General features: G+C 36.8%; 3 protein-coding genes, 1 long non-coding RNA gene and 1 pseudogene across 4 annotated transcripts; 4 read left to right on the forward strand and 1 right to left on the reverse strand.

Annotated features, from left to right (window-relative positions):
• Nucleotides 1-16,499: 16,499 nt before the first annotated feature.
• LOC133812800 (cytochrome P450 81Q32-like) lies at nt 16,500-18,893 on the forward strand. The gene is made up of 2 exons (XM_062246619.1): nt 16,500-17,469; nt 18,097-18,893. The coding sequence occupies exons 1-2, from the start codon at nt 16,561-16,563 to the stop codon at nt 18,721-18,723; spliced, it is 1,536 nt and encodes a 511-aa protein (XP_062102603.1). The 5' UTR covers nt 16,500-16,560; the 3' UTR covers nt 18,724-18,893.
• A 1,365-nt stretch (nt 18,894-20,258) lies between these two features.
• On the reverse strand, nt 20,259-22,909 carry LOC133782245 (uncharacterized). Its single transcript, XR_009870410.1, has 2 exons — nt 22,494-22,909; nt 20,259-20,558 (listed from the first exon to the last, which is right to left on the reverse strand). It is a non-coding gene; the product is annotated as an uncharacterized LOC133782245 (long non-coding RNA).
• Nucleotides 22,910-31,941: 9,032 nt separating this feature from the next.
• Nucleotides 31,942-34,246, forward strand: LOC133812801 (cytochrome P450 81Q32-like). The gene is made up of 2 exons (XM_062246620.1): nt 31,942-32,921; nt 33,548-34,246. Exons 1-2 carry the CDS (start codon nt 32,013-32,015, stop codon nt 34,169-34,171), a joined length of 1,533 nt encoding a protein of 510 aa, XP_062102604.1. The 5' UTR covers nt 31,942-32,012; the 3' UTR covers nt 34,172-34,246.
• A 2,296-nt stretch (nt 34,247-36,542) lies between these two features.
• Nucleotides 36,543-37,311, forward strand: LOC133781815 (isoflavone 3'-hydroxylase-like; the record flags this gene model as incomplete). The annotated part of the gene is made up of 1 exon (XM_062220901.1): nt 36,543-37,311. A coding segment is annotated over one exon (657 nt), but the record flags the coding sequence as incomplete, so codon positions are not given.
• Nucleotides 37,312-60,473: 23,162 nt separating this feature from the next.
• On the forward strand, nt 60,474-62,885 carry LOC133812802 (cytochrome P450 81Q32-like; annotated as a pseudogene).
• The last annotated feature ends 4,024 nt before the right edge of the window (nt 62,886-66,909 follow it).

Genomic DNA, 66,909 nt, shown 5'->3' on the forward strand with positions numbered 1-66,909 from the left:
TGAAATTACATGTTCCGACAATTTTAATATCAACAATAATGACTTTTTAAACCTTATTTTAAATCTTAAATACACAAAAAAAAAAAAAAAAAAGTGAAACAAAGAGTTAAGAAAATACTAATACGAAATTCATCTAGCTATATTTATTGAGTAGTGTTAATAAACTTTCATTTATATGCTCTTGTTTATATTTTTTTATCACAATATTTGATATGTAAATATTATTACAATATTATATAGTTTTTTTTTTTAGTTATTCTAGTATTAATTTGATACCATCCATTTTGAATTGAAAGCTCTTCATCAGGGTTGGACTTTTTTTTTCCATAGATCAACAAAATTTCACATATATTACGAAAGTGACATTGGAACTTTTCTTTGTTTTTATTTTTTACAAATTTACCACAAAACGACAAACCCTTACAATAAAAAATTAAATTAAATGGCATAAATCCGAAAAAGTGGTAAAAAAAGAAAAAGCTATACAATCTGCAATTAGGACAAATTAGTGCTTACGCACTCCCTGACGTAAGCATACCCTTCAGTCAATTATATATAAATTGTATACATAGAATAAAAATATTATATTTTTTCTTATATATAATATTCATTGATTTATTTATTATTTTATTAGATTGATTTACATTAAATATTTTGAAATTATAATTTTAAAAGTAAAGATAAATCCTATAATTTTATAAAAACTTGTGGTTAAATAGAATATCTAATTTGAATAAATGATAATTTGATTAATTTCTACTATTACTAAAACTTGAGAATCAATGTACTTTTAAATATTATTGAACTTGTATTTTGTGGACTATATTATCTTAATAATCTTTCTTTTACCATATTGATTTTAATTATTAATTTAGTTATATATATATTGTCTTTAATATCTTTATTATTATCTTTTATTTTATTTTTATTGTTACAAATTTTCATCAATCTTTGAAGCTAGGTTAGAATTTATTAATTTTAGTTTAAAATAGTTATCTTTTCGATTTTAGATAACTTCTTTGGGTTCGACATCCTTGCTTACACAATCACTATTCTATATGAACGATTCGTGCGCTTGCGATTTATAAATTTTTAAAACTACCCGTTTTGGGTCCATCAGCGGCTGCACGTTTTCTTGTGTCAGGTGGCATCATGAAAAATGCCAATTGTCGAGTGTATGAACTCGACACCACTACTTGAAGCACTCATAAAGTTCTCAGACAATCTTATGGTGGCCCAAGGCTACACTAATTGACACTTGCGCTCCCTCCAAGTCCGATGAAAAAACTCCTACACCTAGAGGACTATCGTATCAAGAAGACGGGAGGGCCGCTAGAGTGGTTATCGGGACATGGCCTCACTTGGGGACATCCACGCCTAAAAAGGGAAATGCAGCTCACTGGGAGGATACTACACTTTGAGGAGCTCTGGGCGAGCTCTACAAAGCTTTTTTATCTCTCGAGGAGCTTAATTACTTCTCTAATTACTGCCACGTGTCCAACGACGAAATCACCGACAACAATCAATTAGAAATATCAAATTGACTAGGTCAATTTAGGGATATTTACATGTAAAAGAAATTGAGAATAAAAAAGAGTCTTTGGATAAATTTATTAATATTGATAAATTGATGTCAATATAGATAAATAATATTAAATCAAGTTTCAAATTATAATTTGTAAATTTGAATAAGGATTTAATTAATTAATTAATTAATTAATTAAAAGATAAATAAATAAAAAAGATTTGAATTTAGGCCAAATTGAGATTTAAATTCAAGGCAAAGAGATTGGGCCCAAATACATGTGTAGGTGTGGGAGCCCAAGGTTTTGAATTTTTGTTTATTATTTTAATTAAAATAAAACCCATTAAATTGCCTATATAAGGAATGTGATGTCTAGAGTTTTCATAAGATTGGCTCAGTTGATTCATTTGGGTAAGTGTGGCAGTCTAATCCATTCTTGACCGCCCATTCTCTTGTTCTTCCCTCTTTATTTCTATCTCATGTGTTGATAACTTGTCTAGTCTTTGTTATACTTGATTTGGAGATAGGTTTGGAAGACTTTGGCATAGTCTAAGCGGTTTAGATTCTTGACAATTCCTAGCATTAACAGAAAGGACAAAAGTGTAGAGTTCGAGAACTTTACTTAGCTAGTTAGATAGTAGTAATAGTAGTAGTAATAGCTAGTAGTAGTTGTAGTATGTTTATTACTGTGGATTTTGGTTCAAGCTGGGACTTAGTTGGACACTCGTAGCAATACTTGTAGATTTTATAAGTTTAACCTATAGTTTAAGAATATTAATTATAACATAAGGTTTGATTAATATAGCTGATTATGAAGATGATATTTATTATACTATAAGGTTTAGATAGATTCAATAAGATAATGACACTTGTCATGTGCATGTTTATTGAGAAATTAAATATTTTTGAGGAATAGTTTATTAAGAGTAATATTTGAAAATCCTAGAGTCTGCCAGCAGCTTTGAAATCGTTATAGGACCCAGTCAAAACTATTTACTCAATTCAAATTAGGTTGAAAAAGTGCAATTACGTGTATAATATTTCAGCGTATGCCGATATATCGCAGCTCTAGGGGGCGATATATTGCCACTCGGGGAATACGAAAAACACGTAACTTCGTACGAACACTTCGACGAGCCTTGACAACATAAGCCCAGGCGATATATCGCTTACCATGGGCGATATATCGGCTCTAGGGTAGGTTTTTCAAACAATTTTGAAACCGAGCTCATTTATTCCATAACTTCTTGATAAAGCCCATAATCTTTTTAACTGAGTCTTAAGCTTCTGCTGAACGATTATTCAAATATTTTTCAATTAAAAAGTCATTATTTTTATTCAAGCTAAAATAAGATCTTTTCATTCTTGAACTCTATAAATAGGACCTAGTACCCAGCCATTTATTTCATTCTTCAAGCTGAGTTCAGAGCCTTCAAGCTGCTAGGTTTACTTTAGAGTGTTAAACACTTGGGTTGGGGTTATAAGCTTTATCATTTTAAGCTTATTAAACACTTGTGAAGTAAGGTTCATAGTGTGTATTTCGATTTCGAGGTGTATTACGGTCATAGTGCACTCAAATCCTAACTTGTTGTTTTCCATTCATGGTTAGGCAATTAAGTTCTTTGACCTTGAGGTTTCATTTCGGTAAGCTCTTCTTCTCGGTGGTTTAGATTTATTTCCTTTTTCATCTCTTTCTTTTAGAATACTCACCTTTCTATTAATGGTTTTTAGGAGTGTTCCAAAATCCCGTCCTTGTTCTCACATCCCGATATTTGGTAAGGAACATAGGATAGTTATTATATGCTTATATGATTATGTTATAGTATGTTTTATATATGTTATGATATACGTATGTTTTGGGGCTTATAGTTGCTTAGCTAGCAAACCTTATTGTAGTATGAGACTTATAGTTGCTTAGTTAGCAAACCCTGATAATTACCATGTATATGGGTTAGAATTATGATATATGTTTATAGTTTAAGTTTATGTTGCATGCTTTTAGTAGATTTTCCTTGCTGGGCATTAGGGTCATTCCTTTGTTTTATATCTGCAGGAAAATAGTTATGGCGGCGATAAGATTCTTGGCAGCTTGGGATTGTGTATTGAGGGAGAATGGAGTCGGTGGACTGCGTGAATGATTCGAGGATGGAGTTGCTTTTAGTCATTTTATTATGTTTCTATGTATTTTCCGGACTATGTTTTGTAACGAATTTCAAGATTTAAGTTATGTTTTATTTTCAAACAATGGGATCCCATATCCTAACTGAATTTTTATGTATTTAACCACTGCTTTACAGTTTTTAATAAAGTTATGACTATTTCATATGTATGTTTTCTTAAGATTAGTGTCTATGTATAGTAGTTATTAATGGTCCAAAGTCTATAATTAGTTGGGTTATTACAGTTGGTATCAGAACAACGGTTCATTCGCATGAAGTTATCCTCGATACACACACTCAAAGCTCCGAATCTGACCGCCAAGTAAGTGTTTAAGTTATAGTTATTATGTTTAAAGGTATAGCTAACGATTTTAGTCCTTATGTTTTCAGTTAAGAATGAATGGAGCATTAACATATGAGGATATCTGAGCCATTAAGGCTTTAAAAAGAATTAGAGAACCCCGAAACACCGTAGGAGTGCTAGAAAGAATCACTCAGAGGCTACTTTTGTTCCACAGGGAGAAAGGTCACATCCAAGAATCTAAGCAGATCATGATGAGATCAACAGAGCAATACGTTTTAGTAATTAGACTTTTTAGAGATTATCCTACTGTGATTGCAGCCTTAGAAGAAATTTGGGAGACGATAGATGATGAAGATGAATTTCCGGTAGCTATGAGATATTACTTTCTCATACTTAGGTTCACTTCAAAAATGGAATTTCAGTTTACAAATGAACAAAAACATAGAATTTTTACGAATCTTCCTCGAGGGAATTTTGAGGCACAAGACAATGATGACTACGAAGAGATAGATGATGATATGCTAGATGAAGGATCGGATGTAGAAGATCCCAATTTTTAGAATAGACTAGTTTCATTATTTATTCTCATTTATTATTTGTTTTCTTTTATGATTGTAAATAGTGAAAAACTTTTTCCAAATTAATATCAATGTTATTTTTTTTTGTACATATATGAGTTTGATTTTTCTTTTGCAATCATCATAAATAATAAATATAATAAATAATGACTAAGTTCAGCGAGAGTAGATACAAATCAATGAACCGAGTTTCTATATTGAAAGTTAGGGGGCCATAGTAGTGGGAACGATTTTACTGATCCCAGCCCTCCCTCAATATGGTTAACTTTGGAACAAAGATGAGTTTCGAGCTTGAGAATTAAGTCATATAGGATGATTAGAAACAGACTTAGAAAATAATAAAGATGGCTTATTTTTCTAAATATAGAAACCCACTCTAATAATAAAGAAGACTTATATAATTTTCATAAGAAGTCATAATTAATAAGTTCGAGTTATGTTTGTTTAGATTAAGTTTTTGCCTTAGAGCCTATTAGGGTAAAGTACTGACATGTTTCTCTCAACTGTTAGACCTCTGCTGTGATGTCGCTCCGAAGGTCTGCTCACACCAATGGAAATGCCTCCAACGCTGCTCTGGTGAACAATGAAGCCCCTACAGTTCGCAGAAGGGGAGTGCGTGCTGCTGCCAGTCGCAATGCACCGCCGCCACCGCCAGTTGACAACACTGCAGAAATCGCCAGACTGCGACAACAAGTTGAGGAGTTATTGCAGCAACAACGACAACAGGCTCAGCCTCAGACTCAGCCTCCGCTGCAACCACAACCGCAGCAAATGGCCTCAGCACCTCAACAAGTTGGTCCATATGGGGAATGGCCAGTGGCGAATTATGCGCCATATCCAGTTCAGCACATGGAGCCAGTTTATGAGCTATTTCATAAGCAACACGCTTTGAACTTTGAAGGGACTGCAGACCCCTTTGAGGCAGAAGAGTGGCTAAGAAACGTGGAGCCAATCCTAACGCACATGAATCTCGGCAACGCAGACCACATATCCTGCGTTTCGTCTCTGCTCAAGAAAGATGCCAGAATATGGTGAGACTTAGTCCAGCAGACGCATGATGTTGCCACCATGACTTGGACCCGATTTGTGGAGCTATTCCACAAAAAGTGCTATAATTTGGCTGTCATTGCTTCAAGAGTCGAGGAGTTCGCATGCCTAAAGCAAGGGAGTTTATCAGTGGCTGAGTATGCTCGGTAGTTCGACCGATTAGCTAAATTCGCACCAGAAATGGTTCCAACTGACTATCTGAGGGTGTCTAAGTTCGTTAGAGGACTTTGATCGAAGATCGAGCTAGGGGTTAAGATAGAAAACCCAGGAAATACTACATATGTCGATGTTCTAGAGACGACAATAGAAGTAGAAATGCTGCAGGCTAATGTTAGTAAAGAAGAAGCCATTAAGCTAGAGCCTAGACAGCAGAGTTAACCTCAGACTAGTCGGAACAACAACCATAATAACAATAGCAACCAGTCCAGCAACAACAATAGGGGTCAGAAAAGAAGGCATCCTGACAATAAGCAGTCCGATAGCGATAAAAGGGCATGGACAAACAATGGAAGCAGTAGGTCGGGTTATGTAGAGTACCCGCAGTGTACTAAGTGCCAGAAGAAACATCTTGGTGAATGCCGGGCAAACACTAAGGGATGTTACAACTGTGGTCAAGAAGGACACTGGAAGAAAGAATGTCCTCAGGTCAAGATAGAAGGGAAAAACGAAGATAAGATGGTTCCTGCCAGGGTTTTTGCCTTAACCCAAGGAGAGGCTGATGCTAGCAACAAGGTGGTCATAGGTCAGGTTTCTATCCTCAATAATATATGTTTTGTATTATTTGATTCGGGAGCCACTCATTCGTATATCTCGTTAGGAATGATAGAAAAACTAGACAAGCCTTGTGAAATATTTAGAACTAGGTTTGTAACTGAGTTGCCTTTGGGCAAAGTATTTCTATCGTCATGGATAATACGAGGCGTACCGATCAAGATTGAGGACGTAGAATTAGAAGGAGACCTGATAGAACTAGAGATCAAGGACTTCGATGCGATACTAGGCATGGACTGGCTAGCACGGCATGGCGCAACCATCGACTACAAACGCAAGAAAGTGACGTTCGAGGCTCTTGACGGCCAGAGACTATGCTTCATGGAACAAGTTTTAGGATTACGCACACCACTAATATCATCTCTCAAAGCTCAAAGGATGATAGAAAAAGGATGTCAAGCGTTCTTTGCCAGCATCATAGACATAGTAAAGGAAACACCGCTTAAGGTTGGAGACGTCCGCATTGTAAGAGAATTCCCAGAAGTATTTCCCGATGACTTACCAGGGTTGCCGCCGACTCGGGAAATTGACTTCACAATAGAATTAGTATCGGGCACCGAGCCTATCTCCAAGGCACCATACCAAATGGCACATACAGAACTCAAGGAGTTAAAGACGTAGCTACAAGAACTCCTAGACTTAGGTTTCATCAGACCAAGCCATTCGCCATAGGGAGCACCGGTTCTATTTGTGAAGAAGAAGGAGGGAAGCATGCGAATGTGCATAGACTACCGCGAGCTGAATAAGGTAATGATTAGGGGTGAGCATCTAAACCGGTAAACTGCGGCGACCGCACCACACTACACCGCAAACCGCGGTGTCAAAAGTAGAATGGTTCGGTATGGTTTGTATCTTAGCTAAACCGCGCGGTGCGGTGCACGGTTTGGTGGTGTGAAATTTTGGTTTGCACCACACCACACCGTATACTTACAAATATGTTAAAAAAAAAAAAAAACTTTACATGTATACCATTTTTTAGTAAACCAATATGAAACTAGGAGCCCACTTAAATTAAGGTATAATTTTATACTCTAACACATCATACACAACAACAACTCCTTCCTCTCTCATCTCATTTGCGCCTCCTCCCTATCACCATCTCTATCTCACACATTTTTTAACACACTTACACTGTGGAAAACCACCCAAACCACACCGCAAAAAATGGTTTGGTTTGGTCGGTTTGGTGCAACGAAATCACACCGCACGGTGTGTTCTAGCTACTACACCGCACTTGTGGCGTGGTGTATTAGAAAGTGTTCAAATCGCCCAAACCACACCGTGCACACCCCTAGTAACGATTAAGAATAAGTACCCGCTACCCGGTTGACGACTTGTTTGATCAACTCTGAGGTGCGACCGTATTTTCAAAGATTGATTTACGGTCTGGGTACCATCAGCTCAAGGTGCGGGGAGAGGATATTCCTAAGACAGATTTTAGAACTCGTTATGGGCATTACGAGTTCTTAGTTATGTCTTTCAGTCTTACCAATGCTCCAGCTGCGTTTATAGACTTAATGAATAGGGTCTTCAAGGAATACTTGGATAAATTCATCGTAGTGTTCATCGACGACATCTTAGTATACTCCAAGGACGAAGTCGAGTACGAGGAACATTTGAGGCTAATCCTATCACCACTAAAGGAGCATCAACTCTACGCCAAGTTCAAGAAATACGAGTTTTGGCTTTTGCAAGTGGCGCTCCTCGGGCACGTTATATCCAAGGACGGAGTTGCAGTAGACCCATCAAAGGTAGACGCTGTGAAGGATTGGCCAAGACCAAAGAACGCATCCGGAGTAAGAAGCTTTCTGGGATTAGCAGGTAATTATAGGAGGTTCGTAGAAGGCTTTTCTAAGAAGGACCTCCGCTCACCAACCTGACTCGGAAACAACAAAGATTCAACTAGAATGATAGGTGTGAAGAAAGCTTCCAGTTGCTTAAGGACAAGCTGTGCTCAGTACCAGTACTCTGTGTACCGACACCCAACGACAAGTTTATAGTCTACTGTGATGCGTCGAAGCAAGGGTTGGGTTGCGTGCTGATGCAGAATGACAAGGTGATAGCCTACGCCTCATAGTAGTTGAAGGAGTATGAGCAACGCTATCCAACTCATGATATGGAGTTGGCAGCGGTGGTCTTTGAGTTGAAAATCTGGCGCTATTATCTTTACTGAGAACGATGCGAGATTTATACGGACCACAAAAGTTTAAAGTACTTCTTTACTCAGTAGGAGCTTAACATGAGGCAGTGCAGGTGGTTAGAGTTAGTAAAGGATTACGATTGCGAAATCCTATACCACCCGGGAAAGGCAAACGTAGTTTCCAATGCGCTAAGTAGGAAGAATTATGGGAGTTTAGCAGCATTAGCCGGAATAGAAAAGCCACTGCAGTAGGAGCTGATCAATGCTGGAATAAAAGTAGTTATCGACAAGCTGGCTAACTTGTCTATCCAGTCAAATCTGCTGGAAGATATACTTTGGGCAATGGCATGACGACACACTAGTGGCACATATGGATGCAGTCAAAGAAGGCAAGGCCACAAATTTCTCAATATCAGGTCAAGGGTTATTGAGATATAAGGATCGGGTATGCGTGCCAAATGATCAAATGATTAAGATGACGACTCTAAAAGAAGCACACAATACCCCATACTCAGTTCACCTAGAGTCGACCAAGATGACTCACGACATCAAGGCAATATATTGGTGGCCATGGATGAAAAAGGACATAGCGAAATTTGTGTCAAAATGTTTAGTATGCCAGCAAGTGAAAGCAGAGCATCAGCGCCCTGCAGGTTTGTTGCAGCCACTTAGCGTACCAGAATGGAAATGGGACGATATAGCTATGGATTTCGTAACGGGTTTGCCACGAACAAGTAAGCATCATGATTCAGCTTGGGTAGTAATAGATAGACTAACCAAGTCCGCTCATTTCCTGCCTATTAAGACCTCATACACAACGGATCAATACGCAAACATCTATGTCCAAGAGATAGTAAGGTTGCATGGAATCCCCAAGACAATAGTGTCTGATAGAGGATCAGTGTTTACATCGAGATTTTGGGGAAGTTTACAGCAAGCCATGGGTACTAAGTTAAAAGTCTTAGTACATCTTTTCATCATCAAATAGACGGTCAATTCGAGCGTACGATACAGATATTAGAGGATATGGTACACGTTTGTGTACTTGATTTCGGTGGATCATGGAATAAGTACTTACCGGTGATAGAGTTCTCTACAACAATAGCTACCAGTCAACGATCGGGATGGCACCTTATGAGTTGCTTTATGGAATGAGGTGTCGATCGCTGCTACATTAGGATGAGGTAGGAGAAAGGCAGCTTCTTGGTCCCAAAGCTGTTAGAAAAGCTCAAGAAGCAGAAGCGCTGATTAGAAAGCGTATGCTCGTTGCTCAAAGCCGTCAGAAAAGCTATGCGGATACCAAGCGACGCGATGTGGAATTCAAAGTCGGAGATCAAGTCTTCCTGAAGATATCTCCTATGAAAGGCGTAAAGCGGTTTGGGAAGAAAGACAAGCTTAGTCCCCGATTTATAGGTCCTTTTGAGATATTGGAGAAAGTGGGAGCAGTTGCGTATAGATTAGCCCTACCACCAGCCCTAGTAGATAGCCACAATATGTTCCACATCTCAATGCTATGAAATTATGTGTCAGACCTATCTCACGTCCTCAAGTACGATACGATAGCACTCCAGAAAGACTTGAGTTACGAGGAACGACTGGTTAGCATCCTAGATAGAGGGATGAAGCAGTTACGGTCCAAAAGTATTTCGATAGTCAAAGTCCTATGGAGTAATAGTTTTGAACAGGAGGCAACGTGAGAGTTGGAGGAGGACATGATAGCCTGGTATCCAGAATTATTTGGTAAGTAAATTTCGAGGACGAAATTCTTTTTAGTAGGGGAGAATTGTAGAGTCTGAGAACTTTACTTAGCTAGTTAGATAGTAGTAGTAGTAGTTGTAGTATGTTTATAACTGTGGATTTTGGTTCAAGCCAGGACTTAGTTGGACACTCGTAGCAACACTTGTAGATTTTATAAGTTTAACTTATAATTTAAGAATATTAATTATAACATAAGGTTTGATTAATATAGCTGATTATGAAGATGATATTTATTATACTATAAGGTTTAGATAGAACCAATAAGATAATGACACTTGTCATGTGCATGTATATTGAGAAATTAAGTATTTTTGAGGAATAGTTTATTAAGAGTAATATTTGAAAATCCCAAAGTCTGCCAGCAGCTTTGAAATCGTTATAGGACTTAGTCAAATCTGTTTACTCAATTCAAATTAGGCTGAAAAAGTGCAATTACGTGTATAATATTTCAGCGTATGCCGATATATCGTAGCTCTAGGGGGCGATATATCGCCACTCGGGGAATACGAAAAACACATAATTTCGCACGAACACTTCGACGAGCCTCGGGAACATAAGCCCAGGCGATATATCGCCTACCATGGACGATATATCGGCTCTAGGGCAGGTTTTTCAAACAATTTTGAAACCGAGCTCATTTATTCCATAACCTCTTGATAAAGCCCATAATCTTTTTGACCGAGTCTTAAGCCTTTGCTGAACGATTATTTAAATGTTTTTCAATTAAAAAGTCATTATTTTTATTCAAGCTAAAAGAAGATCTTTTCATTCTTGAACTCTATAAATAGGACCTAGTACCCAACCATTTATTTCATTCTTCAAGCTGAGTTAAGAGCCTTCAAGCTGCTAGGTTTACTTTAGAGTGTTAAACACTTGGGAAGTAAAGTTTATAGTGTGTATTTCATTTTCGAGGTGTAGTACGGTCATAGTGCATTCAAAGGTATTCCTATTCCTAGTTCATTTCTGTATGTTTTATTAGTTTTTATAGTTTTTCTCTACTCAAATCCTAACTTGTTGTTTTCCATTCATGGTTAGGCAATTAAGTTCTTTGAACTTGAGGTTTCATTTCAGTAAGCTCTTCTTCTCGGTGGTTTAGATTTATTTCATTTTTCATCTCTTTCTTTTAGAATACTCACCTTTCTATTAATGGTTTTTAGGAGTGTTCCAAAATCCCGTCCTTGTTCTCACATCCCGGTATTTGGTAAGGAAAATAAGATAGTTATTATATGCTCATATGATTATGCTATAGTATGTTTTATATATGTTATGATAGACGTATGTTTTGGGGCTTATAGTTGCTTAAATAGCAAACCTCAACACTTTTATGTTATTGGGGCTTATAGTTGCTTAGCTAGCAAACCTCATTGTAGTATAAGGCTTATAGTTGCTTAGTTAGCAAACCCTGATAATTACCATGTACATGAGTTATAATTATGATATATGTTTATAGTGAATGTTTATATGTTTATAGTTTATGTTTATGTTGCAAGCTTTTAGTAAATTTTCCTTGCGGGGCATAAGGCTCATTCCTTTGTTTTATATATGCAGGAAAATAGTTATGGCCGTGGTAAGATTCTTGGTAGCTTGAGATTGTGTATTAAGAGAGAATGGATTCGGTGGACAGCGTGAACCATTCGAGGATGAAGTTGCTTTTAGTCATTTTATTATGTTTCTATGTATTTTCCGCACTATGTTTTGTAACGAATTTTAAGATTTAAGTTATATTTTATTTTCAAACAATGAGATCCCATATCCTAACTGAATTTTTATGTATTTAACCTTTGCTTTACAATTTTTAATAAAGTTATGACTATTTCATATGCATGTTTTCTTAAGATTAGTGTCTATGTATAGTAGTTATTAATGGTCCAAAGTCTAGAATTAGTTGGGTCATTACAAAAAGGATAGAGAATCTAAAAGGCGAATGAGACATTGTTCCGTTGTGTATTCGTATAAAATTTTCTTCATCTTTGTGTTTGTTTTATTTTACCAATTTGATTTTTAAAATGTATGCCATGCGATTCTATGTTTCTGTTATGCTTTTTGAAAAATAACAGGGCGCATGCATATAGATTTAAATTCCAAGATCCTACAAATAGTTCATAGTAAAAGAAAGTCAGGGATTTTTAATTCTCTATACTGTTAGTACGATCCGCTATTATTAAAAATACAAAGGATATTGGCAGTGATAATAACCAATTTTTTTTTCCAGCTGTTATACTTCAAAACTCAATTTTTTTGTGATAATAATACACACCGTCCACAATATGGTGCAGTCGTGGGTACCCAAACTTAACGGCTGACATAGGTGTACATGTGACATGATTTCATTGGTCCAACTTAATGTACGACACTTGTCAATAAACGTAAGTGAATATTTTTGGGTCAAACCAATAATTCGGGTGTCTTTCCATTATTTTTGATAATTTCTCATTCTTTAGACCATCGCCATTGGATGGATGATGCAAATATAGTGCTAAATTTAGCACAAAATTTGAAATAATAGTTGTGATTGTGATCCAATGCATATAGATGCAAAAAAACTATAATGAATATTCATTTAATATTTATCGAAAACATATAAGTAATATAATATTCTAGTTAATTTTGACTTAAAAATAAATAAATAAAGAATTAGAAAAATTCTAATTTATGTCAGTTAATAAATAATATATAAAAAAATAATTAATGACAAAATTGTAAATAAAAAAAATAATTTATTGTTGTGTTAAATTTGACATAATTTTTAAGTTTTACACACTATTATAAAGAAAATATTATTTTAAAAGGTGCTAAAATATAACACTATATTACCAATTTGACACTTTATAAGAGATGCTCTTATAATAGTTTTTTTTCTTCTAAATATATGTTAATGAAAAGCTGTGTGTGTTCTTTAGGGATTCATCTAAAGCTTTTAATAGGAAAACTTTTTCCACCCCTTCGACAAATTCTTTCGCAGCAGCATGAACTAAACCGGGGCTATCAACATGAACGAGAGAAAAACCCCATTACTCTATTAGGGGATCTAAGCCACAACTCTATTCTTGACTCGAAATCCATAAAAGGACTTTACAGAATGTATTACTAATCTTGTTATAATTGATGGTATTTCTTGAAGATCCTTACGACCTTTATGAAAAACATATTATATAGAATTAATGAGACTCAGATGCTATTGAAAATGAGGATGGCATCTAAACTCTTCTTTTTCCTTATCACATAAATTCTCAAAATAAAAGAATTGGTTATAAACCACTTGTACAATGTGAAGTAGAGGGTTCCCTAATAGTTTAAAGAGAGTAATCTAATTTGTAAATCATCTAAAAAATATGTGCTAATTAAATTTGTCCAAATTTATTCATGATACAACAATTTTATAAGATAAAAAGGGAAATCTAAAAGAAAACCGAAAGAAAAACAAATTGGTTATTCATAGACAATGCAATGTTCATAATTTTTTTCTTCTTTGGGGAGAAAAGATCTGGACAATAATATAATAAAAAAGACAAAATTTATAGTGAAGAGACATTGTGCAAAATGACTCTTAATGGTTTATGAAAGTAAGTAAATATTCATATTTTTAATTTTGTAGTAAAATAGTCTAATAATCTATTTAATATTACATATTACTAAATATACTCTTTAACAAATTAATATTTTATTCTAAATATTTTAATATTATAGTATATATATATTATCATTCAGAGCTAGCCTCTCTCAATATATGTGTGTGTCAATATATTTATTCGAACGGATTAATAATAAACATTATCATTTCATTTTACGGTTGAAGCAAAATTTCCATGCATCAACTTCTTAATTTCTAGAAGATAAAATAAGAAGCCATTAATAAAACTTATATATTTTAAATAAATAAGAGTGCGAACTCACTTACGTAAGCATATCTTTTTTTTAGTGTGACAATGAAACTTATCTTTACGTACCAAATGGAAACACATTGACTGTGATTGTGTGTACATACGTACGTATGTGACAATATGAGAGATATTTAATGCTTAAATAATAGTAACTAGTTTTTATATTTATAATAAAATTAATGTGGTAAGATTGTTCTGTTTATTTTATTGGTGCATCAAACTTTTATACGATCACGTGAGAATATTTTTATTTTAGTTTTTTTAAATAATTTATAATGTTAAAAATAAAATTCAAATATTTATTTTTAGTATAAAAAAAAAATACACTTATAATAAATTATTTTAATTATATTTTTAGTACTATAAATCATTCAATATTTCTTGAAAATTTGTAAGCTATAAAATGATTACCGCTTTTTGAAAATAATTAGAGTGAAAATGCTCCCACATGCCCATACAGGAAGTGTGAAGTACCGATATAAGGTAAAATGATTACTCTAGCGTAGAGACTCCCTAATTAAAATTAATTGTAGTTAAATTATATTATTTCAAACCTCTCCATAATAAGCTACATAGATGATAAATTAGGTTGTGTTTGTTAATAAAAAAAAATTATCAAACACAATTAATTTTTGTTTGATAACATTTTTGTTTGGTAACAAAGGCCTGTTTGGTAATATTTTTGTTTTTGAATTTTTTAAACACAAAAATAGAAATATAATTTTATTTTTGTTTCTTTATTTTAAAAAAATAAAAATATGTTTGGTAACTATTTTTGTTTTTTGTTTTTAAAAACAAAAAAAATAATAAACACGTTTTTATAACTATTATTTTTATTTCTTGTTTAACAATATAAAATAAGATGCTAATTTGAAGAAGAGAAAAAAAAAAACTAAAAGTAAAAGTAAATAACTATTTAAAAAAATTTTGAAAGTGAAAATTTTTTATTTTCAAAATTTAATAAATTTTGTTTAAAATTTAAAAAAATAATAAATAAAAATAAAGTTACCAAACACTATTTCATATTTAATTTTCAAAATTTTAATTAATTAAATAAAAAACTATTTTTTTAATTGTTACCAAACACCACCATAATGTGAAAATTGCACTATTTTTAGTGTAAGAGTTACATTATTATAGAAAATACTAATACGAAATTCATCTAGCTATATTTATTGAGTAGTGTTAAGAGACTTTCATTTATGTGCTCTTGTTTATTATTTTATCACAATATTCGATATGTAAATATTATTACAATATTATATAGTTTTAGTTATTCTAGTATTAATTTGATACCATCCATCATTATTATTGAAAGCTCTTCATAAGAAGCGTTGGACTTTTTTTTTTTCCATAGATCAACAAACTTTCATATATATTACGAAAGTGACATTGGAACTTTTCTATGTTTTTCTTTTACAAATTTACCACAAAATGACAAACCCTTACAATAAAAAGTTAAATTAAATGGCATAAACCCAATTAAAAGTAGATGGTATTTCAGTAAATTTGAATTCATACAATGGTGATCGAATGTATAATTCCGAAAAAGTGGTAATTTTGATCAGTGTATGACACGTGAGAAATTAGGACAAATTAGTGCTTACGCACACCCTGACGTAAGCATACCCGTGCAGTCAATTATATATATATTTTTGGACAAAATACTCATGACATTATATATATATTAAGTGCAATTTGAATTTCTTTCCCAGAAAAGAAATTTTAAAAAAATGATAACAAATATATTTTACAGCAAAATTGGGTGAAACAATCTTAATTAGAACTTTAATCACCTTTATTTATTTAATTATGAAATTCTATAAAATCGATGTTTCCTGAATCAAAAATATTTTATGGTATTTTAGTAATTGTGAAATAAAATATGCATGATTTAATTTAAAGTTTAATTAAATTTTATTTAAGTTGTAAAACGGATGATTTTATTATTATTAAATAATTATCATTGTACATTATAGCTATTTAGAGCATCTTGTAAATTTTCAGAAAATTTCTAATAGTTTACAATACCAAAAACTAAGTTCAAACATGATGATGTTGCGTGTGTGACTAATTTTTTTTATGCGCATAGAAAACAACATGTTTGAACATAATTTTCGATACTGTTAACTATTCGGAATTTTCTGAAAATTTGCAAATGCTTTAAATAGCTACAATATACATGGTCATAAAAAAAAGTCGCGCCGAAAACTATTCACGGGTCAAGTGTACACTAAAAACCCTACTAACAGATCTTAAAAGAGCCACCTCAAAAAAAAAAAAAAAAAATTGTGATATATATATATATCCAATTCACAATAACATATCTCAAAATCGATTACTATCTAAAACTTCATAGCATACAGTTCAACTACTCGGTCTCCATAGCCACAGAAAATGGAAGAGCCAGTACTACTCTACACAACTCTCGCCCTCACCATTGTCGTTTTGGTACTAAAACTCTTCTTCCAAACCCAAAAACGACAATACAAAAACCTCCCACCAACCCCACCTTCTCTCCCACTCTTCGGCCACCTCCATCTCATAAAACTACCGGTCCACAGGTGTTTCCGCCAGCTCGCAGCAAAATACGGCACCGTTTTCTCCCTCTGGTTCGGTCCCAATCGCGTTATCGTCGTATCATCACATTCAGCCGCCGAAGAATGCTTCACCAAAAACGACGTCGTTCTCGCCAACCGTGCACGTTCTTTGATTGGGAAGTACCTCGGCTATAACTACACCACAATGATATCAGCCTCCTACGGCGACCACTGGCGCAACCTCCGCCGCATCGGCTCCATCGAGATCTTCTCGGCGAGCCGGCTCAAGTCATGCCTGGACACGCGTAGGGACGAGATCAAGCGATTGCTTTCTACTCTCGCTCGGAATTCGCTCCGTGGGACCGATCATAACCAGTTTGATTTCGCCAAGGTGGAGATGAAGACGTTGTTCTCGAATTTGGCTTTCAACATCATAATGAGAATGGTGGCCGGGAAACGGTTTTACGGCGACGACGTGGCTGACCAAGAGGAAGCCAAGCTGTTCAGGCAGATTAGGGACGAGGCGATCCCCAGTGGCGGTGTGGCCAACCCCACCGAGTTCTTACCGGCTGCCTTGAAATGGTTGGGAAAGGGTCATGAGATGAAGGCGAAAAGGGCTGCTAAGAAAATGGATGTGTTCTTACAACGACTCGTCGATGAGCGTCGGAGTATGAAATCAGACACTACCATGATCGACCACTTGCTTGCTTTGCAGAAGACTGATCCTGAATACTATACCGATGAAATCATCAAAGGCTTCATAGTGGTGAGTAATATAAATATTTATATGTGAATTTTTTTTGGAAGCACTACATTTAATGAATTATTAAAAATTAGGAGTATTTTAAATGTCTTGTTTTTGGAAACAGTTAAATTTTTTATTAATTACTAAAATTGTAAAACATTAAAATAAAGTAAGAAGTTAAAAATTTGAGGTGTGGACGGCGGGAGACGTTGGAAGTCCATGACATCCCACGACTTCCAGTGGGAAATATTGAAAGTCTATGTTTTTGACACCTTTTAATTTTTACGATTGAGAGACGTGAGATGTCTCTCTCCTCTTTCATTGGAAGACGTGGGATGTCTCTCACCTCTTCTATTGGGAGATGTGGGATGTTCATTTACAATGTCTCCACCTACGATGTCTATCTCAGTGAGAGGCATTGTAGACTTTAATGTCTCCCAAATAAAGTCATAAAACCCTTATATTATTGTATTGTAGGGTTTTTTTTTTATGCATAGAAAAATTATAGCTCAAATTTTTTTATATAACATTGTAGATTGTAGATATAGTACATATTCCATCAAAAATTAAGAATACTTTATAATGAAATGTCTGTTATAACTAATATGTACATCATCGTATACAAAATGTTTCTTTTTCCTATTTCAGATCCTATTATCAGCTGGGACGGACACATCATCGGGAACATTAGAATGGGCACTATCGAATCTGCTTAACCATCCTGAAATCTTGAAAAAGGCAAAAGCTGAAATCGACAAACAAATTGGTGAACAACAATTGATAGAGGAACAAGATCTTTCCAAACTACCATACCTTCACAACATCATCTCGGAAACCCTACGCCTGTTCCCAGCTGCTCCAATGCTCTTACCTCACTTGGCATCAGAAGATTGCACTGTCGAGGGATACGATATTCCACGTGACACAATGGTGTTGGTCAATGTGTGGGCCATACACAGAGACCCCAAGCTATGGGATGATGATGCCGAGAGCTTTAAACCAGAAAGATTTGAGAGCAGTGACTGTAACAAGCACTTAATGTCATTTGGATTAGGAAGAAGAGCTTGTCCTGGAAATGGCTTAGCTCAACGTGTAGTGGGCTTGACTTTAGGGTCTTTGATTCAGTGTTTTAAGTGGGAAAGAATTGGTGAGGAAAAAGTCGATATGACTGAAGGTAAGTTTACTACAATGCCCAAAGCTGTGCCACTGGAAGCTATGTGCAAAGCTCGACCCATTATGAACTCAGTTATCTTAGGTTCGCATATTGATAGTTAATTGGCCAATTAGAGAAGTAATAAAGTGCTCATGGAATGTTGTCACATTTTGTATTATAATGTCTTTTATTTGAGTCTTTGAGTTCTTGCACTGTACAAATGGATGTGATGATCAGATTATTGTGTTTTTTTGTGTGACAATTTTGATATTAAGTCGGATATTTCAAATTAGAGTATTGTTATTTGATATTTTATGACACTCAACACCACATGAAGTGACACTATATGGTTGGTTAGCGATATCTCATAATATTTATTAAATTCAAATGTGTGGGAGCGATACACGACCTCCTTATAGTGTTGTGCACCAATAGTGCTCCTTAGCAATTCTCTTCAAATTAATTATAAAAAATTTGCAAACTATAATTGAGAGAGTTAGAGTACAATTAGAGATACACATAATTAATTAATTATCACTAAATAATCTTACTCAAGCTCAATAGAATTCGTATCAGTACTTTTATATACATATAACCTAATTTTTCAACGAGAGAGATCAAGAAGCAGTGTTAAATTCATTAATGTTTTTTTGACCAAAAATTTAGATTTACTAAATTAAGTAATTAAATAATTCATATACACATTAATTCACTCGTTATCTATACACATGGGGCATCAAAATTCCCAAAATAAATTCCTATGGTCCGATTCCAATTTAGCTATTCATACTTTGAAGTACTGATTCCAAGGTTTCAAGGATCTGTAATGATCATCAGGCTAATTTTGTTGTTAAGTAATGGTCTTGTTCCTCAAGCTAGGGCCACTTTAATTATCTTTCAATGCAGGGGAGTAGATCCCTTTGTGGATATGCTATTTTCTAGTTTAATGAAGTTTATTTTTCTATTATATGTCCAAAAATCAAATTTTACTTATTTATTTATTAAAATACAGACTAAAAAAATACACCAGACAATAAATTTATATAAAGGAAATAGTTATTGACTAGTGATGAAAATCGTCAACAAAAAATACACGAATACTACTGAGGAAATAAAAAAAGTGATCATAATCTCGAGTCCATAACCAAAAATACAAAGAAAAAGTGTAAATGTTTAGAGAAAAAGAGTAAAGAAAAACAAGCTAAATTGGTTGAGTGGTCTTCTTCTCTTCTTATCCTTTTCCTTGCAATTTTTTTTTTTTTTTTTCCTTTTCTTTTTCTTCATCTCTTGGGTTTCTCCCCTCTAATCACTACAAAAAACTTGACTTTTAACCACAAAAAAAGTTGTGACTAAAAGTTTAAAATGTTGTGACTAAAAGTTTTAGTCACTAAAAAATATTATCACCACGTTATTACTAAAAAGTCCGTGGCTAAAAGTTTTAGCCACACTAAAAATATCGTTGTGACTAAAAGTCACTTTTAGTGACAACTTTCTTTAAGCCACAACATATTTATTTTTAGTGATAATTTGTTGTTGTCACTAATAGTCTTTTAATTACAAAAAAAAATCATGAATATATTTAATTAAAATGGATAAAAAGATAAAAAGATGACCAATCAATGCAATTTTTTACACAACTAGAGAAAAAACCTGAATATAATAGCAAGTAGCCACATTCATTAGCATCAAGAAAGTTAAGCATATTGTTATACCACTAATATCTAAAGTATTTCAGCCAAATCAAGTATGAGACCAGTTGAGAAAAGCTAGAAACAAGATGAGAAAAGCTAACCAACAAGCTGAAAGTTCAATCACAGATAATGTATTTTATTGGGAACCAAAAAAAGATTAAAATCCACAAACATCAAAGCCCATTAATAAAAAGAAAAACAGAATCCATTGGATTAGTCATCCTTCTCTTGAGCTTCCTCTCATCTTTATCACCCTTCTTTTTTACCTGCAACATCTTAGTATTGTTATACTTAGAGACAAAATAGTTCATATTACATTTTACAAACCTGAATACAAATAGTAACAATGAATCATTATCAACTGAGTATAAACACAAGATCAATGAAAGCTAAAGTTCTCTCATTATTAACTAACATTAACTAATAGCAAACATGTTAATGTGAATGAGAAATTGAGAATTATTGGCGTATCGTTGAGTTAGAAGATTGGGGCTTAATGCCTTTTAGTGTAACTAATTTAGAGAAAGACTTTGACAAAATCATATAAGCCCCTGCTACTCAAAAAAGAAAAGTATCAGCCCCAAAAATATATAATATTATACAAAGTTATATAAATGTGTCTATCAATGACAGTTTTCAAAGTTAAGTTTAGCTAACATTTCTGGCATCTTTATTTATTTAAGGAAGTAAAATAGACAAACAGAAGCTATGATACTAAAAATATACACTAAAATGATGACATCTCTTTTATTCCTAAAGATACAGACACAGACACAGACACAAGAAAGACACAGACACAGTACACTCAAACATACCTCCTTCTATATTTATCTTATTTTAGCAGATTCTTGTATGCACTCTGTTGTTCTTATTCACATGTTCTTCTAAAAGAATGAATGCAGCAGAAATGATTATGGTATATAACCAGATCCTGACATATATGTTTTTACTCTTATTTCTTTTATTTTTTTCTTATTTCTAATTTAATAATACATAAAACATATATGCACAAAAACGTACACAAAAACAATCCCTAAATAAGTAAAAATATAGAGATATGCCTACATTGAGAGACTCTAACGAGTTGAGTGCATATATGTAAGACTTGGTAAAAAAAAACAATGCTCAATGATTCTAAAACTCACTATCTTGGTATACAGAAGCTCTTAAATTGATCCATGTGTCACAAAAACAGAGATACAAACACAAAAATATATATCAGTCAATTGCTAAACATCACATACAAGAACAGTGGAAACACTAATCCCAAAATTATTTTTTTTAGAGGAAACCATTTTGGAGTATGAAGGGCCAAGATGAGGCTGTCAAGGTTATTCCAAAATCAAAGGTTTGTTGGTTTGTTTGTTTAATGTTTTATTTTGTTCATACATATTTTTTGTGAATCAAGTTCGTTTGGTTAGTTGCATGTTTTGTAATTCTTATGGAAGTTTGATTAGAATTGAGTGAAGAAAATTTGACTTTAATATCATTTCAATATTATATAGTTTTTTCCACCTAGTACTTGCTGCATGCATTTTCCTGGTAGTTTTGCATTGTAGACTCTGTATTGAGTGGTTCTACTTAATTGTGTAATATACATATCATGTTGTAGAGGTCTTAAGTAAAAAGTAGTGTTTATGATTATATTTGCTAGAGCATATGCATGGTCACTATGATTATCATATTATAAATAGTTCAATTTCATAAAAAGCATCTGTAAATTAATTTAGGATCAGGATGGCTTAGTTTTGTGAAACTATTGTTATATCAACAAAAAAAATTGGTGGATATATGTTGATTTTGTTTGATGTATATAGTAATGACTGTTTCATTGCCTCCTAACTTCAAGACAGACAAATACATTGTAATCATCTTTACATTGCTAATGTCATTTTCTTTCAATGGTCTTTATAACTAGAAGACTTATTCTCCTCCGTCACTGGGATTTTAGTATTGAGAGTTAAAGTAAAATTAGTAATATATTAGTTAACTTTCTATTTGTCAATGGGCCTTAAATCCATTGAAGTGCTTTGTTCTGTTCTCATGATAGATGATTTTGCAGATGACAACAACAATTGCCATAGAGGATGTGAGGAGAGAAGTGAAGATACTTGTCTCCTTAAAATAGCGATTTTAGAATCCAAAACACTTGTATCGACAACACTAGAATTAAATTAGACCAACAAGTTAACGCAGCTTACTGATGAAATTTGATGTCTTCCAAATCAATAGCTTTTCCCTTTGTTGCTCTGCCTTGTGCCTCTAGCAACACTCGATCGTTAAGGCCAAGCTTGCATTTTGGCATACCACTGCAACCAGTTTCATTTTAGCTATGTACCACGAGTAAAAACAGATAACTCAATGATAAAAATAAAATAAAAATGCTAATGCAGTCATATTACATTGACTCAAGTACATAATAGTGTCCCGTTTGAGAACTGAGAAATAGTGAAAGTTTAGGTTCCTAAGTCTAGATTTGTTGACTAGATGGAAAGCTAGGCAGAACTAGATGGAAGGTCTATCTTGCAGATAGAGGGGAACCAGTTCTATCTTTTCCTGCAATCCCTGTACCCAAAAATGGATTGAGGAACAATGTGTGAGAATTCAGTCCCAGAGCAACCTTCATTGATACAGCAAAATAGAACAAACAAATCAGAGTTGGGACAAAAATAATGATAGTAACACAAAATCTTGAAAATGATATAGAAAAACAGTAATAGAGATCTAGTATCCTATAATAACTCAATAGTGTAAACTCTTGACAATTAAGAGTTGGAAAATCAAATTATGAACCCTAATTTGAACACCTAACACAAAAATATATTGAAGGTGAGACAAAAAATTAGGTTATAAGAGAAAACAAACCTTTAGAAGCAGTTGAAATAGGCCAAGTGAAGATGATCTAGAAGCAACTTCGGTCCTTGTTCGTAATCCTTGCGAAAGCCTCTGTTGATGGGAAAGCACAAAAGATAGAAGACAAAAATCTGTATTGTAACTGAAAAAGAAGAGAGATTTGATCAGAAAGAGATTTGATCGGCAATGAATTCAGCCAACAATAAGATTTTGAGAGCCAGTAAGATCGAACATGGAGGTGAGAGAGAGCGAAGGAGAGAGAGAGAGAGAGCGAGAAAGAGAGAAGAAGATAAAGTGTATTCTATGTTTACTGTTTTAATTAATAATTTAGAAATACTTTTTTATTTTACTTTTGGATATTTTAGTCACAGATAAAGTTATAGTTGTGACTAAAAATCAGTTATTTGGTCACAACAAATTATCGTTATAACTAAATATAAATTAGTGACATATTTTAGTGATTAACGTTTATTAGTTGTCACTAAATGTACTATTAGTCTCAATAGTTTATCGTGGCATTCTAAAATTTATAAAATTAAAAAATTAAATATTGTCATAAAATATTTGTTGTCACTAAAATATTTTTTGCCACAAATTATGACTAAAAAATACATTTAGTCACATATTATTTTTGTTGTCACTAAATGGCTGTGACTAAAAGTTAAGTTTTTTGTAGTGAATGATTGCTGAAAAAATAGCAGAAACTATTCAATGGTGGCTGAGTTTTCATTTTAAAATTAGGGTTCTAAAACCATACTTTTCTCTTTGCTCCACATGTACTTCCTCTCTTTTTTTGGGACCATTTTTATTTAAATCTCAGCTGACTTTGTTTTCCAAAAACCACCAAATAAGGCATAAAAAGCTCATTAAATGACTAGCTAGACTTGTTTCCAACGTTGGTCCCTCAATACCTACTGTGTTCGAAATGATGCAGAATTTGTTGTAGCAATCTGAAAAACCTTGCACAAAAAATTAGAATTTTAAATCAACTTAATTTTCTTTAAAATTACACATAATTGAGGTAGATTAATTATTTAATTAGAAACTGAACAAAAATTATCTAAAAATATTAAAATTAATATTTATTCAAAACTAAATAAAACTATCTTAATTAAACTAAAATTCTTGAGAACAAAACTAAATTAATGCACAAAAAGAGCTAAAATATCTCTATTTTTATAGAGTTATCAGATACAGGAGGTCTTAATGTGCTCCATTCAATAGTCGAATGTGTTCCATCATCTAATGTATCCCCTCAGCATTAGACGGAGGTGGATGTAATGACCCAACTACTCTAGACTTTTGGACCATTAACGAAAACTAAACATACTAATCATTAATAAAACTTACATTGTGAAAATATCATAACTTTATTAGGAAACTTGTAAAAATAAGAGTTACTTACATAAATTGTCAAGTAGGATATGGGATCCCATTGTCTTTAAAAACAAAACATAATTTAAAATAAAAAGGAGTTACATAACAAGTGCGGAAAATACATGTAAAACCATAAAAAAACAAGACTACATCCTCGAAAATCGAACTCTCGACTCCTTGAATCCATTCATCACCGATACACATCCCCCAAACATCCACGAACCTCACCGCCACTATAGCTATTTTCCTGCACATATAAACAAAAAGGAATGAGCCTAATGCCCAGCAAGGAAAATCTACCACATAGTTCATATACATAAATTTCATAAGAAACATAAAAACATAACATAACATACATTACACTTATATCATACACATACTATAATGGCTATTATTACTTGGGGTTCCATAGACTAAACAAGTCATATGCCCATGAGATTAGTGGGGCCCTACTAGCTAAGCAGGTCATATGCCCATAATCTATTTGGGGTCTTGTTAGTCATATGGGTCATATGCCCAAGCCTACAAACATACATATCATAACACTTATCATAACATAAGAAACATAAGATAACATATAAAACATATAACATATGAATTTCTATCCTATTTTCCTTACCAAAATTACCGGGATAAGAGGACAGAGGTGGGACTTTGGAACACTCCTAAGAACCATTTGAAAAAGAGTGAGTATAGTGAAGAAGAAAAATGAAAGGAATGGAAGGACTAAACCATTGAGAAAAATACTTACCAAAACCTTTTTGCTCAAGAACTTAGATTTCCTAACCAAAATAAAGATTAAGGTTAGAGGCTGAGTAGAAGACTATGAGAACTTAAAATAAAATAATACCAATGAACTAAGGTGTAGAAATACCTTGAAGACTTGTAGACCAATCTAAACCTCGAACCGAAATACTATGAAACCTTACTTCCCCAAGTGTTTGATAAGCTTATGATGATCAAGCTTATGATTTCCCCACCCAAGTGTTTACACTCTCACACTCACCTAGCAACTTGCAGCCTCTGAACTTAGAGTAAAAGGTGAATAATGGCTGGGTACTAGGTCCTATTTATAGAGTTTAGGAGTGAAAGGATCTTAATTTAACTTGAATAAAAATAATGGCTTTTTAGGTGAAAATAATTTGAATAATCGTTCAGCAGAGGCTGAAGACTCGTTCAAAAAGGTGCTGAACTTATCAAAAGGATGAATGGCTGAATGGAAAAAAAATTCAAAAACTTTCAAAATAAGCTGAAGGAGGCGATATATCGCCCCCTATAGGCGATATATCGCCTGGACCATTATGCCCGAGGCAAACGTGCATCGTTTCGTGTTTTCCGTATCTAGGTGCTGCGATATATCGCCCCCTATAGCTGCGATATATCGGCATTCGCTGATTATTTAAACACGAAATTACACATTTTTAGCTTAATTCAAATTGAGTAAACAGCCTTGACTAAGCCCTTAAACGTATTCAAAGCTGTTGACTGACCTTAGAGCATTCAAACTTTACCCTTATTAAATTTAATCCTCAAAATACTTAATCCTTAATCACCCATACATAACATGTGCTTAAAATCCTATTGGTTCTTATCTAAACCTTATAATATAATAAATATTATCCTTAATATCAGCCATATTAATCAAACCTTAGGTTAACATTAATATTCTTAAACTATAGGTTAAACTTAGAAAATCTACAGGTACTACTATGAGTGTCCAAATAATTCCCGGTCTGAACCAAAAATCCACAGTTATAAATATAATACTATAAATACTATGATACTACTATCTAACTAGCTAAGTAAAGTTCTTGGACTCTACAGTGGAGGAACAATAGTGTGCGGAGGTGGATGTACTATAGCATCCTTGTGCTAAGTAGACGACCGTATCCCGTTTGGTGGCCACGATGCTTTCCGAAGACCAATTCCACTAGAGCCAAGTTTACATCTTTAAGCACAGTTGATGGGGCTGACGAACTCTCAGAAGACTGTGTCTACTTCATCTCGCAGATGACACGTAACTTTTCCTACCATAAAATGAAGATTATCATGAGGAAATGTAAATGAAGAAAGTAAAAAAAAAAACTCAAATATGTTATATAAAAATAATTAACATACTCATATTTGCTCGGCTGTTCCTGTAACCTACCCTGTGCCTTATTTGTGCTGAGTAGCCATTGATAATTATTGAATAAAAAGTTATTTCTTATACTTTTAAGCTTATAATTTGGGAATATATAAGAGTGGTGTGTGTTAAATGTAGTTATTTTGAGTCAATTTCTTTTCTATTGTGTTGTTGGTTAGTTTTAGTTATTGAGAGCTGAAGGTAGTGCAAAACAATGGTAGTGTAGATAAATATGTGTTCAATAGAAAATGAAATTGAAGGTTATCTAAAGAATACTTTGAATACTGAAATTCTAAGTTTGCTATAACAAAGAGAATCCCAGTTGGCAAGTCATTAAGTGAGCTGGAGCAGTTGTTGAGGTGGCCAAGAAATGAGCCATTAATAAGTTTTTGAAGCATTTTCTAAAAGGGGATGAAGCATAGAAGTGTCAATTTGGTCATTTCTCATCTAATTTTGGGTGACCTAGCTTTATAACTAAAGAGAACCTATCCACCAAAATGGGAGGAGAGCAGCCATTAGAAAAAACACACCAAAAAATGAAGAAAAAGAAGAGAAAACGATGGAGAAGAAAATATAGCATCAAGGAGAAGGACAAGAAGGAAGAAGGACCACTTGGGACACCATTTTTGAGCTTGATTTCTTCTACCCTTTTCTTATTTGCATTTTGAATCTTTATATTTGTATTGTGATTGAAACTTTGTTGTTGTTTTCTTGATTTTAATTATGAGCTAAACTCTTTGAATTAGAATTTTTAATAAACCCTATTATGTAAATTGTGGGTAAATTGTTACAAGAATGTTTTAGTAATTTAACATTTGGTTCTGTTATCCCTGTTTCATGTCAGGCGCCCGGATCCGCGTTTCAGGCCCACGGGTTGGCCAAATGAGTCTGGGCCCAGCCCTGGCCCGTTTGGCAAGAAGTATAATAGATATCGACGGCCCGATTCTGGGGAGTATTGTCCGGGACGTTCATCCGGGAAGTGGTATGTTTGGCTTCCGGATAACAGTCGGGATCAACGTGGGAGATCCCGAAGCCTGGTAAACAGTCCGGGCTCCTGGTAAATGGTCCGGGCCCATGGTAAATGGTACGGGACCTCGAAAAATGGAGAGGGACATGGGTAAACGAACCTGGGTCGGTTCTCCAAGGTTGGCAGGATAAAGCATCCGTGACCCTGACTTCCTCACAGGAAGCGTGGGAGTAGTCCCCACGTTTCCCCTGCAGAAAAGGCCACCTCGGGATTGTACGTCGTTGGTTCAGACCTGCACTGTAACGCCCTGGTTACCCCAGAACAGTTATGGTGAACTGGAAATTTGACCCGCTACCCGAGTCCTTTGGTTAAAAACGTGTTCTAAGTGTTATTAACAGGCTAAGGTGAAAAATCAATAAAAAGGAAATCATATATTTATTAAATACATAAAACTGTTCATGGACCCACAAGAACATTTACAAGTTATTTACAACTCAAAATTGTCATTACTGTTTTAAAATTACAAACCCATTGACCTAAGTGGTAGAAATAAGGTAAACCCCCTAGTTCCTTTGAGAACTCCTTGGCCGTGGTGGTCAAGCAGCCGCATATGTACACATCACCACCTAAGCTCTCCACTCAAGGTTGGGTGAGCTTTTCTTTCCCTTTACCTGCACCACATAGCACCCATGAGAGCCAAGGTCCAGCAAGAAAACACAATAAAGCATGATATAATGTCAACAATGATCATAATAATCATTCAGAACTATCAGTCCAAACAAATAGGTGACAGTCACAAAAGTCACTAAGTTGGGTATAGCTCCATTTAGCCTTGTGACGATAGGGTCACCGGGGCTTAACAGATAAGTGAACCTTTTATTAGCTTAAACAGGATAGGTGCATGGTGACTAGTCACCAACATAACCCTTCTCATGACCATAGAGTCATAACCCTGGAACATCGTTCCCTAGCCATGTGACAAACGGTCACCTGGTCCTTAGGCCCTGGCTCTGAGTAACTAGTCGTAGACTAGCCAAGCGCTTATAAGTTCATCGACCTTAGGGTCGGTCCAACGTTAATGCCTTAGAGCCATTCAACGCTGATATCGATTAGATCTAATATTCATTCGGCCTTGCGTTCAGGACGCTTATGCCGTTTCTGACTCTTAGGTCAGTGTCCCTGACTAGTTAGTACCATATACAAGTAAACAACATTCACTAGCATTTAATATGCAATCCATGCCCACATTTATCAATCAACATGCCTCAATAATAATCACGCATGTCATATATACACAGGGTGTAGTTTTCTTACCTCGGGTTCGATCGAGAAATATAATAAGAACGACTCCTGAGAACGATCAACCTTTTGGTCCCTTAGCGGTTACCTGGTCATAACCAATTATGGGATTCCATCAATAAAATGAATAACAAGGGTTCCCAAACCAAAACCTAGCCTCCGAAACATCGAGTCCTACTAATTCGGGTAGTAAGATCGATCTCGAGACCTAAGGCTAGAATCCCCAAGCCAAAAACTCATTTCTGGCCAAAATGTCACTAAGGGCCGCGGCCCTCCCTGGCCATGCCGCGACCTGCCCCTCAAACAGAGGCGGCCTCCTTCAGCACCCCTCAAGAGCCGCGGCCCTCCTTGGCCATGCCCTGGCCCAACCTACAGTTCAGCCAATACTCTGGTTTTTCCTCTTTTGCGATTTTCCTTGGAACCAAACTTTCAAACCAAGCCAAAACACCACCCAAACATCCAATACAACCCCTAAACTTGATCTGTATCACACCCTTATCAAAACCCAAGTTAAACCCCAACCAAAACTTCCATTAATTCTAACTATCCACAACAAAATCACAAGCTGAAACTAACAATTCAGAACAAAAATAAAATCATTCTGCTTAAAAACTGTGTTGTTATATTCAATTTTTTCTTCATCAAAATTGAGTTTAGAGTTCTGTTTTAACTATTTTACAAAACATGTGGTCCAAAAAGTAATTTTTCAAAACACAGAGTCCAAACAGGTAATGAGACAAAACACAAAGTCCAAAAATGTATAAACCCTTATATTTATTATAAAATTAATGTGGTAAGATAGTTCTTTTTATTTTATTGGTACATCACACTTTTTATGTGAGAATATTTTTATTCTGGTTTTTCAAAGAATTTATATTGCCGGAAACATATTTCAAACAAACATCTATTTTTACATGAGTATAAAAAAAATAAACATGCGTGTAATAAACTATTTTAACTATATTTTAGGTACTGTAAATCATTCAATATTTCTTGAAAATTTATAGGCTATAAAATGAATACCGCTTCGTGAAAAAAAACTAGAGAGAAAATGCCTCCACATGCCCATAGCCCATACAAGAAGTGTGATGTACCGATAAGGTAAAATGACTACTCTAGCACAGACACTCCCTAATTAAAATTAATTCTAGTTAAATTATATTATTTCAAACCTCTCCATAATAAGCTATATATATAGATGACAAATATAATGTGAAAATTGCACTATTTTAGTGTAAGTTACGTTATTATAGAATTTTGGGTTGAAATTACATGTTCCGACAATTTTAATATCAACAATAATGACTTTTTAAACCTTATTTTAAATCTTAAATACACACAAAAAAAGTGAAACAAAGAGTTAAGAAAATACTAATACGAAATTCATCTAGCTATATTTATTGAGTAGTGTTAATAGACTTTCATTTATATGCTCTTGTTTATATTTTTTTATCACAATATTTGATATCTAAATATTATTACAATATTATATAGTTTTAATTATTCTAGTATTAATTTGATACCATCCATTTGAATTGAAAGCTCTTCATCAGGGTTGGACTTTTTTTTCCATAGATCAACGAAATTTCATATATATTAGGAAAGTGACATTGGAACTTTTCTTTGTTTTTTTTTTCTTTCAAATTTACCACAAAACGACAAACCCTTACAATAAAAAGTTAAATTAAATGGCATAAATCCGAAAAAGTGGTAAAAAAAGAAAAGCTGTACAATCTGAAATTAGGACAAATTAGTGCTTACGCATTCCCTGACGTAAGCATACCCGTACAGTCAATTATATATATATTTTTGCACAAAATACTCATGACATTATATATATTAAGTGCAATTTGAATTTTTTTCCCAGAAAAGAAATTTTAAAAAAATGATAATAAATATATTTTACAATAAAATTGGGTGAAACAATCTTAATTAGAACTTTAATCACATTTATTTATTTAATTATTAAATTCTATAAAATCGATGTTTCCTGAATCAAAAATATGTTACGATATTTTAGTAATTGTGAAATAAAATATGGATGATTTAATTTTAGTTATGGTAAAATATGCATGATTTAATTCTGAAAGTTGGTAATTAAAAGTCATATTCACCCTATATATATACATATACGAGTGACCTTGACATATTATTTGCTACAATTATCCTATTTCGTATTGTGTTCGATCAATAAAATTTTGACATTTTATATTAGGGGTGTGCACGGTGTGGTTTGGGCGGTTTGAACACTTTTTAATACACCACGCCACAAGTGCGGTTTAGTAACTAGAACACACCATGCGGTGTGATTTGGTTGCACCAAACCGACCAAACCAAACTATTTTTTGCGGTGTGGTTTGGACGGTTTTCCACGGTTTGTGTTAAAAAATATGCCATAACAAAATTTAAATTTTTAAAAAAATACTAAATCCTTAGTTCATAACAAATCCTTAATAAGTTCTAAACAACATCACAAGTTATCAATTAAGTTCAGTGAAACACAAAAAAAATATACAAGTCTCCCATATTGGGTAACTATAAAAAATGGTATATATGTAAATTTTTTTTTTTTTAATATATTTGTAAGTATGCGGTGCGGTGCGGTGCAAACCAAAATTTCACACCGCCAAACCGCGCACCGCACCGCACCGCGCGGTTTAGCTAAAATACAAACCATACCGAACCATTACACTTTTGACACCGCGGTTTGCGGTGTAGTATAGTGCGGTGCGGTCGGTCACCGCGGTTTGTCGGTTTAGATGCTCACCCCTATTTTATATTATTAAGGAAGTTAACAGTTTTTTAATGAAAGAAAAATTAAGTGAGGTGTCAGTATTATATTAGTTGGACACATTATAGGACACAATAAATAAATAAAGAATCTTGATTAAGGTGCCTAATAACATATAAGATATTACCTTATAATTTGTTAACGATAACTCATAATATTTATTAAATATGCAATATTTGAAATTAAATTGTACCGACACTTTTCCTATATATATATATATATATATTTATATAACTCAAAATCAATTACTATCTAAAACTTCATAGCATTGAATCAGTTCAACTACTCAGTCTCCATAGCCACAGAAAATGGAAGAGCCAGTACTACTCTACACAGCTCTCGCCCTCACCATCGTCGTTTTAGTGTCAAAGCTCTTCTTCCAAACCCAAAAACGACAATACAAAAACCTCCCACCAACCCCACCTTCTCTCCCACTCTTCGGCCACCTCCATCTCATAAAACTACCGGTCCACAGGTGTTTCCGCCAGCTCGCAGCAAAATACGGCACCGTTTTCTCCCTCTGGTTCGGTCCCAACCGCGTTATCGTCGTATCATCACATTCAGCCGCCGAAGAATGCTTCACCAAAAACGACGTCGTTCTCGCCAACCGTGGACGTTCTTTGGTTGGGAAGTACCTCGGCTATAACTACACCACAATGATAACAGCCTCCTACGGCGACCACTGGCGCAACCTCCGCCGCATCGGCTCCATCGAGATCTTCTCGGCGAGCCGGCTCAAGTCATGCCTGGACACGCGTAGGGACGAGATCAAGCGATTGCTTTCTACTCTCGCTCGGAATTCGCTCCGTGGATCCGATCATAACAAGTTTGATTTCGCCAAGGTGGAGATGAAGACGTTGTTCTCGAATTTGGCTTTCAACATCATAATGAGAATGGTGGCCGGGAAACGGTTTTACGGCGACGACGTGGCTGACCAAGAGGAAGCCAAGCTGTTCAGGCAGATTAGGGACGAGGCGATCCCCAGTGGCGGTGTGGCCAACCCCACCGAGTTCTTGCCGTCTGCCTTGAAATGGTTGGGAAAGGGCCATGAGATGAAGGCGAAAAGGGCTGCTAAGAAAATGGATGTGTTCTTACAACGGCTCGTCGATGAGCGTCGGAGTATGAAATCAGACACTACCATGATCGACCACTTGCTTGCTTTGCAGAAGACTGATCCTGAATACTATACCGATGAAATCATCAAAGGCTTCATAGTGGTGAGTTATATAAATATTTATATGTGAAATTTTTTTGGTAGCACTACATTTAATGAATTATTAAAAATTTGGAGTATTTTAAATGTGCTGTTTTTAGAAACCTTGAAAATTTTCATTAATTGCTAAAATTGTAAAACATTAAAATGAAGTAAGAAGTTGAAAATTTGAGGTCTGGACGATGGGATATGTTGGAAGTCCATGACATCCCACGACTTCGAGTGAGAGATATTGAAAGTCTATGTTTTTGACATCTTTCAACTTTAACTGTTGAGAGACGTGAGATATCTCTCACCTCTTCCATTGGAAGACGTGAGATGTCTCTCACCTCTCCTATTGGGAGATGTGGGATGTTCATTTACAATGTCTCCACCTACAATGTGTCTCTCAGTGAGAGTTATTGTAGACTTTAATATTTGCCAAATAAAGTCATAAAACACTTATATTATTATAGTGTAGGGATTTTTTTTTATGCATAGAAAAATTATATTTCAAATTTTTTTATATAACATTGTAGATTGTAGATATAGTACACATTCCATAAAAAAATATGAATAATTTATAATGGAATGTCTGCTATAACTAATATGTACACTATCATATAAAAATATTTCTTTTTCCTATTTCAGATCCTATTATCAGCTGGGACAGACACATCATCAGGGACATTAGAATGGGCACTATCGAATCTGCTTAACCATCCTGAAATCTTGAAAAAGGCAAAAGCTGAAATCGACGAACAAATTGGTGAACAACAATTGATAGAGGAACAAGATCTTTCCAAACTACCGTACCTTCACAACATCATCTCGGAAACCCTACGCCTGTTCCCAGCTGCTCCAATGCTCTTACCTCACTTTTCATCAGAAGATTGCACTGTCGAGGGATACGATATTCCACGTGATACAATGGTGTTGGTTAATGTGTGGGCCATACATAGAGACCCCAAGCAGTGGGATGATCCAAAGAGCTTTAAGCCAGAAAGATTTGAGAGCAGTGACTGTAACAAGCACTTAATGTCATTTGGATTAGGAAGAAGAGCTTGTCCTGGAAATGGCTTAGCTCATCGTGTGGTGGGCTTGACTTTAGGGTCTTTAATTCAGTGTTTTGAGTGGGAAAGAATTGGTGAGGAAAAAGTTGATATGATTGAAGGTAAGTTTACTACAATGCCCAAAGCTGTGCCATTGGAAGCTATGTGCAAAGCTCGACCCATTATGAACTCAGTTATCTCAGGTTCGCATATTGATAGTTAATTGGCCAATTAGAGAAGTAATAAAGTGTTCATGTAATGTTGTCACATTTTGTATTATAATATGTCTTTTATTTGAGTCTTTGAGTTTGTGGACTGTACTAGGGATGTAATGATCAGATTATTGTGTTATTTTTTGTGATAATTTTGATATAATTAAGTAAGATCACTACAAGAAAATAAGAGTTTTATGGCTTTATTTGGGAGACATTGAAAGTCTACAATGTCTCCCAATTGGGGAGACGTTGTTGCTAGGGTCATTGTATGTGTATATCTCACGTCTCCCAATAGGAGAGGTGAGAGACTTCCCTCCTCTCCCATTGGGAGAGGTTGAAAGTCAAACAAATGTTGACTTTCAACCTCTCCCAATCGGAGACGTGGGAAGTGAATCACCTCAGGGAGACATTGAAAATCTCACACATTTAAAAAAAATAAATTAAATAAATTTATAATTAATATTATTTTAATTTGATTTAATAATTAATTAAATTGCAATTATTTTAATTTAAATTGAAATGATTTTAATTTAAATTTAAATTGATTTAATAATCAATTAAATTGAAAGTACACAATATTTGTTAGACATATACAAGAAACACAATATATTTGTTAGAGATATACAAGAAATACAATATTTGTTAGACATATTCAAAATGAACAAATATTGTATTGTGTATGAAGAAAGAGGTAAAAAAAAAAAACCTATCAACGATGTCGGTAACTTTGGATTATTGGCAACATATATGTCGCACATTCTTGTCGCAACTCATTAATTTGTGCCTCTATATATGATGTGCTTGTTAGCTGCAAAAAATATAAAGTAAAATATATTAATTAATTATTTGATTACATTTATAGTTTCAAAAATAATTTGTAAATTTTAATTAATAGTACCGTTCTCAAGTAATGTCCGGGAGTCACATGTTCAATCAAATCCTTCAACATCCTCATTAAGTAGTATCCACATGCCACATTGTCCGGTTGGTGTGGACACTAATTATTTAAAAGTATGAGTAATTCATTATTAAATTGAAACTTATTAAAAAATGCATACATATTATTCTACTTAATTATTATAAATGTTCAAAAATTTATGCTGAAGTTACTTACCTGAGGTTGCTTAATGCGTAGAGTATCAGGGTAAATTGGTTTCTCGGCATCATTAAGGAGTGTCTCAAACTTATTTGGGTCTATTCCTGATCCATAATGTGCGTCGTCAATCATTTCATCTAATGGATCCCAGTTCTCCTCTACTATATTCCTTCTCACTCCTTTTAGTCTACTTGGCAAAGCTGGAGCAATCGGAGCTATCTCCCCATGGTAATACCAAATTGTGTAACTCTTGTCCATCCCATTGAAATATAAGTGTTCTTTAATCTTTTTAAGATCCATCTTTTTAACATTTCCACACTTAAGACATGGACAATAAGTAAAATTTGGGTCTTTCACATTTTCTGAACAAAACCTTAAGAACAAATCGACCCCGTTCCTATATTTCGCAGACACTACAAGAAACAAGGTTTTTGCCGGCGCAATTCGGTCAAGATATATTCTCATGCCTCAATATAATATAAAACCTATTATTGACTAAAAAGTATACACATCTATATTATATATATATATATCTATATGCATGACACCTTTTGTGCAGCTATTTGACTATTTTGGTACTTAAATAATTTATTTTAAAAAAAATTTACGACGGTATACATTGTTATTATTTAAGGTATTTATGTAAATTTTTAAGAAATTATGAATACTTTACAATGTCGAAAACAATGTTCAATACAAAAACATAGACACGCGTGCAATAATTCAGAATTTCTTGCGCAAGTAAAATTCAACTGTTTGAACATTGTTTTCGGTACTGTAAACTATTGGAAATTTTTTGAAAATTTACATCTTAAATGGCTACAATGTACACCATCATAAAAAAAATTGAAAAAAAATATTATTTAGGTGTCGAAATACCCTTCTGACTACACTGATGCATCCAAAAAAGTGGCTACACCGAATTGCGTGCTGCCGTATATATATATATTTACTAGATACAAGTAAACGTGCAATACACGTTTAATTATTTATTATTTTAAAATAATTATCATTGTAAAATATCTTATTAATAACTTATTTTAATTTGTTTAATTATTTATTATTTATAAATAATTATCATTATAAAATATGTCAAAATATCCTATTTTAATTTTTTTAATTATTTATTTAAGTTTAAGTGTTTACAAACTACCGTTAAATATAAAAATATTCTGTTAAATATAAGAATATTTCGTTAAAGTTAACATTAAAAAATAAAAAACCGTTATAACTAAAAATTTCCGCTATCTACTTCTATATATAATATCCGATGTAGATGATATAATAACTCTAGCTCTCTAATTTTTCAGGTATTGTTTCTAGCTGGTACTGACACATCATCAGTGATATTAGAATGGGCAATGTCCAATCTACTTAACCCTCCACACATTCTCAAAAAAGCCAAATCAGAGATTGATGATCAAGTTGGACAACACCATTTGATGGATGAACAAGATCTTTCCAAACTTCCATACCTTCAAAGCATTATTTCCGAGACCTTACGACTCTACCCAGCAGCTCCACTGCTCGTTCCTCACTACTCATCAGAAGATTGCACTATTAAAGGATTTGACATTCCATGTGGCACAATCTTATTAGTTAATGCATGGGCTATACACAGAGATCCCAAGATATGGGGTGACAATGTTGAGAGTTTTAAGCTTGAGAGGTTCGACCTCGAGGGTGGGGGCGAAGGTGGTGGACTAGTCAACAAGCTAATGCCTTTTGGATTGGGAAGAAGGGCTTGTCCTGGATCGGGCTTGGCCCAACGAGTAATTGGCTTGGCTTTGGGGTGTTTGATTCAGTGCTTTGAGTGGGAAATGGTCAGTGAAGAAAAAATCAACATGAGTGAAGGCAGAGGTGTCACAATGCCGAAAGCTATTCCATTAGAAGGCATGTGCAAAGCACGTCCTATCATGAAATCGACCGGTCCTCTGTGACTCTATTCATGATATTTAATTATAAAAAAGAGTTTAATGCAAATTTTCATTGCTACTATGTTGAATATTATATATCAATAATAAGTTGAAGGTCGTGACTTGGTTTGAGGTTGTTGGGCATTGTTCTTCTCTGAAAGTATGTATTTGTAAAGTTTATATGAAATTAATAAAAGTGAAAACTTTCTATAATTGATGGATTATGTTATTATTGAATAATATATATATATATAATGATGGATTATGTTATTGTTGAATAATATATATAAATATTAGAAAATTATAAGTTAGTTAATGTAACTATACTATTAGTTTAAACGAGTTATATATGAGAGGATTTAACAACCTAGTAGATAATGAACTAAATTTATGCCCTTAATAAACCCATATTTCTCATGTAACACTTTTTTTATTATCAATAAAAGAAGTAAATTTCATTTTGTTTATTCAATTGCATTGCTCACCAGTTTTATTACATGTTTATTCAACTAATATAAACATTTATAAAATCCCAAACATATATGGATAGTTACAATTATAGTGACCAAGTCACCGTGATTATATGTTCAAAAGAATGTGTTCTAAGATTAAATCAGTGCATTGTATTTTCATTGATTTGGTAATTTACGATATGATCTACTTACACATTCGGGGCGTGATGCACTACTACAAAAACACATTTTTAGGACACTCACCTAAATGCGAGTCCTAAAAAAGCCTCCTGGACTTTTTAGGACTTGCGTTGCGAGTCCTTAAAGAATTTGTTGGCGAGTCCTAAAAACTGTGTGTCCTAAATGTTTGAGTTTTTTTTTTAAAACAAACACCTCCTAGACTTTTTAGGACTCGCAACGAGTCCTAAAAGAATATTTTTAGGACTTGCATTGTGAGTCCTAAAAACTTATGTGTATCCTAAAAGTTTAAATTTAAAAAAATTTCAAATTCCCTCCAATTTTCCTTAAAAATTAGTTTTAGGACTCGCAATAAGTGTCTTAAAAACATATGTGGGTCCTAAAAAACCTTAATAGAAAATTTAAGTGTAATATTAGTAGTAACTTTTAAGGGCTCACTTTGGGTGTCCTAAAAACTTTTAAGTAAAAAATGATAAATAAATGAATAAATTAAAGTTTTATTTTAATAACTAAATTAAAAAAAACTGATTTCTTTTTTAAAAAAAGAAAAGAAAATTTAATTTTATTTATTTGGGGCCCGAATATTGTATTTAAAAAAAAAAAATCTGATCAAATAAACTAAAGTCTCCTAATCCTAAACGTTTCAACCTCCCTCCCAACCCTCTTCTCCCCAGCCGACCATGCATCACTTTGTCTCCCTCCCAAACCTCTTCTCCCATGCCGACCCATGCATATCCTTGTCTCCCTCCCAAACCTCACGCCATCGATGAGATCCATGGCTTGCTCAAGCAGATGAGGCGGTGGCTCGCGGAGGGGATCGCTGCAACGCCGTCGACGAGATCCGTGGCTTGCTCAAGCAGATGAGGCGGTGGCTCGTGGAGGGGCTCGCTGCAACGCTGGCTCACAGAGGTGGTGGCTCGGAGGGGCTCGCTGCAACGCTGGCTCCTAGAGGCGGTGGCTCGGAGGGGCTAGCGGAGGGGCTCGCTGCAATGTTGGCTCACAGAGGCGGTGGCTCGGAGGGGCTCACGGAGGAGCTCGCTGCAACGCTTGCTCACAAAGGCGGTGGCTCGGAGGCGGGTCTTCATTTTCAGGTGGTGGCTGGGTGGTTGTGTTTGTTTGGATTTTCAGGTGTTGTATTTTTTTTTTATCTTTATGTCAATGGAAAAGTTTTGTTTGGATCTTTGTGTCAATGGAAAAGTTTCAGATATGTTATTCAGGTTGATTGTATATAATCATGTAATATTATTGTTATAGATTAATGTTTGCATATGATTGTAGTTATCTCAACAATGTTTGTTTTGATTTTGTTTTTGTGTATCTTTAATATATTCATTCAACTAATAATAATAATATTTCTAATATTTTTTATAATTGATTTATTTTAAATATATAAGTATATATATATTATTTATTCAGCAATAATGAGATTTGAAAAAAAAAATTGGGCATTTTACCCAAATTTTGATTTATAAAATAAAATTATATAATTAATTAAAAGGTACTCAAAGAAATTTTTTAGGACTTGCAACGCGAGTCTTAAAAACATTCTTTTAGGACTTGCATGCGAGTCCTAAAAAACCTCAGTTTTTAAGGCTCTCAAATAGAGGACTCGCGCCCCGCGAATCCTAAAAATCCTTTTTTGTAGTAGTGATGTCTTGTCCAAGGCATTGACCAAGTAGATAAGATCAGATGTATTTGGTTACATCAGACTAGGACTGATATTAATTATTGATAGATAAATAAGTATCATTGTTATCAAATCTAATTAATGTCACAACATTGACCATAGGTCAAGTCTGTACGCCCTAAATATCCACGGGCTATTAGCGAGCTGAGAAATGGCATAATTATATCAGCCACGTGGATGCCATGTACCCTTAGCTGTTGTTACAAGGTCCTACCTCTTTAGCTCGAGATAACCAAAGGCTTAATGAGATTACTGAGTCGGGCCAGAAGTATGGACACCACGAGCTGAGAGCACATCAAGCTCGAGGTACGAGCTTGGGTTGGCACCTCTGACCTTTTATAAAGTCAACCACGCTATGTAAACGTGCATATATCAGACATCACGTGTCTGATCCATCCCTGAATTCTCGGACACGCACCATAAACGTGCGTGTTCAGGCACCCACGACTGGGTTGGGCCATGCGGCCCATTATCCCCCTTACCTATTGATTAGACCACACTTCCTTGTCAGGTTTTAGGAATTAATCATGAATGTCACAAAAGTGACATGATGGGTAAGAAGGTCACGGGATGACCTCTCTTGCCAACCCCAAGGTGTCCTCTCCCTATAAATATGGAGACCCTGGGAGTTGCAAAGGGTTGGATTCTAATCTGTAAAGAAATACCCTATAAAAAATATCAGAAAGATATCAATAATATTGGCTGGTGGACTAGAAGGATTTTAACCTTTGAACCACCTAAAAAAGTATTTGTGTTATCATTTTACTTTGAGATCATTCATCTATTACGGTTCATTATTTAGCACTAATCCCACTCTTTATTCTATTAATTATCTGTTGCCGAAGAACCGCGTCAACAGTTTGGTGCTTTCATTGAGAGGCTGTTAGATTGGTGCTATCGCAAATACCCAACCATGGTAGTCACTCGCTCAAGACATGGTAACGAGGAGGACCAACGTGATGAGCAGGAGGCCCATCATGCCGCCATGTCCGATGATCAGAACCCTGAGGTTCAGCAGCGGCCGAGCAAGCAACCAATAGGCTAAGACGATACTGGAAGTTCGGCTTCCCGGCCGCCCAATCCGAACCCAGAGTTTTACACGGCGGTGGAAATTGAAAATGCACAGTTGAGGAGTCAGCTGGCGAAAGTTAACCAGCAGATTCAAGAGGTTTTGGCCTGACTACCCCTTCTCACAACCGACGCTAACGTCGGAAAGAGGCAAGGTGAGAATCATAAGTCTCACCGGGGTAATCGGTCCAGGCCCAGTCGGTCGGTCAGACCCCCAACATCAAATTCCACTCCCACATCGCACCACCGGGAAACCACTTTTGAGGAACTACCTAGGGCCGAGCAACAATACAACCGATCGGTCCGGACCTCAACTCCCAGCTCATATCCACCCTCGAACGCGCCCAGGAGGGCTCGAGGGAGCTCGCGAAGGAGATCCGGGGAGGGCTCACAACGACAGCCCGCCCCGGCCAGCCGTCCTGCGCCCCACTCAGACCGCCGAGCACAGGACGCGTAGGCTGGTAGAGCGGAGCGGCCACGACCTAACTTGATCCGCCCTGATGGGACTAGGATCGCATCCCCGGTCAGGCATCCTCCTTCACCAATAAGATACCCGTCTCCTCCCCGGCCAGTCCGAGAGATTCTGGCTCATGGGAGCAGTAGGAGAAATCCTCCTTCCATCGGACGTTCCCATCGTATCCGGGCGCCCAGGGAAGTCTCGGATCCTCATCCCTAGAGGCGGGCTCCAAGCTTCTCAAATGGGAGCTATTGGACCGGAAGCCGTCGAAGTGACCTCTCCGGCGAAGACCTGCGCCAATGCTTGAGCTCGGTGCAGAGCCCTCAGGCCACCTCGAGGGGCGACCTCCGAGATTGTCTAAACTCTCAAAGGGGAGACCCAGGGGGAAACGGCAGCCGTGCTCGCCAAAGGGAAGACCTGTCCGAAGTACGCGACTGCGAGAACGTCCCATATAACCTATCTCAAGATAGGAGGGACAATAACCCGCCAAATGCGTACAATGGATCCGGAGCTGTTGAACAGCCCCTGAACAACCATGGAAGTCAGGACAAAACCCTTGAGCGTCTGGCTCAGATGGAGGAGCTGATGAGGAAGCTCTTATCAAAAAGAGAAAAAGATGAGTATGATTCAGGGGACGAACTTGAGCTCTTCGTCCCCGGCATAGCAGCAACGGCATATCCACCTGGTTTCCGTATGCCGCACTTGTCCAAGTTCAACGGAGACGAAGACCCATCAGATCATCTGGGTATGTTCAATACCCTGATGATGGCCCACAACATTGGTCCCGAGCTGAGATGTCTAATATTTCCTTCCACCTTGACTGGGTCGACCAGATAATGGTTCAAACAGAGTAAGAAGCAGTCAATCAGCTCGTGGAAAGGTTTCTCTGCTGACTTCAAGAGAGCATTCTGAGCTTCCCAGGCTGCCCGTGTCAAGGCCGATACCCTGGCAAACATAAGGCAGCAACCCGACGAGCCTCTGAAGGCTTACCTGAGCAGATTCGCGAATGTCGCTGCTCGGGCCAGAGACGTAGATGACAGCTCCAAGCTCATGGCTTTGAGGACTGGGATCCTCGTCGGAGGAGGACTCTGGGAAGAGATACAGAGGAAGGGAGTCAGCACCGTAAATGAATTCGTAAATAGGGCCCAGGGATGGATAAACCTGGAGGAGGCACGAGCATCAGCCGCGGGAACCAGCCAGGCCCCTGAACAGCCCGTTGGAGTGGGAACAGAGGTTGTGACAGCGACACAAACCGTTACACAGAATGACCAGTTTGGTGGAGGCAAGAGAAAAGGGAGCAGCGAAGGTAGCCAGCACGGCCCAAAGAAGAACAAGTCCGTAGAAAAATTCAAGCCGGTCTACGCGACTTATACCGAGCTTACCCACTCTAGAGAGAACATCTTCCTAGCAAATTCTGCTCGCCTCCCCTGGAAGAAGCCAGAACCGTTGAAGCACCAGAAGGGTAAGCGAGACCCTTCCAAGTTTTGTCGGTTCCACAACAACATTGGCCACAATACCGGTGATTATAAGCACCTGAAGGATGAGATCGAGACTCTCATCAGAGCCAGACCCTTGGCTCAGTACGCGCGGAATAGAGTTCCTGCTGGCCATCCAGCTCCGGAAGTCCCGATAAGTCAGCCCGAGTCTCGAGTTGATCAGGACGTCCGTCCCTCCTCCCGTGATAGGAGGAGAGATCTCCACGATCTCTAGAGGTCCCCATCTGGCTGGCACGAGCAGAGGTGCCCAAAAGAGATACGTCAATGAACTTAAGGCTCATAATGGAGTGGAGTTCGTCCCTGAGCAGCATCTCCCAAAGTAGCAACGATTGGAGAGGCAGCCAATCATATTTACTGAAGAAGATGCCTTCCACGTCCAGTTCCCTCATAACGACCCTCTGGTCGTAGTCGTTCAGCTCGCTAATTGGAGGGTTAGGAGAGTACTGGTCGATAATGGGAGCTCGGTGAACCTACTATTCCGGTCCACGCTGGAAATTATGGGTTTGTCTGTCACCGAGTTGAAAGCCACCTCCATGATGCTATACGGATTCTCTGGAGAAGGATCGGCGGCAATAGGAACGATCGAGCTGGTGATCACCTTGGGAGAGGGACCTCGGATAGTCTTGAAACTCCTCGAGTTTGTGGTCATCGATTGTCCCGCCACGTACAATGCCATTTTGGGTCGGCCTACATTGATAGCGTTTGAAGCCATTACCTCCGTCCGCCACCTCACGCTAAAATATCCCTCCCGGGCAGTTAACGATGACCGTCCAGGGCAGAAGTGAGGAATCTCAGGAACTTGTGCCTAATCCTGAGATTGAAAAACCTCAGAGTGCCAAAGGGTAGAATATCATCTTAAGCGTTGATATCGACCCCAGAATAGGCGAGGATAAATCTGAGCTCCAAGCTATTGAAGAGCTCGAGGAGGTAAATATCGATCCACAAAATCCTTCGCGGATGGGAAAGCTCGGGAAAAATCTATGTGACGAAAGGAAGGCGGAGCTGATTAAGTTTCTGTAGGAAAACCTGGATGTGTTCGCATGGTCTCATGAAGACATGGTGGGGATCAGTCCGAACGTCATAATGCACACCCTCCACTTGGATAAAAGCGTGCCTGCGAAATCCCAGAAACAAAGGCGCCTAAGAACAACCCGAGCTAAGGCCCTAGAAGAAGAAGTGGCCCGGCTCTTAAAGTGCGGCTTTATCCGCGAAGCTAAATTCCCGATCTGGGTCGCCAATCCTGTGTTGGTCCCGAAGCCCAACGGAAAGTGGCGGACCTGCATTGACTTCTCCGATCTGAACAAAGCTTGCCCCAAAGACTGCTTCCTCTTGCCGACGATAGACCAATTGGTGGACGCCACGGCGCGGCACGAGCTCATGTCTTTTATGGATGCATATTCGGGCTATAATTAAATCGCCATGAATCCAGCAGACCAGAAGCACACTAGCTTCATGACCCCGACTAACGTTTATTGTTACAAGGTCATGCCCTTCGGGCTGAAGAACGTCGGTGCTACATACCAAAGGTTGGTAAATAGGATGTTTGCCAACTAGATCAGGAAGAACATGGAAGTGTATGTTGATGACATGCTGGTCAAATTGAAAAATATCGATAACCATGTTTCCGATCTGGAGGAATGCTTCAAGATATTGAGAGAATACGACATGAGGCTTAACCCACAAAAGTGCACGTTCGGGGTCACGTCAGGAAAATTCCTGGGTTTCATTGTCAATACCAGAGGAATCGAAGCAAACCCCGATAAGATCAGGTCGTTGCTCGAGTTACCCTCACCTCGGTCACGAAAGGACATTCAAGGCCTGACAGGAAGGGTGGCGGCCCTTAATCGGTTTATCTCTAAATCTACCGACAAGTGTCTGCCATTCTACAACCTGCTCTGGGGGAATAAGAAGTTCGAATGGAGCGAGGAGTGCGAACGTACCTTCCTCGACCTGAAAGCACATTTATCCGAGCCGCCCGTATTGTCTAAACCAACGGCAAGAGAGCCTCTTTTCCTTTACCTAGCTGTCACGAAAAATGCAACCAGTGCCGTATTAGTCCGAGAAGAAGATCGATCTCAAAAGCTAGTCTATTACATCAGCAAGAGGCTTCTCGGAGCTGAGTCCCGGTATCCATTGATGGAAAAAATGGCTTTCTGTCTCATTATGGCCTCCCGAAAGCTCAGGTTGTATTTCCAGTCCCACTCAATACATGTCATAACTGATCAGCCTTTAAGGAAGGTTTTACAAAAACCCGAAGCATCGGGACGTCTGTTGAAGTGGGCTATTAAGCTCAGCTAGTTTGAGATTTTGTACACGCCGCAAACTGCAATAAAAAGCCAGGCCCTGGATGATTTTGTGGCAGAATGCACAGGATTCCGAGAAGATCCTGTAGAAGATACAACCCAGACTTCCATGGCCCAGGCCTCCTTAGTCCAGGCCTCATGGAAGGTCTTCATAGATGGCTCATTTAACGAGAACGGCTCCGGGGCTGGAATCATTTTGATATCCCCGGAAGGATATCGATTCCACTCGGCATTGAGATTTAGATTCAAAGCGTCTAACAACGAGGCTGAATACGAAGCTTTACTGACCGGGCTAAGGGTGACCCAGGAGCTGAAGGCCAGCTCTGTCCAATGTTACAGCGATTCCTAGCTCGTGGTAAACCAGGTGCTAGGCGAATACCAAGCATGGGGAGCCAAGATGGCCGCTTACCTTACCAAGGTAAAGAGCGAGCTGTCTGCATTCGAGCGTGGGTCAATCGAGCAGAAATCGCGGGAACAGAATGCCAACGCGGACGCACTCGCAAAGCTCGCTACCTCTGGGGAGGCGGAGACTTTGGGGTTAGTGTCGGTAGAGTTCTTGGAGAAACCAAGCATAGAGGAAGTCGGGGCAGGGGTCGAGATGATCGACGCCAGACCGACCTGGATGACCCCCATCCTCGAATATCTCACAGCAGGAAAGTTACCTATAGAGAGAAATGACGCATGGCGGGTACTTTACCAAGCTCCAAGGTACACAGTGGTAGATGGGACATTATAGCGGCGTGGACACTCCTTACCTCTCCTACGGTGTGTCCTGCCAAGCGAAGCGAAGACCATTTTGCAGGAAGTGCACGAGGGTGTTTGCGGGGATCACACTGGGGGGCAAAGCTTGGCCCTAAAGATATTAAGGCAAGGATATTACTGGCCCACTCTGTCAAAGGACTCGATCTCCTACGTCAAAAAATGTGACAAGTGCCAGCAATTTTCCACCATTGCCCGAGCTCCCCCAGTCGAGCTGAAGATGATCTCGTCCCCGTGGCCATTCGCAGTCTGGGGAATTGACTTGGTTGGTGCCCTCCCTACTGGAAAGGGAGGAGTCCGTTATGCGGTGGTAGCTATCAACTACTTCACCAAGTGGGCAGAAGCAGAGCCCCTGGCAACAATCACTTCAAAAAGAGTCATCGACTTCGTGTTCAAAAGCATTATCTGCTGATTCGGGCTGCCAAAGAAGATCGTATCAGACAATGGAACGCAGTTCGACAGTGACCTCTTCACCGAATTCTGTGAGAGGCACGGAAAAAGCTTCTCCTCCGTAGCCTATCCCCAGGCAAATGGGCAGGTCGAGGCCGTCAATAAGATGCTAAAGGCAAGCCTTAAGAAAAGATTGGACGAAGCCAAGGGAGTCTGGCCAGAATAGCTCCCCCAGGTTCTGTGGGCATACCGGACCTCACATCGATCGCCAACGAGTCATACTCCTTTCTCCCTGGCTTTCGGGAGTAAGGCAGTCCTTCCTGTCGAAGTGAAGGTAGCCTCGCATAGAGTCCAGGCATTTGACCAGGACCGCAATCAGGAACTGCTCTGTGCGTCCCTTGACCTGATTGATGAAAGACGAGAAGATTCACAGCAACAGCTCGCACATTATCAACAAAAGATCGCTCGTTATTTTAACTCAAAGGTCAGAAAACGCGCCTTTAGCGTTGGCGACCTGGTCCTCAGAAGAGTCTTCTTAGCCAGTAAGGATCCCAAAGACGGAGTATTGGGACCGAACTGGGAAGGGCCCTACCATATAATCGAGGTCGTAAAAGAAGGAACCTACAAGTTAGCTCGGCTTAATGGAGAAGCAGTCCCACGAACTTGGAACGTTATCCATTTGAAGAAATATTATCAATGATACTTAATTAGAAAAGCCATCTTTTGTTTATTAAGTAATGAGAATTAAATCTTTTTACATTATGGTGTATATTTGTGGGTGTAATGTCAAGTAACCACGAAAGACTCTTTCCTAATTACTTGGGGGGCATATGTATCCTGGATATAACCAGGCCGTCCTAAAAAGAAAACTTAGAAGTTAATTCAAATCGATTGATCGATGTTTTTCTTAAAAAGCACGAGATATTGATAAAGGATTGACGCGAACTAAGTTTTCAAATTAATGTCCTGGATTCAACCAGGTCCCAAAAAACTTAAAAGTTAATTCAAATTGAATGAGCGATGTTTTTCTTAAAAAGCACGAGATATCGATAAAGGATTAACGCGAACTAAGTTGTATCCTGGATATAACCAGGCCGTCCTAAAAAAAAAACTTAGAAGTTAATTCAAATCGATTGATCGATGTTTTTCTTAAAATGCACGAGATATTGATAAAGGATTGACGCGAACTAAGTTTTCAAATTAATGTCCTGAATTCAACCAGGTCCTAAAAAACTTAGAAGTTAATTCAAATTGATTGATCGATGTTTTTCTTAAAAAGCACGAGATATTGATAAAGGATTGGCGCAGACTAAGTTTTCAAATTAATGTTCTGGATTCAACCAGGTCCTAAAAAACTTAGAAGTTAATTCAAATTGATTGATCGATGTATTTTAAAAAGCACGAAATATCAATAAAGGATTAACCCGAACTAAGTTTTTAAATTAATGTCTTGGATACAACCAGGACTTGTCTTAGAAGTTGGTTCGAGTTGATTAGCATGTTTTTTCCCAGAAAAACATAAGATGCCAATCACAACACCAACAAAAACTAAGATTATTACCAAATGCATAGAAGTGAAACAAGATAAAGGCAAAAATATGTAAATCAATTAAAATAAAGTTGAAAAAATCAATTGTCTCGAGGTTGAAAAACCTCATAATATAAAGTTACAAAAAAAAAGGGGGTAAATGATAAAAGAAAAGGAGAAAATTCTTATGCCCCGCCAGGCCACTCTGATGAGGTCACCCACTCGCCATCCTGCTCGGTGGCAGTGGAAGTCTCCCCGGTCTCGGAGGGCGCCTCTTGTTGAAGGCGAGCTTTGAACTTCTCCAAGAAGGACTCCCACGCGTCCGCCCCCAGAAAGGAGAAGTCACCATCCGGGTTGAAGACCCAGCAGTGGTACAGCATAGCCTCCATGGACGAGTTGGAAGCTGCCCTCTCTGCCGCCAGAGCAGCCTTGGCCTCTTCGGCCTCAACCTTTGCGGCGTCCAGTGCGGCCCGGGCAGCCTTGGCCTCCTCGAGCTCGATCTTCGCAGCGGTTAGGGCGGCCTTAGTGGCCTCAGCCTCCTGCATCTTGGTTCGGGATGCCTCCAACTTGGTTTGCGCAGCGACCGAGGCGGCCTGCGCGACCCTCTCGTTTTCTCGGGCGGTTGCCAGGGCCGCCTTGGCGTCCCTTTCTTGTTGTTGAGCAGTCGCGAGGGCGACCTGAGCAGCTTGGTGCTCGCCCCTGATCTCCTCGATCCTAGCCTTGGACCGAGATATGCTCTGGTGGAGGGCCAGAGCCCCCTGCAAGACCAAAAGATAATAAGGCAAGTGCCTTAGGAAAAAATATATGATACAAACAAACAGGGAGTACCAGGGCAAAGCCAACTTACCGTGAGGTTCATCCCCAACGAAGACTCCATCACGTTCTCAGGGCTCCTTGTCTCGATCTCCCGCAAATCCCATGAGGTGGCATTGTAGCAATGATCCACCATGTAGGCCGCGGTCTCGTAGACCGTCCCCCTGAAGACATCAGGGACCTTCTCCAGGGCCTGGGGGTTGACCGGGACGCGCACCTCGGGGGTCGTAGTTGACAGGGTCCCAGGGGGCACATCCGGTTCCCGGATAGAAATGGGAGCTCGCGGAGGAGGCGGGGGCATCTTCTCCATGGCAGGAGGGGGTGGAGGCACTTTCTCCTGAGCAGTCGGGGCTTGGTTTTTCCCCTTCGCAGGAGACTTGGAGGTAGTCCCTATGGCTTTCTTCGCCATCCGATGCCTCTTCACCATGGGCCCGGAAGCCCCGGTGGAAGGGTTTCCTCCAGGGAACATAGCTCGCAAATCATTGTTCCCGGGCTGTGACAACTCCTCTGTTGAAACAGACAGCAAAGCATTAATATACATGTAAAAATATTTGTGCAAAACAACAAAAGAAAAGAAAGCAGATCTTAAATATGTATTGAAAGGGGTCCTACCCTCCGAGCTAGAGGAGGAATCTATGGTCACGACCTCCGGCCCCGGAGCTTCAGCGGGGGAGTCTAAGATAATGACTTCACGGGCTAGAAGAGGCTCTGGGTTCGGATCCACCTCGGTACTGGACTCTTCTACGTACTGCCTAAGACCCGGAGCAACTACACCCTCCAGGAGAGAGGGCCACGACCTAAGATTGGTCCCGTACTCCTCGAAAAAGGCCGACCTAAAGGCCAAGGTATTATCTACGACTATAGTACCCCTAGGGCAGCTCATGTCATAACGCAGCACGAGCTGGTCGACACATTGGAGTAGGGTGGTGTCGCGGTCCGGGTCATTTTGGTGGCGATGAACGGGTTGGCTGGGGTTAAACCTAGCAAGCCGAAGGTCAGCAGTGGCCCTATCTAAACCCTAAACAAATAAGGATTACCTTGGCCGGAGGGGCCGGCTGCTGCCCCGGATTAAGCCCTCTCCACATTTACTTATTGGGCGACCTCCAGAGCCCGCTTCCGCCGCACGAGGGGCACCTCGTCCTCCTCGTCCTCATCCTCGCCCGTGACCTCCTCCTAGGGAATGGGGGCCATCTCGCGAGCAGGGGGAAGGGTCCGCGGTCTCCTCAAGGCCAAAGTCTGGCCCTGAGAGATTAACTTGCACGCCAGCATCGTCTCGTCGGACACGAGCTGGCGATAATCCTTTTCACTTGGGGGGAGCCCCGCCAAGGTCTCATATTGACCCCCAAGGGTCACTGACTTGGCCGTCCTCGCGAAAATAGCTCCATGGTAGTTTCTAAGTCAGGAATGAATAAAAAGAGGCTAATCAGCAATCAACTTACGAGCTGAGAGTAGAAGGTACTTACGAGGACGATAGAAATAATGGTGTTCGCAGTTGCGAAACCACTTTGACATAAAGAACTGGTCCTTAAAGTCGTTGGGGTGGCTAGGCAGCTCGATGACCGCAGCCGAATTTGGAAAACGGGTCAGATAGTAGAACCCGTCGCCTCGCCCCCGCTGCTCCGAGCTGGCTTTGAGGCAGAAGAAGTAGAGGATGTCTGCCGGCGTGGAGACCTCCCATTCCTACTTCAGGAATAGATACTTCAACCCCGCTAACAGGCGATATGAGTTAGGGGGGAGCTGGAAGGGAGCCAGCTTCACGTAATTTAAAAAATCCGCGAAGTACTGGTCCAGTGGGAGGAAGGCCCCGACCTTGAGATGCTCGTCGCTCCAGGTGGCGTACTCCTCATCGAGCGGCGCTCAGCTCCGCTCACCTTCAAGAGGAGGTCGGGCGTCCAGGGTGCCCCTCCCTATCTCAATGTTATGGGAAAACAAGATTTTGTTGACTTTCCCTTGGGTGGTGACCTTCGAGGCGATCCTCTCGGCCTCGAAAAAGGCGTCGGGCCCCACCTCGACCTCCTTCTCCACGATCAGAGTGAAGTTGGGGATCGGGGAGTCCGTGACCACCTCCTTTCCTTTGTTGGTTTGTTGGGAAGACGAGCTGCCCGCGCTCTTCTTGGATGCGCTCTTCTTAGGTCCCATCTGGTTGCCTAACGAACAAAGAAGAAAATTTAGAAAAGGTGACCTAAGCATAAGAAAGAATCTAGCATGAAGTGTTTCCTTTACACGGGCTGAGGTAATCTCAACCCGTGGCGAGTGAGACCACGCGGTTCTATGAACACGTGCCTGTGCTCCCAACGGGTCCCCGATTACTCGGAATCCGTGTGTTAGGAGGGTCAGAGTAAAAGTTTGCCTTGGAAGGAAAGTTTCAGTAGGCAACAGTAGGCAAAACCGCTTGTGAAGCATGTCCCCTAAGCTACTCGGTTTTTGCACCCTAAGAACTGGTTATTCCAAACATGCATAAGAAATTTTACCCAGAAAATCACCCCAGAAATGGTATCCTATGAGTCATGCTCCTAAGTGGTTCTTCCTATGGTCGATACCCCTAGGATAAAAATATACGCATAAAATATCAACGAAAAAGAGCAGAAGACAAGCAACTTACTGCATGCAACTAAAGAGAAAGGTTACCTAAGCAACAGTGTAGGAAAATATTTAAAACATGCACGAACGGAGGACTTACAGAAATGTTTTGATGTGAAGAGACTGAAAGGGTCGTCTGGGCTGAAATCCTGTTGGGATTGCTGGTACCGGAACCACAAAAGAGCCCTCGTGTCTGAACCTCTGGAACGTTGGGAACAGTGACCGGAAGAAAGAAAGGGTTTTGAGACTCGGAAGAGAGAAGAAAATGAGAAAATTTTCAAATGAGAGGGTGGCCCATGCAAAAGGTGGTCAGCCCTTTTATATACGTAAAATGCCAAAGGATGAGGGTCGTTCGATCGCCTTGATGTAGGATACGAGGATCACTACTCGAAAGACGAAACGACGACCGAAGATAGGCTAGGCCATTTAATGTGGTTCTCGGAAGACGGACCGTCACCAACCATGATGCTCCACGTATTTGACGCCAGCGTAATGGGTGGAATGTGAAGAGTCCACAAAGAAGCCTAAAAGCCCCCACTGTGGCCCCGGGTGACGTCATATGCCACGAGCAGGGGCTTGGGGGGAAAATGTACGCCCTAAATATCCACGGGCTATTAGCGAGCTGAGAAATGGCATAATTATATCAGCCACGTGGATGCCTTGTACCCGGAGCTGCTGTTACAAGGTCCTACCTCTTGAGCTCGAGATAACCAAAGGCATAATGAGATTACTGAGTCGGGTCAGAAGTATGGACACCACGAGCTGAGAGTACATCAAGCTCGAGGTACGAGCTTGGGTTGACACCTCTGACCTTTTATAAAGTAAACCACACAATGTAAACGTGCATATATCAGACATCACGTGTCTGATCCATCCCTGAATTCTTGGACACGCAGCATAAATGTGCGTGTTCAGGAACCTACGACTGGGTTGGGCCGTGCGACCCATTATCCCCCTTACCTATTGATTAGACCACACTTCCTTGTCAGGTTTTAGGAATTAATCATGAATGTCACAGAAGTGACATGATGGGTAAGAAGGTCACGGGATGACCTCCCTTGCCAACCCCCAGGTGCCCTCTCCCTATAAATATGGAGACCCTGGGAGTTGCAAAGGGTTGGATTCTAATCTGTAAAGAAATACCCTGTAAAGAATATCATAAAGATATCAATAATATTGGCTGGTGGACTAGAAGGATTTTAAACTTTGAACCACCTAAAAAAGTATTCGTGTTATCATTTTACTTTGAGATCATTCATCTATTACGGTTCATTATTTAGCACTAATCCCACTCTTTATTCTATTAATTATCTGTTGCCGAAGAACCGCGTCAACAAAGTCGATCTTAATTATGAGTGATAATATTGTGCTAATTATATTATTTAAATATTTTGATTTGTTCGTTACCAGCTTACCATATGGTTTAGCCTATACGTACATCATGGAGATTTATTAGTGTAATTGAGTGGGAATATTATTCATAGATATGAAATCTATAACTTCTGCATGAGAAGTGAAAAAATGATTTCCTTAATTACTTTGTTCAAAATGTTAAATGATTGAGATCTCACTTCTGTGATTCAGTTCATAGAAATATCATTTATAAGGAACTTAGTGAGAGTTAAAGATAAAAGACTGATGAGGAGTAAAATGGTAATTTGCACCCATCTCGTTAGTAAGTCATTGATAGAGGATTGATTGACTGTAATGGTTATAACAATGGATAACATATTTGTGGTTTGGAAAATACGTTTTTATGAATTCAAGAGTTCAATTCCGAATCTATAGTTGAGTCACGAAGAATTATTGAATTGTGAGATAATTTATTTGATAAATAAACTCATGGGAATTTATTGAAGCTTGTATTCATGGATTCATGATCCCCATGTCGTCTCTTATCAAATCAAGTTTAATAGTCTCAAACAATTTATTTAATTATCAATTTTGACTGTCTTTTTCGCTATCAACTTAATAACAGAACTTAAAAGAAAATAAAGAAGATAAACACCGAGAGTTTACGTGGTTCAGGTTATAAACAACCCACCTCCATGAGTCTTTAGTATTAGTGTTCTTGGAGCTTTAGATAACAAGCTTCAAGGGAGGTTTTCTCAAGCAGCGTATATATTTCTCTGAGTACAAAAGTCATGAACCTTTTTTACAATGGTACCCTAGTCCTATTTATAGAGGTTGAAGGTCTATAATCTCATTTATCACAAATATTCCCCAATCATTTGGGGGAGTTAATCGCTATTCAATCCCTCCGAATGTTCTAATTAAGACTGTGGGGCCCGTGCATATCGCACGGGGCCCAATTCATAGGCTGCAGCCCACCGAATTTATGGGAGACAAGCCTCTGACACTGTCAGAATGCTGCTGCACGCTTTCTTGTGTTAGGCGACATTGTGAAAAATGCCAATTGTTGAGTGTACGAACTCGACCCACTATTCGAAGCACTCATAAAGTTGTCAACGATCTTATGGTGGCCCAAGGCTACAGTAATTGACACATACGCTCCCTCCACGCCCGATGAAAAAACTCCTAGACTTGGAGGACTATCGGATCAAGAAGACGGGAGGACCGCTAGAGTGGTCATCGGGACGTGGCCTCACTTGGAGACATCCACGCCTAAAAAGGGAAACGCGACTCGCTGGGAGGATACTACACTCTGAGGAGCTCTGGGCGAGCTTTATTATCTCTCGAGGAGCTTAATTACTTCTCTAATTACTGCCACGTGTCCAACGATGAAATCACAAACAACAATCAATTAGAAATATCAAATTGACTATTTACATGTAATAAGAATTTGGGAATAAAAGAGAGTCTTTGTGTAAATTTATTAATATTGATAAATTGATGTCAATATAAATAAATTATACATCAAGTTTCAAATTATAATTTGTTAATTTGAATAAGGATTTAATTAACTAATTAATTAAAAGATAAATAAATAAAAAAGCATTGAATTTAGGCCAAATTGAGATTTAAATTCAAGACAAAGAGATTGGGCCCAAGTATATGTGTGGGTGTGGGAGCCCAAGGTTTTGAATTTTTGTTTATTATTTTAATTAATTTAATTAAAATAAAGCCCATTAAGTTGCCTATATAAGAAATGTGATGTCTAGGGTTTTCATAAGATAGTCTCAGTTGATTCATTTGGGTAAGTGTGACAGTCTAATCCCTTCTTGACCACTCATTCTCTTGTTCTTCTCTCTCTAATTTTATCTCATTTGTTGAGAACTTGTCTACTCTTTGTTAGACTTGTTTTAGAGATAGACTTGGAAGACTTTGACATAGTCTAAGCAGTTTAAATTCTTGACTATTCCTAGCATTATCAAAAAGGACAAAATGATAGAGAATCTAAAAGACGAATGAGACATTGTTCCGCTGCGTATTCGTATAAAATTTTCTACATCTTTGTGATTTACGAATTTCATTTTTAAATGTATGCCATGCGATTCGATGTTTCTGTTATGTTTTTTGAAAAACAATATGGAGCATGCATCTAGATTTAAATTCCAAGATCCTACAAATAGTCCATAGTAAAAGAAAGTCAGGGATTTTTAATTCTCTACATTGTTAGTACGATCTACTATTATTAAAAATACAAATGATATTGGCAGCGATAATACCCAATTTTTTTCAATTATAACACTTCAAAACTCAATTTTTTTTTTGCGATAATAATATAAACCGTCCACAATATGGTGCAGCCGTGGGTACCTAGACTTAACGTCTGACACAGGTGTACATGTGACATGATTTCATTGGTCCAACTTAACGTATGACACAGGTGTACATGTTGCATCACTCAAATTATAATCAAAATTTGGAAATAAATTACCTTTTATTTTGGGGTCAATAGTCGCAGTTTGAGGAGAATATATGAGCGCGAAAGACACACCACAATCATGATTGGATGAACAAAAGTTTTTTGGGCCAAGTTAGTTAATGTAATTATAATTTTTATGTCATGTTTGTAGTATCATAAATACCTTCTTTTGTTGTAGTAGTGTGAATAACACTTGTCAATAAACGTAAGTGAATTTTTTGGGTCAAACCAATATAAATTCTGGTGTCTTTCTGCTATTTTTGATAATTTCTCATTCTTTAGATGATCGCCAATGGATGAATGATGCAAATATAGTGCTAAATTTAGCACAAAATATGAAATAAATGCTATATTTGACATAATATTTGTGATTGTGATCCAATGCATATAGATGCAAAAAAAAAAAAAATTATAATGAATATTCATTTAATATTTATTGAAAATAGATAAGTAATATAATTTTCTAATTAATTTTGACTTTAAAATAAATAAATAAAGAATTAGAAAAGCTCTAATTTATGTCAATGAATAAATAAGATATATAAAAGTAATTAATGACAAAATTGTAAATAAAAAAGTAATTTATTGTTGTGCTAAATTTAACATAATTTTTAGGTTTTACACTATTATAAAGAAAATATTATTTTAAAAGGTGCTAAAATATAATACTATATTACCAATTTGACACTCTATTAGAAATGCTTTTATAATAGCTCTTTTTCTAAATATATGTTAATGAAAAAATGTGTGTTCTTTAGGGATTCACCTAAAGCTTTTAATAGGAAAGCTTGTTCCACCCCCTTCGACAAATTCTTTCGCAGCAGCTTGAACTGAACCAGAGCTATCAAGGTGAACGAGAAAAAAAACCCTATTAATCGATCAGGGGATCTAAGCCACAACTCTATTCCTGATTCGAAATCCATAAAGGACTTTACATAATGGATTACTGAGATTATTATGATTGATGGTTTTTCTTGAAGATCCTTACGACCTTTAAGAAAAACATATTGATGGACCAAAAACGGGTATGTTTAAAAATTTATAAATCGCAAGTGCACGAATCGTTCATATAGAATAGTGATCGTGTAAGCAAGGATGTCGAACCCAAAGGAGTTCTCTAAAATCGAAAAGAGAAAACTATTTTAAACCAAAATTAATAAATTCTAACCTAGTTCCAAAGATTGATGACAATTTGTAACAATTAAAATAAAATAAAAGATAATAATAAAGAAATTAAAGACAATATATATAACATAAATTAATAATAGAAATGAAGATGGTAAAATAAGATTATTAAGGATTAAAATCCACAAAATATAAGTTCAATAATATTTATAAGTACATTGATTCCCAAGTTTTAGTGATAGTTAAAATAAATTAAACTATCATTTTCCAAATAGATTTATAATTTTAAGCACAAATTACTTCTAAAAAGATAAGATTTTTCTTCACTTTTCAAAATTATAATTTCAAAGCATTTAGTGTAAATCAATCTAATGAAATAACAAATAAATCAATTAACATTATTTATAAGGCAAAACATAATATTTTTGTTCTAAGCATGGATGTGTACAATTTAATGACACATCTTACACAAAGAATATTATGTATTTGCACTAATGAAGAACAAAGTTTAAATATGTGCTAACAATCCAAAATACATGATATTTAAGATGAAAGAATATATTTGAAGAAGAAAATTCCATAAACTTTGTTGCACAAAATGGGAAATCAACATACAAAATAAATACTATCTAGTTACATATTATTTCATCATTACCTTAATAATCTTAAAAAGATTAGAAACATATAACTAGAATAGCAAATACAAACTAAAAATTACAAACATAAATAGGAAAATTTGGAGGAGAAACCCCCAAATTTTTCCTCTAAAAATACATAGAAAGTAACCAAAAAGAAGAAAAAGATGAAGAGAATTGAGAAGTTTTGAATGTGTAGAAATTATAGTATAGTAACCTCCCCCTCAAAATGGACACCTAAATGGTCTTCAAAACTCCCTATTTATAACCAAAATGAGGAAATTAAAATAATAAATTTAAATTGATTAAATTGATTAAATTAATTAACTTAATAATAATATGGAAAATATGAGTAAATTATAAGGTGTAATTATGATGTTTTGGGGTAAAATGTGTAGAAAGTGGGGTAAAAATGTGGTATTTTTGGCAAAAGGGACAAGGGTACAAAAGCATTTTTGTTGGGCTCAATAAGTGGCATGCATGGGTTTGGAGGCTTTAAGGCTGCTTTGTGTTGGCAGCTGCCTGGGTGCATGCCCAAGCGTGATGTTTGGAGTGGCAGGGGATGTGGCTGCATCAGGCGTGAGTGGCTGGAGCAATTGGTGGCAACCTGCTGCTGATATGGCTGTTAATTTATATTTAACATTTAAATTCAATAATACAACATTTTTTTACCACAAACTAAACAACAATAACTCAAATAATTAACTACAATTTTTTACAACAAAATAACTATAAAAACACACAAAAATATATAAAATCAAAATAAGACTAATAAATTCAAAATTACTTTAAAACTTAATAAATCAATTAAAATCTCAAGAATTAAGCAACAATTAACACATAAAAAGTGGTAAAATAACTCTATTTTGTAGAGTTATCACATATTATATAAAATCAATGTTACTTGGATGCTATTGAAAATGAGGATGACATCTAAATTCTTCCTTTTCCTAATTACAAAAATTCTCAAAATGAAAGAATTGGTGATAAGCCACTTGTACAATGTAAAGTAGAGAGTTGCCTAATGTTTTAAGGAGAGTAATCTAATTTGTAACTCATCTAAAAAAAATATGTGCTAATTAAATTTGTCCAAATTTATTCATGACACAACAATTTTATAAGATAAAAAGGGAAATCCAAACCAAAACCGAAAGAAAAACAAATTAGTCGTTCAGAGACAATGCAACGTTCATATTTTTAGACCAGGACAATAATATGCAATAAAAAAGACAAAATCTTTATAGTTAATGCACAGAGCTGGTCTCGAGCTAAGGCGGACTAGGCCCACGCCTAGGACCCCTTTAGCCCAATGATCCATTTTTTAAAAAATTATTTTGAAAAATTCTATAAACGTTTAGAAACTTCATGCAAAAAGAGTTCATAATTTTTAATATTTCATAGGACCCAATCCTATTCAGAGTCGGCCTTATTAATTTCGACTCTTATTAATTCATGTGGTTGTGTCAATATATTTATTCCAACCGATAAATAATAAACATTATCGTTTCATTTTAAGGTTGAAGCAAAATTTCCATGCATCAACCACTTAATTTCTAGAAGATAGAATAAGAAACCATTAATAAAACTTATATATTTTAAATAAATAAGAGTGCGAACTCACTTACGTAAGCTTTGTTTTTTTTTTTTGGTGTGACAAATGAAGCTTATCTTTACGTACCAAATGGAAACACAGTGATTGTGATTGTGTGTATATAAAGACATTATATCAAAGGAGTGGGTACTCAGTGACGTAATCTCGTCCGTACATTATGTGACAATGCGAGAAATATTTTAGGCTTAAATAATAGTAACTAGTGTTTATATTTAGGCTTTATATTTGTTTGGATCTTATGTTTTGTCCTATTATATATTTGGATTTTGTATTTTGATAAATTATTTTTTGGATCATATGTTTTGTAAAATAGTTAAAGTAGAACCCTAAATCCGATTTTGGTCAATATTTTCTCAACTAAAATCACAAATAATTTAGCAAACTAACAATTCAAAACAAAAATAAAATCATTCTGCTTAAAAATTGTGTTGTTATATTTAATTTTTTTTCATCAAAATTGAGTTCAGGGTTCTGTTTTAACTATTTTACAAAACATAGGGTCTAAAAAATAATTTTTCAAAACACAGGATCCAAATAGGTAATGAGACAAAACATAGGGTCCAAAAAAGTATAAACATTTATATTTATTATAAAATTAATGTGGTAAGATAGATCTTTTTATTTTATTGGTACATCACACGTTTTATGTGAGAATATTTTTATTCTGGTTTTTCAAATAATTTATATTGCTGAAAACAGATTTCAAACAAACATCTATTTTTACACGAGTATAAAAAAATAAACATGCGTGTAATAAACTATTTTAACTATATTTTAGGTACTGTAAATCATTCAATATTTCTTGAAAATTTGTAGGCTATAAAATGAATACCGCTTCATGAAAAAAAACTAGAGAAAAAATACCCCCACGTGCCCATATAGGAAGTGTGATGTACCGATAAGGTAAAATGACTACTCTAGCACAGACACTCCCTAATTAAAATTAATTCTAGTTAAATTATATTATTTCAAACCTCTCCATAATAAGCTATATATATATATAGATGACAAATATAATGTGAAAATTGCACTAGTTTAGTGTAAAAGTTACATTATTATTGAATTTTGGGTTGAAATTACATGTTACGACAATTTTAATATCAACAATAATGACTTTTTAAACATTATTTTAAATCTTAAATAAACAAAAAATAAAATGTGAAACAAAGAGTTAAGAAAATACTAATACGAAATTCATCTAGCTATATTTATTGAGTAGTGTTAAATACTTTCATTTATATGCTCTTGTTTATATTTTTTTTATCACAATATTTGATATGTAAATATTATTACAATATTATATAGTTTTAGTTATTCTAGAATTAATTTGACACCATCCATTTGAATTGAAAGCTCTTCATCAGGGTTGGACTTTTTTTTTCTCCATAGATCAATAAAATTTCATATATATTAGGAAAGTGACATTGGAACTTTTCTTTGTTTTTTTTTTTTTACAAATTTACCACAAAATGACAAACCCTTACAATAAAAAGTTAAATTAAATGGCATAAATCCGAAAAAGTGGTAAAAAAAAGAAAAACTATACAATCTGAAATGAAGACAAATTAGTGCTTACGCACTCCCTGACGTAAGCATACCCGTACAGTCAATTATATATATATTTTTGGACAAAATACTCGTGACATTATATATATTAAGTGCAATTTGAATTTTTTTCCCAGAAAAGAAATTTTTAAAAAAGGATAACAAATATATTTTACAGCAAAATTGGGTGAAACAATCTTAATTAGAACTTTAATTACCTTTATTTATCTAATTATTACATTCTATAAAATCGATGTTTCCTGGATCAAAAATATGTTACGGTATTTTAGTAATTGTGAAATAAAATATGCATAATTTAATTTTAGTTATGGTAAAATATGCATGACTTAATTCTGAAAAGGTGGTAATTAAAAGTCTTATTCACTATATATATATATATATATATATATATGCATATACGAGTGATGTTATTTAGTACCTTAACATATTATTTCGTGCGAATCAAGATTTTCTGTCTAATTATCTTATTTTATAACGTGTTCGATGAATAAAATTTTGACACTTTATTTAATTTTAACACCTCATATTATTAGAGAAGTTAATAATTTTTTAATAAAAAAAATTTAAGTGAAGTGTCAGTATTATATTAGTTGGAAACATTATGGGACATGATAATTGGACAGCACATCTTAATTAAGATGTCTAACAACATATGAAGTGTCACCTCCTTATAGTTTGTTAACAATAACTTATAATATTCATTAAATCCAAATGTGTAAAATTCGAAATTAGGTCAATAATGATACCACCCCTACTAGCATTTTTTCTCTCTATATATATATCCAATTCACATTAACATAACTCAAAATCAATTACTATCTAAAACTTCATAGCATTGAATCAGTTCAACTACTCAGTCTCCATAGCCACAGAAAATGGAAGAGCCAGTACTACTCTACACAGGTCTCGCCCTCACCATTGTCGTTTTGGGTACTAAAGCTCTTCTTCCAAACCCAAAAACGACAATACAAAAACCTCCCACCAACCCCACCTTCTCTCCCACTCTTCGGCCACCTCCATCTCATAAAACTACCGGTCCACAGGTGTTTCCGCCAGCTCGCAGCAAAATACGGCACCGTTTTCTCCCTCTGGTTCGGTCCCAACCGCGTTATCGTCGTATCATCACATTCAGCCGCCGAAGAATGCTTCACCAAAAACGACGTCGTTCTCGCCAACCGTGGACGTTCTTTGGTTGGGAAGTACCTCGGCTATAACTACACCACAATGATAACAGCCTCCTACGGCGACCACTGGCGCAACCTCCGCCGCATCGGCTCCATCGAGATCTTCTCGGCGAGCCGGCTCAAGTCATGCCTGGACACGCGTAGGGACGAGATCAAGCGATTGCTTTCTACTCTCGCTCGGAATTCGCTCCGTGGATCCGATCATAACAAGTTTGATTTCGCCAAGGTGGAGATGAAGACGTTGTTCTCGAATTTGGCTTTCAACATCATAATGAGAATGGTGGCCGGGAAACGGTTCTACGGCGACGACGTGGCTGACCATGAGGAAGCCAAGCTGTTCAGGCAGATTAGGGACGAGGCGATCCCCAGTGGCGGTGTGGCCAACCCCACCGAGTTCTTGCCGGCTGCCTTGAAATGGTTGGGAAAGGGTCATGAGATGAAGGTGATAAGGGCTGCTAAGAAAATGGATGTGTTCTTACAACGACTCGTCGATGAGCGTCGGAGTATGAAATCAGACACTACCATGATCGACCACTTGCTTGCTTTGCAGAAGACTGATCCTGAATACTATACCGATGATATCATCAAAGGCTTCATAGTGGTGAGTTATATAAATATTTATATGTGAATTTTTTTTGGTAGCACTACATTTAATGAATTATTAAAAATTAGGAAGATTTTAAATGTCTTGTTTTCGGTGATAGTGAATTTTTTTATTAATTGTTAAAATTGTAAGATATTAAAATGAAGGAAAGAAGTTGAAAATTTGAGGTCCGGACGGTGGGAGACGTTGGAAGCCCATGACATCCCACGACTTTCAGTAGGAGATATTGAAAGTCTACGTTTTTTGACACCTTTCAACTTTTACTATTGAGAGACGTGAGATGTCTCTCATCTCTTCCATTGGAAGATGTGGGATGTCTCTCACCTCTCCCAATGTGTGATGTTCATTTACAATGTCTCCACCTACAATGTCTCTCCCATTGAAAGACATTATAGACTTTAATGTCTTCCAAATAAAGTCATAAAAACACTTATATTATTGTAGTGTGAGTTTTTTGCTTTTGTTTTGATGCATAGAAAAATTATGACTCAATTTTTTTTTATATAACATTGTAGATTGTAGATATAGTACACATTCCATAAAAAAATTAAGAATAATTTATAATGGAATGTCTGCTGTTACTAATATGTACACTATCATATAAAAATGTTTCTTTTTCCTATTTCAGATCCTATTATCAGCTGGGACGGACACATCATCGTGGACATTAGAATGGGCATTATCGAATCTGCTTAACCATCCTGAAATCTTGAAAAAGGCAAAAGCTGAAATCGACGAACAAATTGGTGAACAACAATTGATAGAGGAACAAGATCTTTCCAAACTACCATACCTTCACAACATCATCTCGGAAACCCTACGCCTGTTCCCAGCTGCTCCAATGCTCTTACCTCACTTTTCATCAGAAGATTGCACTGTCGAGGGATACGATATTCCACGTGACACAATGGTGTTGGTCAATGTGTGGGCCATACACAGAAACCCCAAGCTATGGGATGATGATCCCGAGAGCTTTAAGCCAGAAAGATTTGAGAGCAATGACTGTAACAAGCACTTAATGTCATTTGGATTAGGAAGAAGAGCTTGTCCTGGAAATGGCTTAGCTCAACGTGTGGTGGGCTTGACTTTAGGGTCTTTGATTCAGTGTTTTGAGTGGGAAAGAATTGGTGAGGAAAAAGTTGATATGACTGAAAGTAAGTTTACTACAATGCCCAAAGCTGTGCCATTGGAAGCTATGTGCAAAGCTCGACCCATTATGAACTCAGTTATCTCAGGTTCGCATATTGATAGTTAATTGGCCAATTAGAGAAGTAATAAAGTGCTAATGTAATGTTGTCACATTTTGTATTATAATGTCTTTTATTTGAGTCTTTGAGTTTGTGGACTGTACTAGGGATGTAATGATGAGATTATAGTGTTTTTTTGTGTGACAATTTTGATATTAAGTATGATCTTTCAAATTAGAGTATTGTTATTTGACATTTTAAGATACCCAACACTACATGAGGTGGTACTCTGTGATTGTTTATCGATATCTCATAATATTTATTAAATTCAAATGTGTGAGACTCGATAATAAATTGCACCAATAGTGGTATGAAACCTCGGTGTAGTGTTGGGCATCAGTGACACCAATTACGTTCTTTAAATTAATTATGGAGAAAACTTGCAAACTATAATTGAGAAAATTAGAGTACGTCTGGAGATACACATAATTAATTAATTATCACTAAATAATCTTACTCAAGTCAAGCTCTATAGAATTCGTATCTGTACTTTTATATACATATAACCTAATTTTTCAACAAAAGAGATCAATTAGTAGTGTTATTAATGTTTTTTTGACAAAAAAATTTAGATTTATTACTAAATTATCAAGTAATTAAATGATAAGTAAAGTAAATAATTCATATACACATTAAATCACTCGTTATCTATACACATGGGGCATCAAAATTCCCAAAATAAACTCCTATGGTCCGATTATTCCAATTTAGCTATTCATACTTTGAAGTACTGATTCCAAGGTTTCAAGGATCTGTAATGATCATCAGGCTAATTTTGTTGTTAAGTAATGGTCTTGTTCCTCAAGCTAGGACCACTTTCATTATTTTTCAATGGAGGGGAGTAGATCCCTTTGTGGATATGCTATTTTCTAGTTTAATGAAGTTTATTTTTCTAATAGATATATCTAAAATCAAATTTCACTTATCTATTTATTAAAAAACAAACTAAAAAATACATCAAACATAATAAATTTATATAAAGGAAATAGTTATTGACTGGTGATGAAAATCGTCAACAAAAAATATACGAATCCTACTGAGGAGATAAAAAAAGAGATCATAATCTCGAGTCCATAACCACAAATACAAAGAAAAAGTGAAAATGTTTAGAAGAAAAGAGTAAAGAAAAACAAGCTAAATTGGTGTCTTGAGTGGTCTTCTTCTCTTCTTATCCTTTTCGTTGCAATTTTCTTCTTTTTTTCTTTCTTTTCTTTTTCTTCATCTCTTGGGTTTCTCCCCTCTAATGATTGCTGAAAAAAATAGCAGAAAGTATTCAATGGTGGCTGAGTTTTCTTTTTAAAATTAGGGTTCTAATTATGGAAATCATAATTCTCTCTTTGCTCCACATGTTACCTCCTCTCTTCTTTTGGGACCATTTTTATTTAAATCTCAGCTTACTTTGTTTTTCAAAAAATCACCAAATAAGGCATTAAAAGCTCAATAAATGACTAGTTAGACTTGTTTCCAACGTTGGTCCCTCAATTACTACTATGCTCGAAATGATGCAGCATTCATTGTAGCAATCTGAAAAACCTTGCACAAAAAATTAGAATTTTAAATCAATTTAACTTTCTTCAAAACTACACATAATTGAGGTAGATTAATTATTTAATGGGAAACTGAATAAAAATAATCTAAAAATTAATTAAAAATAATCTAAAAATATTAAAATTAATATTTATTCAAAACTAAATAAAACTATCTAAATTAAACTAAAATTCTTGAGAACAAAACTAAATTAATGCACAAAAAGAGCTAAAATATCTCTATTATTTTTATAGAGTTATCAGACACAGTAGGTCTTAATGTGCTCCATCCCATAGTTGATATGCTCCATCATCTAATGTATCTCCTCAGCATTAGACGATGGTGGAGGAACAATAGTGTGCGAAGGTGGATGTATTATAGCATCCTCGTGCTAAGTAGATGATCGTATCCCGTTTGGTGGCCACGATGCTTTCCGAAGACCAACTCCACCAGAGCCAAGTTTACATCTTCAAGCACAGTTGATGGGGTTGACGAACTCTCAGAAGACTGTGTCAGCTGCATCTCACAGATGACATGTAATTTTTCCTACCATACAATGAAGAGTATCATGAGGAAATGTAAATGAAGAAAGTAAAAAACTCAAATATGTCATATTTAAATAATTAACATACGAGATTCTGACTTCGGTAGCCCATCACTTGAGAACTCCAAAGTTAAGTGTGCTTGACCTGGAGTAGTCTCATGATGGGTGACCTCCTGGGAAGTTTTCCTAGGAAGTGTGCAAGTGAGGACAAAGCACGCTGGAAAGACTCGTGTTGGTTTATAGGGTCAGTCGTCATTCCAGGAAGCAACCATAGTGACGTGAGGTGTTACAAATGGTATCCGAGATTTGACCAAGCCGGAAGTGTGGCCGAGGGGACGTCAGACCCCTAAGGGGGAGTGATTATGACAGTCAGTATCCTGTGATCCATAGGAGAAAGGACCGAGTAAAGTTGTGCAATCCCACATCGCCTGGGGAAGGTCAAGTGTGATGATTCTAAGACTGTGTATGTAACGCCCTGGATAACCAAGACCGTTACACTGTGTATTTGAAATAGTGCAGGACTTGCTAATCAAGTCGTTTGGACAAAAATGTGATCCTAAAGTCAATATTCAGGCCAGGGTTAAAAGATTTTGATCATGAACAATTAATTTTCATTAAAATAAATATTTGGTACATGGGATCCCAAAAACAAAGTTAAAGAGACAATTTACAATGTTCAAAAGTTATATACAATAAGAGGCCACTCTAATGGAAAAATACAAATTTTAGGCTCTGTCCCTGTACTATCCCTCGGTTGTGGCGGACGAGCAACTGACAATGTACACCTCGGCCCTAGAGCTCTTGTAATGCCCCAAAATCCCTAATAAGGTTTAAGACATTGATTAGGAGGTCGGGAGGGACATAATTGATTTATTATGTTATAAAATGATTCTATGCATGTTTATGTGAATTATATTATAATATGATGATAAATGCATGCATATGAGTGTATTTTTAATTATAAGGGCATTTTGGTAATCTGGCCTGTTGAGGGCGTAATTGTGTATTTTCATGCATGTGGGTGAGTTATGAATGGTACCACATTATATGTGGATTTGTTCGAGCTTTTCGGCATGAGACGATCATGAAATGTAAGTGTTCGGTCTGGTCATAACGGGATTAAGTTTGGGGCTCGGGGTGATTTTAATGATTAGAGCGTTGCCGGGAGTTAAAGGGTAACGGGATATGGATTATTGGTGTTTAAGAATTTTGAGAATAGCGGGAATTGGAGGGCGTTAATTATAATTAACGAAATAGTCGAGAAATGACAGTTTTGCCCTTCGTGGCTGTTAAGGTTTTATTTTACACTTGAGGGAATTTAGGTCTTTTCACCCTTAAGGATTTATATTAGCCACTAAGGCTGTAGAAAGAAGAGGAAAATAGAGTGTTGCTTTCCTTCTCTCCCGTTGGTTTTTCTCCATTTCTCCTTGAATTTTCAAGCTCTTTTTGAGGAATTAAGCCAAGGGACCAAGCTGGGATAAGCTAGGGTTATGCTCCACCATTGAAGTGGGTGTGTTGCTGAGATTGAGGTGAGTTTTTAGCCATTAGAACTCTTGGTTTTTCTCTGTTTTCTTAGTTAAGTTTTAGCTGGTTTTTGAGTTGAAAAGTTGGGAATTGATTGGAGTTTTGGCTAGGGTTCTTGTGGTTGTGATGCTTGGGGCATGTGATGATGGTTTTTGGGTTCATTTGGAACCAAAAATGGGATTTGGAAGCATTGGAATCGAGTTAGAATTGAAGGAATCAAAGAAGGAGGTTTCAGGGGTGTTTTAGTTTGGGGGTAGCGCTACAGCGCCCATCAGAGGGCGCTATAGCGCTACACAGGATTTGTTTGGGCGGTTTGGGGTTCTGAGTATAGCACTAAGGCGCTATTGAGCAGCGCTGTAGCGCTACTTTGTTTCTTCTGAACCCCATTTTGAGTGTTTTTAAGGGTTTTTGGCTCGGGGTTTCAATCCTTAAGGCTCGGGATCGAATCTACTCCCCGTGTGGGTACATTTTGGGGTCCCGAGAGTGGGGTTTAGGTCAAGACCCTATCTTTGTTGATTTTCATTAATCAAAGATTGTATTTGGTTATGACTAGGTGACTGCTAAGGGATTAAAGGATTGATTGTTCTCAAGGGTTGTTCTTGTTCT

Source organism: Humulus lupulus, chromosome 1 (genome assembly GCF_963169125.1).
Source record: "Humulus lupulus chromosome 1, drHumLupu1.1, whole genome shotgun sequence".
NCBI lineage: Eukaryota > Viridiplantae > Streptophyta > Magnoliopsida > Rosales > Cannabaceae > Humulus > Humulus lupulus.

Excerpts from the sequence above, each read along its gene's own strand:
- LOC133812800 (XM_062246619.1), top strand. The coding sequence starts at position 16,561 with ATGGAAGAGCCAGTACTACTCTACACAACTCTCGCCCTCACCATTGTC. Across the intron at positions 17,470-18,096 it reads TCATCAAAGGCTTCATAGTG|ATCCTATTATCAGCTGGGAC; the intron begins GTGAGTAATATA and ends TTCCTATTTCAG.
- LOC133812801 (XM_062246620.1), top strand. The coding sequence starts at position 32,013 with ATGGAAGAGCCAGTACTACTCTACACAGCTCTCGCCCTCACCATCGTC. Across the intron at positions 32,922-33,547 it reads TCATCAAAGGCTTCATAGTG|ATCCTATTATCAGCTGGGAC; the intron begins GTGAGTTATATA and ends TTCCTATTTCAG.